Source organism: Dipodomys merriami, unplaced genomic scaffold, assembly GCF_024711535.1.
Source record: "Dipodomys merriami isolate MVZ:Mamm:240054 unplaced genomic scaffold, mDipMer1.0.p SCAF_1038, whole genome shotgun sequence".
NCBI lineage: Eukaryota > Metazoa > Chordata > Mammalia > Rodentia > Heteromyidae > Dipodomys > Dipodomys merriami.
In genome coordinates this window covers 32,506-93,453 of record NW_027202314.1, presented here as the reverse complement: position 1 = coordinate 93,453, position 60,948 = coordinate 32,506, and the positions used below count along the sequence as shown (strand labels likewise).

At 45.6% G+C, this 60,948-nt stretch overlaps 1 protein-coding gene and 1 non-coding gene across 7 annotated transcripts; both read right to left on the bottom strand.

The window, feature by feature from the left end:
- Window positions 1-448: 448 nt before the first annotated feature.
- On the bottom strand, window positions 449-30,608 carry LOC138810491 (F-box only protein 25). Of its 6 annotated transcripts, none has more exons than XM_069997690.1 (11): window positions 30,477-30,608; window positions 26,692-26,832; window positions 22,575-22,675; window positions 21,330-21,379; window positions 18,699-18,791; window positions 15,862-15,955; window positions 13,696-13,880; window positions 9,758-9,940; window positions 5,872-6,015; window positions 2,306-2,332; window positions 449-1,627 (listed from the first exon to the last, which is right to left on the bottom strand). In XM_069997690.1, exons 2-11 carry the CDS (start codon window positions 26,823-26,825, stop codon window positions 1,538-1,540), a joined length of 1,101 nt encoding a protein of 366 aa, XP_069853791.1. In that variant the 5' UTR covers window positions 26,826-26,832; window positions 30,477-30,608; the 3' UTR covers window positions 449-1,537. The 6 variants fall into 6 exon arrangements, with proteins under 6 accessions (XP_069853791.1, XP_069853808.1, XP_069853783.1 ...); XM_069997707.1 differs by lacking the exon at window positions 30,477-30,608 and adding an exon at window positions 30,124-30,225 and having other exon boundaries at window positions 9,758-9,937; XM_069997682.1 differs by lacking the exon at window positions 30,477-30,608 and adding an exon at window positions 30,124-30,224.
- A 20,290-nt stretch (window positions 30,609-50,898) lies between these two features.
- Window positions 50,899-51,006, bottom strand: LOC138810537 (U6 spliceosomal RNA). Its single transcript, XR_011367152.1, has one exon. It is a non-coding gene; the product is annotated as a U6 spliceosomal RNA (small nuclear RNA).
- Between the last annotated feature and the right edge of the window lie 9,942 nt (window positions 51,007-60,948).

The following is a 60,948-nucleotide window of genomic DNA, read 5'->3' as shown; positions in this document are numbered from 1 at the left end:
GGCCCAGAGTTCAAGTGCCACAACCGCCAAAAACAAAAAAAGAAAGAAAGAAAGCAAAGATGCATAAAATTACTGAGAGCCATTCAAGACAGCATGTTAAACCTCACAATAAGCCCTCACAATAAGTCCCCACTTACTGAAACAGCACCATGCAGCCTGAACGTGTGTGGCACTCCTCGGCCACTGACAGACAGTCAGAAAAGCCAAGTCACTTGCCCGCTGAGGCTCCTCTGACAGGGAAGAGTATTTGCAACCATATTTTCAAGTGGTGTTTAAGATCCAGGCAAATTCTCCTAGTTATCAAACTGCAGACATGAAGCTTCTGGTTTTATGAAAAACTGAGTCCCATGCACAAGTGGAGGTCTGGTGTGTGTGTTGTGACTCATTTGACAATAAGGAGCTGGCCGTGGCCATTATGTCAGGTCTGCACAAAATGTGAGGCTGAAAATCCAAAATATTTCTCATATTTATTTATAGATATGTGGCTACAAAATTTAATATTCTTAGAAGAAAATATTAAAGTAGTGATGGTTAGGTCTTCCCACCTGGTTAAAAATGAAAGTATACATATGTAATGGCAGCTGAGGGATAGTTTTTCATATCCTTTCTAGCAAGCATACTATCTCTGTGTGATAGAAATAAGTGTGATTTTAATTGTATCTTATACAACTTTATTTTCAAATTTTTCTAAAATGGACATGCACTATTTAAAAATAAAATAACATTTTAAGGACAACACATTTTTCATCAAGATTCATACCTGATGAAGCTGAATCAGCAGATAAACATGGTTTACTGTGTTTCCTACACAAGTCAGGCCTAGACATTCCTAGACTGCTCCCCATTCCTTGGCAGAGGGTGTACTGTGGTTTGGGCTTCACAGCCCAGTCAAGGGCAGAGGCACCTGGAAGGGACAGAGACCAAACACTGCTGACTATGGATGGCGCAGTCATCTGCAAGCCAAGTGACTGGAACATGCCCCCATTTCCCTACATTTGTTTTGAGCACAGAGAGGGCATATGTGGGTACAGCTAATGAAGCTGTGAAAATATACCTTAGGAAAAATAAATATTCTGCACAATGTATTTACAAGGTTAATTGTTTAGTTCTCCATCTACTTTACTTCAGGATGGGATATCCTCACTTGACAATTAGGAAGCATATTCTTGGTTGTCTGGGTCAGTTCAGCACAGAATGTGGGGCTGAAAATCCAAAAATCTTTTTCTGATCCATACCTATAAATATACAAAATTGCAAATTTTACTATGCTTAGAAGAAAAGTTTTCAGAAAGTACAAACAGTTTGCAGTGTCTCAATTCTTGAAAGATGGAAGCATACAACAGTGCGATTTTACTGTACAGTTGCTGAGGGACATTCCCCATTTTCTTTCTGGTTCTTTCTAGAAGTACAGGCCTCAAAGATGCTGCTAGACACAGGCTCCACCGTTGCTTTTGGTCACAGAGAACACTTACTACAAGCTATGCACAGCAAACACAAGGTACAAGTTCAGAGACGACAACAGGGCTGAGGGTGGCTGTTAGAACTTGAAGAGGTCGATGAAGTGCTGTGGGGACACAGGCGTGAAGCAGCTGTCAGGGTCAGCAGCAGTGCAGGGGTGGCCCGAGTCCTGCGGGGAGGAAAAAAGGCAGGTTAGGGTGCGTTGTCACCACTATCAGCCAAGTTTCCAGAGAGATCATCAGCAATTCATTCAGTGGACCCTGGCCTTACACTACACAGATGCCTGGGCTGGGAACAGTTACAAGGGCAGCCCCAGTGTTCAGGAGCCCCCAGGGACCCGCTCGGTGGGACAGGAGGCAGCATTAGGAGTCAGCCTATGTGGAATGCAGGAGCTGCTGGTATCTGGATCCCAAGAGCCCGCCCCTCTGCATCCTGCCTCCTGGTCCCAGATAACCTGGTTTCCTTTGTTGCACAGGCCCAGGGAATGGGTGTGGGACCTGTCTAGAGACAGGGCAGATGGGACCCCATAAGCACTGCTCCTAAAGTAGGTGGCAAGGGAGCTGGTGGCAGTTACAAAAATTAAGGAGCAGAAACGATATTTTTATAGCAGTGACGAGGAACAAAACAAAACACATTTTATGGAAAGAACTGACACCATTTCAGGAGGGTAAGTGGGCTATGCTGTCTGTGGCCTCCTCCAGACCACACTGAGGCGGTGTGACTCCCAGGTCAGCTTTCAGGGACAAGTGTGCCATCGCCAGTGGGCACTGAGACCTATGCAAGCCTGTGATCTTCAGGGTGAGGGCAGTGCACAAGGTAGAACAGCATGCATGGCAAAAGGAAGTACCTTGAACAACCAAGCAAGATGGTAGTCCTTGAGATCGTGAAGAAAGAGTCAGCAAGTAATGCAGCCAGTGGAGGAAAAAGGGAAAATCACCATTAGAAAGAGCCAGATGTAGTTAGGTTTTTAGGTTTGAGGTATATTGTCTGTGAAAATAACTAAATACCAGGAAACTAAGTCTGGCAGAATGAAAACACACGTCACCACCAGACACCCCAACCAAATGCTTTATGACTTGAAGACATCAGAAGAAATATTTCCATTTCCTCTAAGTTTCTCAAATAGACAACTGAGGAAGCCACACTGGCTCCCGACACCCACACGGCCTCAGGATCACTGCTAGGTCCCCAGCCCTCTCTTTTAGCGACTGAACGGCTAAGACAAGAAAGGGGCGTGGAAATGCTACGTCTTAGTCCTGGCTTCCTTAGTTTACCCGGTTTTGTATAGTTGGAGACCAAGGATTAGGGTGGAAACATGCGCACACTGACTCTTACAGTGCCCAGTGACCTGGGTGGGGCCCACAGACCTGGTATTTAGAGGCAGGTAGACAGTTAACAATGATCGCTCCAATACTGTAAAGCTGAAACAAATAAAAACCAGCCTGGGAGCAGAGGAAGGTGCCCCACAAGGACAGGGTGGCACTGTCAAATGTGGCAACCACAGACCTGGTACAAGCCGAGATGGTGCAGAACACACTGGTCTCCTGCCCCCACCTGGGCTCAGGTGAGAACTAGCTACCTCTCCCCCACTGCCTAATTATCCTAATTCCTGATTAGCCTACAGCCTTTTGGTCCACCACTATTCATTGGAAGGCATACTAGATACTGTTCTGAAGCCCACCACATCATCTCCAGGGGTTAGGAGGCTTTGATGGCTTGGGCTTGAGACTCAAGTCTGTGCTTTCTAGACAGGCTGCTGGCCTTGGTGAGCATCATGGGTCATAATGCGGTAGAAGGGAGTAGCCGAACAGTACAGGAGTTAAGGTAGGAAAGTAATCTTCTCTACACTTAAAACAGAAGGTACTGAGCCTCTGGAAGGCTGGTGGGTGAAGAAGCAGAGCCAAGTGGACGCTCTGTGACCTTGACCACCTGCCACTCTTCATTAGGAAGGATTTGGATTTTTATAAACATGATCATATAATGGGCCACTAAATACAAGAATTTTCAGGCTGATTCTTCTGGAAAGAGCAAAACAACATCTCTATTTAAAAAAATCAGAGCTTAAATATTCCAGGAGACTTAAGCAACACATTCTTATACTGCCAAGCAACACAAAAACTGAGGAGAAAGTATGTGCTTGTGTTTTTTTACTTAGCAGATAGAGCACTTTAATATTCTTGGGAATTGTTCCAAGAAAAATGTTTACATCGCATACAAAATTGAAAGTTTTCTATCACATCAACAACATTTTTCCCCATGAAAATACCATTACTTTTAATATCTCTACAGTATAAAACAATGTGCTTGAAAGTATTCATTTAATCTAGACATTACAGTATATCATCTACTTGGCTCTACAGCAGAAGACATGTCCTGTGGTTCTCAGGGCCTTGAATGATTCAGAGAAATAACAGTCCTGGATGTATTTTCTGAAAGTAGCCTAGTCCCAAGGAAATGGATACCACAGTGGGTGGGACCTGGCTCCACACACGGAACCTCTTCTGTCTATAGGCACCTGTGTGTGTGTGTGTGTGTGTGTTGGGGGAGGGGGTGGTTGTGCAGCTTGAACTCTGGGCCTGGGCGCTATCCCTGTGCTCTTCAGCTCAAGGCGAGTGCTCTACAGCTTGAGCCACTGCACCACTTCTGGTTTTCTAGTGGTTTATTGGAGATAAGAGGCTCACGGACTTTCCTGACCCGGCTGGCTTTGAACCGTGATCCTCAGATCTCAGCTTCCTGAGTAGCTAGGATGACAAGCGTGAGCCACCAGAGCCTGGCCATCTATCTGTGTTTGAGCCCCATGACTAAGATAAGGAGAGGAGGAAGTCCATCTCCGTGCATCTATCCATCACCACAAGCACTCAGAATTAATTTGGACAGAAGACGTTCCTAGTCAAGAGAGAGCATTCTGAAGAACAGTTGTACTGCTGTAAAGACGTTTCACATAACTAAAACATTTTGAGAAAGAAAATGGCCACACATCGACACAAAACAGTAAATCAGTCATAAGAAATGGTCTTCCTAAGCTATTTTCTGCTGGAGGTACCAGCAGCTACTATCTTAACGCTGCCTAACTCTGGTACTGATAAAATAATACAAGAAAACCTCAGTATCTTAAGCTATCTGCTTTGGAGTCTAAAAATAAAAGTCTCACTGTTATACTGAAGTTTGAAAAGAATTAAAAGCTCTTGTCTCATTTCTAATAATCTATAGTTTGCCTTACGACCCATTAGATGACAAATAAGGAACAATGTAACGCAAACTAAACAACTGAAGATAAACATATCTTATGCTTTCTACTTGGCAAAAGCTTCATGTCCCCAAACCTAGAAGTTGAGGCTCCTTGAGAAACTGAGCCTCCTCTAGGCTTGGGGCAGCAATGAAGGGGACTTTCGGGTACAGTTCAGGTACAGAGCATCTCACCCAACATTTCTCCCATAGTGAGGTCTCAAATGTCAGGCAAACTGTGGAATAGATTCCAGGTACATTCATTATCGATGTGCCCACAACATGAATTGTCTACCAACTGGCCCCCTGGTTCCCTGTGACTACGGAAAGTGTGTGATCATCAGAGACAGAGGTGGGTGGTGAGGTCAGAAACATAACAAGTGATAGGGAGAAGGACACTGCTAAAGATTAAGTTTTCCACTAAAGTGTCAACCTTACAAATGAGTAATGATAGCACTGGTAAAGTGGTGTGTGTGTGTGTGTTGGTACTGGGGCTTCCACAAAGGGCCTCTAACTCCTGCTTGGCTTTTTCCTTCAAGGATGCTCTACCATCTGAGCCACACCTCCACTTCTGGGGTTTTTTGCTGGTTAATTAGAGATAAGAATCTCAGGGGTTTGTCTCCTTGGGCTGGTTTTGAAACTTGATTCTCAGATCACACCTGCCTGAGTAGCTAGGATTACAGATGTGATCCTCCAGTGCCAAGGTCTTATTTTAATCCCCTAAATGAGGTAAGTGTTTCAAGACGATGTTTCCTTATGACCCTTGGCTTTGAGAAAAAGAGGATCAAGGCTTATCCTGGCCCTTTTATATGACAGACCAGTCTTCCAGATGGGTTACCAGAGGCCAAGCATGTGAAGATGAGGAAATGAATCTTCCTCTTGTGACAGAACAGGGTGTGTGGCTCCAGAACTCTGCCCAGGAGCAGACAGTCCTTTCATGTCTCTTGGTACCCATGTTTACAATGGGGAGCACAGCATTGAGGTTTTTTCACTGCTGACCCAAAGCACAAGTATGCACTTTTATGGGCCCCTGTTCCCTTTCCTAAGATTTGGTACAATGTATCTAAGTTTCTCATTACAAATAGTGTTTCCCATTCTTACCTTTACCTTTCCATGTGAAATAGAAGTGAAAAGTGTGTTTCACCATATTCCAATCCGCTAATTCCAAGAGTTATTTAAAAGCATTACCTTCCAAAAGAGAATGCTGCAGTGCCGACAGAAATGCAAAGTGTCTCCATACTGCTCTTTAGTTGGGTAGTATTTTTGAAGTGTAAAATACATCAACTTCCATTCAATATGACCTTTTTCTGAAAGGATCAAATGTCTACAAAACTAAAGAAACAAAATTCTGTTTAGAATCAGAAGATAATTTTCAGAATACATACTAGGTACTTAGTTTTTGTTTTTAGGACAGTGTAGTGCATGAAGCATTTGTTATTTGTAATTAAACTTACTTGTATTAAGTCAATAAGGGACAAGTGAAATAAATCTTGGAATATTTGTATGATAGCAAGCAGCTGGGAAACAGATCTGAAGACTTGGCTCTGTAATACTGTTATACTTACTATAACAGGTATCCTATGCTTGATGAAGGATTTGTGTAAACTATGTAATGAACAATGCGCTTGAAAAGACATTTCTCCTAAGAAGACACAGACACAGCTAATGAACTCATGAGAAGACATCAGTCTGCCAGAAAGGATGCCGAGATGCCACTTTGGTTGTTAGGGAGAGTGCCGAGATGCCACTCTGTACCATGAGGGTGGCTGCAATCAGAAAGGTCAGACAATACAATACAATGCAGGGGAGGGCATAGAGAACTGGGACCTTGTACTGCTGGGAGAGGACAAAATGGTGTAGCCGCGGTGGGAAACTGTCTGCCATTCATCCAAAGGCTAAACATAGTTACAATTTAACCAACATCTCTAGGCCTAGGAACCCACCTGAGAGAAAATAAAATGCATCTATTCACAAGCTTATCAACCCATGTTCCCGCAACAATAATCCTAACAGGTAGAAGCAAAGCGAAAGCAAACCAGATGCCTAATCGCTGGTGAATGGAAAAATGAAACACAGCTTACCCATACAGTAAAATTTCATTTAGCCCTAAAAGGAATGGAGTTATCCTTATTACCACATCCATCCTGAAGGACATTATGCTAAGGGAACATGCCAGTCATAAAACTGTAAGTGGTGTTTATCATTTGGCTCATGTCAAACATCCAGACCAAAGCTATCCAGAGATGGAAAGTAGACCAAGAGCTGCTAGGGCCGGGAAAGGGTATGGATTTCCTTGTAAGGAAATAATCATGTCCCAAACTTGGCTGTAGTGAGCTGCACAAAAGCCTTGTGACGGGACAGCAAAGCACACAGCTGGGTAAATCACATGTGTATGTTGCACATAGAGAACAAACCATTTTCATAGCTTTCTTATTTGCAAAATGATGCCTCTGATGAGGTTTGCTGCTGCAGAGTGTTTTGCTTTTATTATTAAAAACTATCACTCATACTCAGTCATGCCCTGTGATGACTTTGTTGGGAAATTCTGATGTAGTCAATGAGGAATTCTTGTTTCAAATAAGCTTTTAAAAGAGGATAGTTGAAAAACAGAGAGGACCTGGGATTGGAGGTGTGGCTCAGTTGGCAGAGCACTAGCCAATAAGTAAAAGTGCTGGGCACTGAGTTCTAGTCCCAGTCTTTTTTTTGGTCGGTTGTAGCGTTTGAACTCTGGGCTTGGGCGCTGTCCCTCAGCTCTTCAGCTCAAGGCGAGCACTCTACTGCTTGAGCCACAACACCACTTCCAGTTTTCTAGTGGTTTATTGGAGATAAGAGTCTCACGGACTTTCCTGCCCGGGCTGGCTTTGAACCACGATCCTCAATCTCAGCCTCCTGAGTAGCTAGGATGACAGGCGTGAGCCACCGGCCCCTGGCCAGTCCCAGTCTTAGACTATACAAAAAAAAAAAAAAAAGAAAGAAAGAAAGAAAGAAAGAAAGAAAGAAAGAAAGAAAGAAAGAAAGAAAGAAAGAAAGAAAGAAAGAAAAAGAAAAAAGAAGGCTATGTTGTAGAAACGTCTATATCCTTCGAGCACTGTTGCGACGTTAGTTCTTAGACACAAGAGCAACTATGCCTTGTTATTTCTCCTAATTCTGTGCCTCCTCATTGTTCTCCGTCAATGATTTTCTCCTAACCCTTATTTGTGGTCTTTCTGAAATGGAATCTCATGGCCACACCAGGAGCTGAATCAGTGCCTTGTTGGCCTTGTCCTCCAGTGTCACTTTAGACTGTGGATGGCACTGCGCTTTCACTGGGAGAGGCTGCCTAACCTGTGCCATTTCATGGAAACTGATTCTAAGATGCTTATTTTTTTCAGGGTGATTATTATCTTTTGAATGCTATTTTGTAGTTCATTCAAAAAATATGCACCAAAAGTATGTACCTGTAATTGCTAATTCCAACTTGTAACCTAACTTCTAGTTGGACATTAAACATTGGTGCATAACAAGTATTTAGGTTCTTTCAAGTGTGCCTGCAAGGAGTTTTAGAACTTCACAGGTATCAGTAGACACCCTTATGCCACTGGAGTTTGACATCTGCCAGCACTTCATATACAGTCCAGCCTAGGCTCAGCACATCAGCCAAAGCCCTGGCTCTTCTCCCTGTGAATGACCTTGGAAGGGAGGTTCCAGGCATACATGATAACCAGAGCCCAGCCCAGACAGACTTTCACTCATTCTCCTTTCCTCAGTTCTAATCCCTCCCTCCGAGAGATAATTATTCATAGCATCCACCACTTCCAATACCAATCTAGAATTTAATGCAGTTGATCTCAGAGAGATAGAGGATAGAAAAATGGTTACCAGACACTGGGACAGGATGTGGGGAGAAAGCATGGCTCACATGTCCAGGAGTGATTTGGAAAGTTATTTCCTGCTCAGATGAGTAGCCTAATTCTTTTCATTCTCCCTTACAAGCTCACTTAGCAGTCTTCAGGTCTTAGCTTCTCAAAGCCCCATCAGCTGTGTCCATCCCTGGGACGGGGCCCTTCTCTTCTCCCTGAGCTCTCACCCACAGCCTCTGGCTGTTAGGAGATGTCTCCTGCTATCTCTGCCTGGGACCCTCTTCCCACCTACTTTCCCTGGGCAGATCCCACTGCTCCTCCCGGTCTTCCTAGCTGGCCCTGTGAACAATGCCTCGTCCACCACCGTACACAGTGATCCACCTTGAGCTTCTGACAGTCTACTCTTCAGGCAGCATCAGAGGGTTTTTAAAACGTTGCACAATGGAGGGATAAACTGGGAGAGAGGGAGGAAAGGAAGGGTGACACTTTCTAAAAGGAAATAAGCCGAGTTATGTACCTGTAAACCCCCCCCCCCCCTATACATCAGCTTTGTAACAATGAAAAATAAAAATTTTAAAAAAGTTGCACAATGTTCCAAATGCTTTGCGATCTTTCTTGAGGTCACTAGATTGAGGACAAGGATCCTTGGCATGGTTCAGCCTCTAACTCATTCCCCTCTTCATACAAAGAGTACTCTCTCCTTGTGTCTACGCCTGTCCGTGGTCATGCTCACCATGACGTATAGGACATGCCATCTGCCCTCCCTCGCCCTAACCGTGGTCAGGGATGTCAGGCTCTGCAAACAAGTAGGAAGAACAAGAATATCAGCTTCTCTGTGTGGAGGAGAGTCACCAGTGGGCAACACGCGCTCTGGAGGATACTGGAAATGGTACTGTTGCCAAGGGGGCAGAGCCGGGCTATTCCAGGACCACATCAGGCAGAGAGAACAGAGCTGGAATTAACCTGTCAGGTAAAGGAACCCAGGCCATCCTGTCACTAGGAGGTGGGACAGGACCCCATTCCGGTTGTGCTAATTGGTTCTAGGCTATTTTTAGAATCACAGTTGTTTCTGATTATGAAAAGTGTGCTTTGCAACTTTTAGAAAAGAAAAGAGAGAACTAAGCAACCTCAGCAGTATAGGACTGCTCTGTGCCTCTGGAGATGAAGCACTCACCCATCCCGAGCATTCGTGAGACCCGCCAGCTCTGCACCCAAGAGCACTGGAAGGGACTCACCTGCTTTTCAGCGAAGTGGTACTGACACAGCTTCTTCCACAGCCTCCTGTCCTCACTGAGCATGTACAGGGTAGGTGTTACCTGGCCCAGGGTGACAATGTCCCACCCATCTGAGAAGCGGTACAAGATGTTGTTTAGCATGTGCAAGGGCAGGTCACTAAGTGTCAGGCCAGTATTCACCTGCTGAAAGGAAACACAGGCAGCATATCACTCAGACGCCTGATGGCCAGGCTGGAACAGACACTTCACAGTGTTGCTACGGTAAAGCACCCTGACCGCAAGGGTTTCACACACATGGCAACTTGCCCAAGACTGGAAGGCTGAACACCTGCACACATGCTCCCTCCACTCCAATGCAAGGGGTAAAAGCTGTGCTACTGTGTTTAGGAAAATACATGGAATATGGTGGGCTCTAAAATTTGCAGCTGATGCTGAAAACAGACATGCTTTGTGAAGGCAATGAAGACATGTGGTGAGTGAGGTGAGGGTCATGGGATGCGGCACTCTGTGCCAACGCAAGAGCCTCCAATCCAGCCTCACTACCACATACAGGACAGCATGACTACCATGCTTCAGCCCAATGGAGGGTGGAGGGTCCATCTTCAAGGTCCTTCCCGCTGTACTCATATCTACTTTTAATTGTAATCTTTAAATATTCTCACATACATAGTTACCAATTTAAGTAGTTTATATTTCATACTTACTCATTTTATGTATGTTCATGTTTTATCCTTATTTTTATTGTCTTAGCTGACACAAGCTGTATGTACTTACGGTGCACAGAAGTACATCTGACTCACGTGCACACAGTGACATGGTTACCAGTAACACATCCATCACAGGGTGCAGTAAGAGCTGCTCCCAGCACTTCTGAAGTATCTGTGTCTCACGGTTAATCGCAGCTATAAGGTATACAGTTCTATCTCCATCCCCATTCAGCTCACAAACCTGAGACTACACATGCTACTACACCAGCACTTCCCTGCCTTCTAGCCTCTGATGGACATGATTTCAGCCATATAAACTATTCCTTCCTCATGGGGGCCAGAGAACAAATGGTTGTTCTACAGAAGGTTGACTGCTCCAGGACAACAAAAGAGTTGTGAGGCCGAGTAAGGTCCCAAGTTGAATCAAAGCAGTAACAAAACAGCATAGTCCATAGGCCACATATAGGATAGAATAGTGAGCCCAGAAATAACCCTATATATCTACAGTAAAAACAGGGGATGAAGAACTTCCACTGATTAAGGAGGTAGAGCAAGATGGTGGATACGAAATAACTGTCCCTTTGACACTATGAAAAAGAATCCAGTGACACAAAAGAGACCAGATTCTGAGGAAAGAGTAGAAGAAAGGAGAACCCACAGAGGAGGCAGCAGAAAACACAATCACAACAGAAGAAAAGCTGCAAGGAATTTGGAGCTGGCTCCTGGCTCTCTGGGAAGCGGAACAAAACGGGGGTAACACCACGTAAAATGAGATGGTCCCGGTGAGCGACTGCCGTCTTTGGCTGAAGGAAAAGCACATGCAAGCGACAAGCCTTGTCCCTAGCACAGGAGCCTAGGGGGCAGTGGTTGATCTGCTGTGAGGCTGCCCTGGAGAACTAAGACATTCCGTGTCCTCCTGTATCCCAGAGAATGACAGAGCCCTCAACTTGAGCCCTGAGACCAGGCACAGTCACCACTTAACATTTCACAGGACACTCTGCCAAAGAACTTGGGTATAAATCAGTTAAAAGAGGTGTGTAAAGAGAGAGCAGAAGGTCCAACATGGACCAGCAGAAAAGTTAAAGCTATGGAAGCTACACTGCCAACTTAAAAGTCAGAAGCTGGGAGGCAGCGCCCGGATGGAGGATTGGGAGTCCTTCTCTAATCAGACAGCAGAGACCCCTAGATGGTGGCACCTCAGTAAGACCAGTACATGCCTGAGACTCAGCTACCTTAGGTTGGTGGCCATAGTTTGTACAGTAGAAAAAAATGAAGAGGCAGTTCAAAGATTCCAGGACAATCTGTCATTAAAGGCAGCCTCTCCAGAAAACAGGCTGTGAAGCTGCCTTGGTACCCTGTAGTGTTAACCAATAGAGACACCAGCTGCAACCATGAAGGGCTTGTCCTGACTCAATGTAAGATCTGCTGATGGGAAAAACCCCTCGCATCCAGAACTAAAGCAGTCTCTTGGGTAAGTAGTATATGAGCACCATGGAAAATTCCTACCTATCTCTCTCTCTATGAATCCTAAACCTGACTTTTAATAGTCTCTTTCAAATCATATTATCTCCTTCCCCACTTATGCCTTTCCTTTTATCTACAAGTAGACTTTGAATATAAACATCATTTTTACTTTTTGGTGCAATTGCTTTGAGTCTTGCTCATTTTTCCCCCTTGTTTTACTTTGTCATTTCTGTTGCTTAGATGTTCATTTGTGTGTGTGCGTGCACGTGTGTTGCGCCTACTCAACTCTCCTCACTTTACTTTCCCCATCTCTAGGCTAACATTTACTATTTTTTCCCCACACACCTCATTCTACCGTCCCATTAACCTCGCCTATACTTAGTTCACACCCATTGCCACTTCATATAACCAATACTTAGTTCATGCGTATAGGGTTGTCCTCTTTATCCCCTTCCTACCACCACCCTGCTTAAGGAAGGTCTTCCTAGAGCATGTAGACATGCTTTCAAGCCTATATTCATCTGATAAGATCACAGCAGAAGCTGCGATTGCTCTTCATTAGAGCTTGCCACTCACACAAGACTGGTTCAACAGCTGGAATTCCTTTTGAAGCTCTTGAGTGGAGAAGAGTTCCACACACAGTACACTGAGCACTGCAACTACCTGGTGATTGTCCATTTAGTAACTGGATTTATTTTTTGAGCTTTTGGTATAATGTGGATATTTATCCTTTATCTGTTTAATAGCTGGTGAGGACTTTCTCCCATTGCGTGCTGTCTCTTGGTTATGGTGATGGCTACTGTATAAAAATTCTTTAATTTGATTACTCTCATTCTTGCTACTACTCTCTGGGCAACTGGAGTCTTATTTGGAAACTATTTACCTGTGCTTTGACTTCTAGGGTATTCTCTACATTTCTCTCTATTAGGTTTTATATTTAAGGTTTCAGGTTTACTTCAAGTTCTTCGATCCATCTGGAGTTGATTTTTTTTTTATTGTGAAAATACTGGAGTTGATTTTTGTACAGGGTGAGAGATAGGGGTTCAGTTTCAGTCTCTTGCTAGTAGAGTCTACTTCAGTTCTCCCAGAATTATTTATTGAAGAAACTGTCTTTTCTCCATTGCAAATTTTTGGAAAAGTATTCCAAAATTAGCTGGCTGTGGACGTGTGGTTTTATTACTGAGTGTTCTATACTGCTCCATTGATCTTTAGGTCTATTTTTGTGCCTGTATCAACTTGTTTTGGTTACTATGGCTCTATGGTTTAATTTCAAGTCTGGTGTTATGATAACCCCCACAGCAGTGTTCTTTTTTACTCAGAATTACTTTTGGTTTTATATTAAGTGAGAGAAGTCAGAAAGACACATAGAGCACTATCCCACTTATACAGAAGCTAAAAAGATGATTCCAAAGTACAGAGCAGAATAGTGGTTCTAAGCACCTGGAGAGGGTGTGGAGAAAGAGGGAAGAAGCAGGATGTTTGATGGAGTCCAAGGTGCAGCTGGATGTAGGAGTAACTACTAACTCTGCATGGTATAGTAGTAAAACTATGGCTGATATTAATTTAGTATTTAAAAAAGACAATATAGGATTCTGAATGTACCTAACACAAAGTACTGATGAATGTTTAAGTTGATGGACATGCTAATTATCCTCTCATATTATACATTGTATACTGAAGAATCACACTGTACCCTCTAGGCATGTAGAAGTTATTACATGCTGACTGAAAATAAAATATATTTTTTTTAATGCAAGAAATCCATACCTTCGTCATCTGAAGATTCTGTAGCTGTTGCTGCCAGCTAAGAACAGTTTCTAAGCGGCAAATCCAAATATTGATGTTTCCCACTAACACTGACTTTCCTACCCCTCTTACAAGGATGCAGAGGGTAGAGCTCAGGTCTTGGAGAAGGTCTTTTATTAGGCGAGGATTCTGGTGGTCATCAAGAACTGGAATAAAGAAAAATGTGGATTGAAAGAGTTTCACAAGTGTCCACTGATGGATGAACATAATGCTATCCCTACATATAATGGAATATTAAAAAGGGAATTATGACACATTTTTATGATAATGATACATTTTGGGCTGAAGTATAGCTCAAGTGGTACAGCATTTTCATATTAAGTCCGAGGCCTTAAATTCAAATCCCAGGATTGCCAATAATAATAATAATAATAATAATAAATAATAATAATAATAATAATAAAGTTTTAAAAAGGGAGGTAAATAAGAGTTGTATCTTTTTTTTTTTTTTTTTGGTCTCTTGTGAGGCCTGAACTCTGGACCTAGGCGCTGTCCCTCAGCTCTTCAGCTCAAGGCTAGCGCTCTACCACTTGAGCCACAGAGCCACTTTCGGCTTTTTCTGCTTATGTGATGCTGAGGAATTGAACCCAGGACATCATGCATGCAAGGCAAGCACTCTACCACTGAGCCACCTTCCCAGCCCTGAGTTATATCTATTTTACCCCAATGAAAAAGAAGGATCTAATTTCACTACAACCCAAAAGTGGTATTATTTTTTAGGTTTTACAAATAATGATGAGAAATTATAAAACTTTAATTTTACTTGCTAGTAAATTTCAGTTGGATCTACAGTTTTTCCTTTAAATGTGTTAAGTGCATGTTTTCTTATGAACTTGTCATAAAGAGAGTATTTTTTTTTTTTTTTTTTGGTCAGTCTTGGTGCTTGAAGTCTGGGCCTGGGTGCTGTTCCTGAGCTCTTCAGCTCAAGGCTAACGCTCTACTACTTGAGCCACAGTGTCACTTCCAGCTTTTTCTGTTTATGTGGTCCTAAGAAATCGAACCCAGGGCCTCATGCATGCAAGGCAAGCACTCTACCACTGAACCACCTTCCCAGCCAAGAGAATAATTTTTTAAGTCACAAATACCTTTTAATCTTCACAATGACAGTTATCATTATCTTGATCTGCATTGCTTATGAACTCTATGACCTTTAACAATAAAACTATTCTTTTATAAATCGGTAAGAGAATACATTTAAATGGTTTATACATTCTAAAACTGTCTATGTGTGTAAGCTAATTGTGCAAATTTTAGTTTCCTTTACTAATAGCTATGTGTTAATTAATGCAAGCTTATTACGTAATTTTCTTCTTTTTCTTTTGGCAGTACCAGAACTTGAATCCAGGGCCTTGCACTTGCATGCCTTGATAGCCCAGCTGGTGCTCTATCACTTGAGCCACTAGTGTCTCCATTCATGCTTTTGGTTGGTTATTTTGGAGGTAGAATATCTCAGACTTTTCTACCCAGGCTGGCCTCAAGTGGCATTTCTCCAGATCTCATCCTCACAAGTAGCTGAAATTATAGGCATAAACTTCCATCACTGGGCTACATTAAATAATTAGTTTACTTGATGTTTAAATAAATAAGCCATGATCTTGCAAAGTATGGAACTAACTAGCTGCATTAAGTGAAACTGGTAAAATGACTTTTTAGGACTGGGTGTCTCTGGAATTGGCTCCCTCTCCTATCATGGTGAACCCTCTGCATGCAAAGGTGAACAGCAGGGGCTGGGAAGGTGGCTCAGTGGTAGAGCGCTTGCCTTGCATGCATGAGGCCCTGGGTTCAATTCCTCAGCACCACATAAGCAAAAATAAAAAAAGCCGGAAGTGGCGCTGTGGCTCAAGTGGTAGAGCGCTAGTCTTGAGCTGAAGAGCTGAGGGACAGCGCCCAGGCCCAGAGTTCAGGCCCCACAACGGGACCAAAAAAAAAAAAAAAGAAGAAGAACAAAGGTGAACAGCAGACACATGAAGAGTCTGGAGATGGAAGATCCATCTTTCTGCACGTTGTTGTCACAGAACTCACATTATTATTCTTGACTGCATCTATACAGGGAGGGAAAGAGGGGAAAGAAGGAGAATCCAAATTTCCAAATATTTAAAGTAGTAAACATTCTAGTGATCACCTTACCCTTTTGAACGATTTTATCCAAAATGTTGAAGTAATTCTTCTGTGCCACACCACTCAATGAAGTTAACTGGGATTTTGCAATGAGCTGCAATAGCTTAAAGAACAGATCAAAGAAAAAGGTAAGCAGTCTGTAAACCCATTTGCTATGTTTGGGGGATAAGGAGAAATGAGAGAGGGAAAAAGAATGATGGCTGAATATTAATATTCAAATACACTGAATCTACATTAAAAGGTGGAGTAAAGAAACTCACTTCTAAATAGAGCTGTAGTTAGTTTGCTAAGGAAAGAGATAGGAAAAGAGGTCAATGTGATTGAAATATAATATATGCACATGTAAAATCTTGTGGTAAAGCCCAGAAAAGAAATAAATGGATTACAGAAAAGTAAAACAGGCTTTGTGATAATGAAACCCCTTTATCACACTAACACACACACACACACACACACACACACACACACACACACACACACACACACACACACACACACACACACACACACACACACACACACACACACACACACACACACACAGCCTCAGTTCTTTCCCTGAGTCTCTTTTGCTCAAGGCTAGCACTGTACCACTCGAGCCACAGCTCCACTTCTGGCTTTTTGGTGGTTAATTGAAGAGTCTCACAGATTTTCCTGCCCAGGCTGGCTTCAAACTGTGATCTTTAGACTCCAGCCTCCTGTGTAGGATTACAGGCTAGAGCTATAAGTGCCCAGCTACAACTGAAATACTCTAATAAAATACCTTCAAAAACTTAGAATGAAGACAAGAATAACCAACTCAACTTCAGAAGGACCCAAGGGAAAAACCACAAGTAGATGTTGCAAGGAGGGCTAGGTGCTAACCAAACCACACCACTCTGGAGTACCTGACTGACTGACACTGGATATGTGTCCTGGACCATCTACAGGGGTCTGGAGCACCTGACTGACTGACACTGGATATGTGTCCTGGACCATCTACAGGGGTCTGGAGTACCTGACTGACTGACACTGGATATGTGTCCTGGACCATCTACAGGGGTCTGGAGTACCTGACTGACTGACACTGGATATAATGGGTCCTGGACCATCTACAGGCAGTAGAGAACACACTTTTTTTTTTTTTTTGTCTGTCATGGGGCTTGAACTCTGGGCTTGGGCACTGTCCCCGTGCTCTTCAGCTCAAGGTGAGTGCTCTATCGCTTGAGCCACAGCGTCACTTCCAGTTTTCTAGTGGTTTATTGGAGATAGAGTCTTATGGGCTTTCCTGCCCAGGGTGGCTTTGAATCACAATCCTCAGATCTCAGCCTCCTGAACAGCTAGGATTACAGGCATGAACCACCAGCGCCCAGCTAGGACACACTTAAGATGAGCTAATTTTCTGTGAGTTTTTTTTAACTCTGGGCCTGGGTGCTGTCCCTCAGCTATTTAGCTCAAGGCTAGTGTTCTATCACATGAGTCACAGTGCCACTTCCTAAGATGAGCTAATTTTCTAAATAACCAAAATTAAGGTACACAAAATTTATAATTCTTAAATGCTTTCACCCCTAACATGTGCCAATTTTAGGAAACGACACAGTTATCATTCTACAGCTACTAGAAATATTATAGTTTAAGATGAAGCTAAGGTAGTCATTTCTGTTTTAAAGTCAATTTGAAGAAAAACTACTTAACAAATAATAACTGTGCAGTATACAGGTAAAACAAAAATCCTGATGTAGTTCAGCTGACTAGAATTGGTAAAAAAGTGGCCTGGTCTCTCCAAAGCAATGGCTGCCTGGACCTTCTACTCAGTAAGCAAGAAGGTAGAGGTCTGGAGACTGCCAGGAGCGGCTTCCTCTACCCTTCTTAAGAATCAAATCCTTTTCTGTAGACAGATGATCAAGAACCAACACTGAAAAGGCACTGAAGTGTGGTCTCAACCAGCAAAGACATGGTGAAGAAGTAGTAGGAAGGCCTGAATCTTCCCTAGCTATTAACTCCAAACATTTCAACTAGTCAGAGTGAAGTCTCAGTTCTATTTCTAGAAAGGAGGTACCTACAGAGACATTGTAACCTTCTCCAGGAGGAAGCAGCCTATAGCAGCTCTGTGTAGGCAGATGTGAGGAGCCATGGTATTATTTCCCCAGACACCCGTGAGTACTGTGTGGAATCACATCATATATCAAAACCAGCAAGGCCAACAGCTACTTATCCCCACATCTTTGTCTGACTAGCAACATTACAAATGCCTGTAAACATTAAGAGAAAGTATTCCCAGTATATCAAACACCATTAGAAACAAAGTAAATTTGGAAAACCACTACTTGTCTTTTACCTTTAATAGAGTGAGGTCAGTGAGATATAGTGAATATTCTCCATGAGAACAAAAGCAAATAGTAAGTGGAACCCTTGGTGACAATCTTTTCCTTTTGAATGTAGCCCAAGATAGACATTTCCTTATAAAAGTTAATGCCGCAAGGTGTTTTTGAGAATACAACAACTTTTCTCTACTGCCTTCCTCTTTCTCTATGAAATAAAGGTCATCCTCAGTGATAACGCATGTGAAAATTCAGAGAAAGACCACATGATATTGTGAGTCAGGAAGACTGGAGGTGGTACCTTCAAGTCCTGCAGAGCCCAAGCGCTCACTCTCCTGGAGGTCTGTGATCCAACATACATACCAGTGTCCACAAACCCCAACTTCTACATGCTTCCTCAGTGTTCCTTTTCATTTGTTTCTTGTTTAACTATATAGCAAACAAGTAGCCTCTCTATAGCTGCCAAGAGCATTCTTAATGCCTCACATTGTAACCTTCAAACATTTTTCAAGAGTCTTCAAAGCTGTTTTTGAATAAAATACTTACTCTGACCACATAAGTGAACCTCCGGATATCCTGAATTGCACTGGAGAAGTCCAGCCGGTTGAAGGCTTCTCCCAGGGTACAGTAGCCGTGCCTCTGAAAGGAAGTGGGGGAGACTTGAAGTTGACAGTGATGTCAGGTAGGCTATCTGAACACTTCTCAGAGGTCTGACAAAGGGCACCCTTTTCTAGTCTGAAGATTACTAGAATTCAGCTATTTACGTGTAAATGAGACATGGGACACTGACTTTTTTATACTACTGCTGATGGAAGACAAAGAGAAGTATTCCAAGTTGTGCTTCTTCTGCTGGAGTTGATGTAGAGTGAACACCAGGCCACGAATGCTGGTATTCTATGTACTGGCGTAGAATTTCCCTTCAGAGGGTCTGTACTATAGCTAGTAATGAAAGGCACAAGCCCAAGGATCCAAGATGAAACAGTGTTTTCCCTGGTCTCCCATGTGCTGTGCAACCTTCCACAACAGACTCCTGTTCTGTAACCAGTTTGTGCAGAGTTCACTTCAGGCTCAGAACCCACCTTCTGAACCTGAAATACTTCACTTGATAAACAGATATTCTAGGTAGAGTTGAAGGGACAGATAAGCTGAAGGACAATCAACAGAAGCCAAAATAGATGATTCCTTAAATTTCAAACAGATGAGTAGAGCTGACCAGGGAAAGAAGGGTGGCAGTGATCTGCTGACCTCCATGAAGAAACTAGGGAGACCTGCCTGGTCTTAATGTCCAAACTCAAGAACAGTCCTAATTTGTGCACACATCATGTACTCCCATGAAGCATCAACATACACATTAACTAAGCAACTGCTATGTGCAGGGTGTTTCTGGATCTGGGGGGAAGCAAAGGACACTGAGGTAATTTCTTTAATTTCTTCTTCTCTGAGAGTGAAGGTAGGCACCATCTAACAATGAGAACTGGATCTGATCAGAGTGTATCACTCAAATGTGTCTGCCTTCCTTGGCCAGCTGATCTATATCAGGTGCAAGCAGGAGGGTTCTGATGGAATGCAGACTTGGCAACAACCAGTACTAGTTCTAGGATTTTTCTGAGGCCATCAGTACTCTGTCCCAAGGATTTATGGGACATTTCTTCAGTTATCCAACAAATTCCTCATTTCGTTTATACCGGACAATCTGTGTGGCAACATAAAATAGATGAAGTAGCAAACAGTCTTTTATAAGCTCAAGCTTTGCTTATTGTTTCTTTACACACTGTTTTGTTGGTCTTTCAATGGTGCCTTAAAAGTTTATGTCAAGGATCAGAGTTCCTGGAATGTGTAACTTACCCTACCCTATCCTGAAGTTATTTTCCCCAACTGCTCTGAAACAGAGCAAATGTGAAATTTCACAGCTATAATAAAAAGAATTGGGCTTCCTTGATTCCAAATACAGAATTGGGTAACAGAGTGGTTTGTTGACCAAAGCTATCAAAAGAGTGCTTTAAGGGCTGGGAAGGTGGCTCAGTGGTAGGTGAGCGCTTGCCTTGCATGCATGAGGCCCTGGGTTCAATTCCTCAGCACCACATAAGCAGAAAAGGCCGGAAGTGGCACTGTGGCTCAAGTAGTAGAGTGCTAGCCTTAGGCTGAGAGACAGTGCCCAGGCACAAATTCAGGCTGTATGACTGATCAAAAAAAAAAAAAAAGTGCTTTAAGCAGGTGGGCAATCAATGATAGAGATAGTTCAAACTGCTCTGTAGGCAGGTCCAACCTCAACAAGGTTTCATATAGCCCACCTCCATAGGAAATGATGGGCTCAAAGATGCTCCAAAACACATGACATACCCCCCAAATACATGATACCAAGTGAAGAAAATCCTTACCAACCGCATCTCCAGCTATGCTAACTGATACACATCAACCTCCTAGGAATGCACACTTGGTGTAAAGACCTGCTGACTCAGAGATGTATGGGGGTCCTTCAGTGCATATACATGTATAACACATGCCATAAACATTGCTCATATACATATATACAAACATATCATATACACTCTATACTGGATACCTATACATGCCATAAGTATGCACCTAGCACAGGCTAAACACAGACATCTAACAAATACCACATATATGCCTATCACACACATGGCAGATATTCACAAATATCACACATGTGCCCATACTACACACAAAACACATACCACATACACATGCACATCATATACAAACACACTATACATATAAAATACACATCATACACCATATGTATGCATATGCCGCTAACCACACACATATATAACATACTACGTCACACCTATGCACATACCATGCACCATATACATGCACGTGCCACACACATCACATAGCACATATGCACGAACCCCTATATAAACACACTACAGATACCATGTACCACAAATACCATACAGTGCCATACACATCACACCTCAAAGATCAACAGCATACAGTACACATACACAAACAACATACACAACACATACTCAAACACACGCCCATCGTGATTGTACTCATTGCTTCAAAAGTTCTTAACATGTATTTATCTGTTACAATGTGAATCAGATTTGATACTGTAAAAGAAATGATTTAACATGACATAATCAACAGAAACAATACAGTATACTATTATTTAAACATACTCTTATTTAAAATATCACTTACTTCTTTTGTGCTTTCTTTATGGACATAGATCCATTTTTCACGATAAAAACCTAGAATAAAAGTGAGCTACTTTTAAAGCATGACAAATTATTTCAAAATGAAAATTTAAAGGAATTTTAATAACTGGATAAGCTAATAAAATTATGACATGTTATCTGTGAGAGATGATTTTACTTAGTAAAAAGAAATGCCTTGTTTCCTGATATCAGTAAAGAAGAGTTGCCATACTTCCACATGAAAAGAATAATTTAAGAAAACACCACGGGGCTGGGAAGGTGGCTCAGTGGCAGAGTGCTTGCCTTGCATGCATGAGGCCCTGGGTTTGAGTCCTCAGTACCACATAAGCAGAAAAAGCCAGAAGTGGCGCTGTGGTTCAAGTGGTAGAGCGCTAGATTTGAACTGAAGAGCTGAGGGACAGTGCTCAGCCCCAGAGTTCAGGCCCCATGACCGGCCAATAAAAAAAAAAGAAAGAAAGAAAGAAAACACCATGTCCTTTGTAGTTGGGAGAGATGGGGAGAACAATGGAAGGAATGACCCTGTTCAAAATGCACCATGCTCATAAATTGACAGGTTGAGTTGAAATCCCTTTAAGATAACTTTTTAAATAAAAAAATCCAAGTACCTTCTCTTAGTAACTTAGAAGAAAATTGGTATTATCAATGGCCATACTCATATCAAAATATAAATGCTCAGAAAATGCAATTAAATGAGTACATGCATCCTATGTGCTCTAATACAAACTTCTGCTCTTTTACTGCCCTTTATGAGAGTCCATGCTTCTTGGATCACAAGGGTTCTCCAAGTGACCCTGCCTTCTTTACTCCTTTTCAGATGTTACTAACCCACACTGCAGTGGGCATCTGTGAAAGCCCCTACTCTGTACCCTTCTACCTGTGTGACATCCTGCATCCCAATCTTTAGCTCCTCCCTTGACCCCTCAATGACCCTACACCTAGGTCCTCATCCCTCTCAGGAACAGAGTGAGTTCAGAATAACATTTAGCCATGCAGATGATAAACTGATTGTGGTGTAGACACTGCCATCTCCTGTTTGTGAACATCTTACCAACTCAAATAGTTTAGTTGCAAGAAGTGTGATCATTAACCTAGTGGGCAATACTGAACATGGTGCTTATTTATATACCTGCATCACTTTTCATATCATCAGATAGCACTAACAAAATAATTTAGCATATTTACATACTCCACAAGTAACATACAAGATTATTAATTGAAATGGTCTTACTTTGAGCATTTGTATCATTTCCAAAATGGTCTTTTTTCCTTTTTTTGGATGCATATTCACATTCTTCATTATTGAATATTTCTTCTTCACTATTCAATATACTAAAATAAAGACATATTTCTGTAAAACATTTTTTTCTCCAGGGAGAACTTCATTTGGCTTTTTGTTAGAGAACATAATATTTGATTTTCAAAAATTAAAATCATGTTAAATTCTAAAAGTAAATTCATAAAAGTATGAATTAATTTTCAGAGATCATGAGCTTCAAACCCAAAGGTAACTAATATGTTTTTTTCATTTTGAGTATTTTAAGCTATATACTAGTTCTTGAGAATCTTAGTTGCTTAGTCAAACTTCAAAAGACATCAAAATAATTTACTAAAACAATGTGAGTATAAGCAAAACTATAAAAGCTTTGGAGGAAAAATGCTCGTGTCAGTATGATACCCAATGACATCAGACAACAAGAATTTCTGATCCAAACTTGATTAAGCACTTCAACTAATATATTTCCATGATCCTCCACATTTTCAAAGACTTAATTTAAGCCAATAACTGCTACCCTAAGCATTTTTCAAAATAATTGAAAGTCAAGTAAGTTGTTAAGGCACTTAATGGAACCAGATGAAAGCAGCTTACATTTTTACTATTTGAATAAATGTAAAGTTTTCTAATATTTTTAAAATGAGATTAGGAATTTATAGGCAAGGTAATAACAGCCTGAGTACCTTTCCTTTTTTTCTAAGGGAGTTTCTTATACTAAGAAAAACCATAAACAGAAACTTATACTATCAAAACTAAATATGGCTGGGCACTGGTGGCTCATACCTGTCATCCTAGCTACTAAGGAGGCTGAGATCTGAGGATCATGGTTCAGAGCCAGCCCTGGCGGAAGAGTGCCCACGAAACTCTTAACTCCAACTTACCACTCAACAACCAGAAGTGGAGCTGTGGCTCAAGTGGCACAGTGGCTAGCCACGAGCACAGAGGATGAAGAGCAGAGTTCCTGCTCTGAGTTCAAGACCCACAACCAAAAAAAGAAAATTAAACAAGCTAAATAGGCTTAAAACTGTTATTATTTTTTTAATGCAATGAGTAGCCTGTTTCAGTCTCCAAATAAGGAAAAAGGAAATGTGGAAAGCAGGTAGCTGGAAGAGATATGGGGGAACTATATCCAGAACTCAGGACATCACAATTTTATATTTATCCATCATTGTTCCTTGACAAGAAAACTGTGTAAGAGCCCCTTGTCCCTCACCAGTGCTGAGTCTACCACACAAATCTGTTTATCATGCTCAGAAGAGACTGAAACAACATGGGAAATTGCCATAAACTATCAAGACAAGCAAAAGAGTATCTGAAACAAGCACAGGCAGTAAATGTTACCAAGGAAACTCATTGTTCTTTGAATCATTTTTGGTGGGGATGGTACTGAATTTGAACTCAGGCCCTTATACTTGCCATGACTTGAACTATATCCCCAGTCCTTTTTGCTGAAGTTACTTTTTGGACAGGGTCTAGTGTTTTTGCCTGAGCTGACCTGGAACACAATGGTTCTCCCTACACCTCCTGCAGGGATAGGCTTAGAGCTATAAACCAGCACCTTTGGTTCATTGGTTGAGATGAGGGTTTGCCAATTTTTTTTTTCTGGCCTGGGATTCCTGGCCCTCTAAATCATACTTAATCTTATTCTTGTTTGTTATCATTAGTTCAAATATTGAATGGAAACACTTTTGAATCTGAAATTCTTTTCTAACTTAACCCACAAACACATCAAAGTAAGGCAGAAATAACACTATTCTCTAGAAAAAGTGTCACAGAAACAGGATACAAAAAAGAGCAAGTGGCCGGGTGCTGGCAGTTCATGCCTATATTCCTAGCTACTCAGAAAGCTGAGATCCTCTTATTGTTTGAAGCCAACCTGGAAAGGAAAGTCTGTGAGACTCTTATGTCCAATTAAATACTGGAAAACCAGAAGTAGTGCTGTGGCTCAAAGTGGTAGAGCACTCACCTTGAGCAAAAGAGCTCAGGCCCTACATTCAAGCCCCATGACTGACAAAGAAAAAAGAGAGAGAGAAACTGACTAATCAGCTCCACTAATGAGGGGGAACATCTTGTATGTGGCCAGACCTCCAGTGTGAGGCAGGTGATAAGACAGCTGAATGCTCATGGACACTTCCATGGTGGGAGGCAACACTCAGTTGCTTCCACCCTGTGGATTCAGACTTGTTCTGCTCTTGGCTGAGCCCAGAGTAGGCTGCCTGCAGTGAACATGTCTTCCACAGGCCTAGTCTGAGATCCACTGCTGGCTATAGGGTCCGCCTTCATGTTCTCCCTGGATACTGTTGGGCACTGCCTGGATTAATGTAGGCTCCACAGGACTCAGAGGTCTTTGGGAGTTATGCCCTGGGGAGTACCACCCTAAAACTCAAAGGAGAGCATCTACTTTGGAGAAACTATTCATTTACTTGCTCTTTTTACAAAATATTTTAAAAGGGAGAAAGGACACAATTTTTCTGTAGTGGTTTTTATATTGTAAGATATGTACTCTTTCAGGTATACCAAAGTGGGAGAGAAGAAGAAATGCTTTCAAAATTAAAATTCAGTATGTATAAGTGTTAATAAGTAGTACTTAATATTTACATAAGTCTTTCTGTTCTGCCTGTTTGTAAACTTCTACAGTAATCACGCCTTTGTTTTTCTTAATTAGCCGTTAGTGTCCCAATCAAGATGCCTGTCACAATGGCGCCTTTCCAGCACACCGAGGCAGGTAGCGTGGCTCTAATACTTTCTGTCTTAGTAACAACATAACGCCTTTCTACCCTGCACAGCCATGACTATTTCAAAGATTTGTTTGTAAGTCTGAAGAGGGTAGATAGATGAGTTTTTAGCAAAGACACATGAGACCCTGAGCTACTAATATGTCTGGACTGTACTCTCCAATCCTTTCTTTAAAAAAAATAATTGCTTGTTTTTCTTTTTTTGTTGTTGTTACGTGGGGGGGTGTAGAACTAGCTGCAACACTGCATTTCAATTAAAGCTTTTTAACAACTGTTACTTTATAACCCATCCTAACTGTTACCTAATACAAAATCACTTTATACCTTAAAAACTGCAAAAAAAAGAGGGCCAGGAAGGTGGCTCAGTGGTAGAGTGTTTGCCTTGCATGCATGAGGCCCTGGGTTTGATTCCTCAGCACTACATAAGCAGAAAAAGCCTGAAGTGGTGCTGTGGCTCAAGTGGTAGAGCACTAGCCTTAAGCTGAAGAGCTCAGGGACAGCGCCCAGGCCCGTAGTTTGGGCCCTACCACCACCAATAACCAAAAAAATAATCTGCAAAAAATGGTCTCTGATCTAAAGCTATCCAATGTCAAAGTTATGCATGTTTATTAAATGTTTCATAAAAGTTTGCAATAAAAAAATGCTTAGACCCATGACACTCCAGAGAATGATGACCCTAGACAGTTGTAAGCTTCCACATTATCAACAGTGAGCAGAGTTCTATTCCTGTGCACATGCCTTCTCAAGACTGTATCAGTACACATGCCCACACTTCAGCCAGACCCACAGCCTTACTTCCTGCACCTGGCACCTCCAGCCAACAAGGTAAGGGCAGTCATGATTCATTGACTGTAGGTTGAGTGCAGAGATGCCTCAATTATTCCATCATCAGGATGCACATGTGGTGGGCAACAATGCTAGGACTGTGCAGATGAGGCTGCACATTCACAATGGCAGTGTGCCATTCAGCACTGAGCAAAGTCACTCTATCAATGCACATTCTGAATAGAAAAGAAACTTAAAACTTTGGTCCTGTGTAAGCTACCATGATGTCCTTCAAACGTGTTGTGAAATCTCTTTCAATTCTCTCATATTCAGCTAATGGCAATTCCTATATCTTATGTGTAGATTACATGTTTTGAATAAGAAGGAACATTCATGTGTAGATGTCAAGCAATCTGCACTCATTCCTTAGCTAAATAACTTACTTTTTCATGCCAACCCACTGTGTGGGCAATTCTCAGCAAAATTAAAAGTTATGGAGCTCTTCTCTGACTTGAAAAGCTGAAGACTATGCTAAGCAAGCAGGTGGCAGCTCTCTGCCTGGCAATACTCACATGTTGTGATTGATAGTATACTGTCTATTCTCAGTTCCAAGCTCAAGGCTGCCGGAGTCACATCTTTTCCAACCATCCTCAGTTTTAATCCAGCTCCATCCAGGAGATCTCCAATCCTGACCCAGAAATGGCATTGTTCTCCTGTAAAAAGTTAGCTTACATTAAAAGTGTGGCGGTGTGTGTGTGTGTGTGTGTGTGTGTGTGTGTGTGTGTGTGTGTGTGTGTGTGTGTGTGTGTGTGTGTGTGTACGTACATACATACCAAGAGAGAGAAGTTTCATTTAGAGCATATGCTCAGTGATGATAAAGAATAAATGATTACTTAGCATGCCTGCTCATCACTTTATGTTGGCTAGCCAATGTGACAAAACAGTGACAATAACAGTGCTCTGGCTACACAGTACTAATCTGGTAAGCTGGATTTTCTAATTCCATAATGTGTGTATGACAGGCTCATCCCAGGTGACTCCTGAGCTCACATCTGCAAAGGTGAGGGAATGCCAAGTAGTGCTCTCTCTGCTTGAAGTTAGGTGCAACAGCATCTGAACCACACTAGTGTGGACCCATTTCAGAGAAGTTGGCATGAATGACAGCAGACTGTCACTCACAGTCAGAATTAAAGAAGGTATAATGACTGCATAAGATAAGGAATTGGGTTTCATTCTGAGGGGTCAAAAAGTTTCTTAGGAAAGTGATGCAGTCAGACATAACTTAATGATGCAGGAGTGCAATGCTAGTGGACCATGGAAATAAATCAGCCAGCATCCCAGATTTTTCAACAGGGAGATAAAGATGGCTTGCCGATGGGTATATTTCATTGACCCGCCATGTCATGATCTGAAGTCCTATGATTTATGTTTGAAAACATAAGCTATGTAGTCCATAAACAATGACATAGAACCTGAGAGCAGATTTAAAAATAACTAAAAAGTCACTAGCATCAGGTATAATGGTGTATGCATCTAATCCCAGCACAAAGGTTAAAGCAAGAGTTGAAAGTTCAAGACTAGCCTAGGCTACACTTAAATACCTTATCTTGGGGCTGGGAAGGTGGCTCAGTGGTAGAACACTTGCCTTGCATGCCTGAGGTCCTGGGTTCGATTCCTCAGCACCACATAAGCAAAAAGAAAAAAGCTGGAAGTGGCGCTGTGGCTCAAGTGGTAGAGTGCTAGCCTTGAGCTGAAGAGCTGAGGGACAGTGCCCAGGCCCAGAGTTCAGGCCCCATGACCGAAGCCCCCAAAAAATAAATAAATAAAAATACCTTATCTAAAAAAAGTAAACCAAACCAAATTTTAAAAAAAAAACAAAAAACAAGCAACAGCTAGGCGCCAGTGCCTCATGCTTGTAATCCTAGCTATTCAGGAGACTGAGATCTGAGGATCACGGTTCAAAGCCAGCCCGGGCAGGAAAGTTCAGGAGTCTCTTTAATCAACCACCAGAAAACCGGAAGTGCTGCTGTGGCTTGAGCTGAAGAGAGCAGGGACAGCGCCCAAGTCCAGAGTTCAAGCTCCATGACCAACAAAACACACACACACACAAACACACACACACACACTCACACACGAAACAAAAAAATTGTAACTTAAAAGGCCTATGTGTCAAGTTACTCCCAAAGTGAGTATCTGATCTTATAACTCAGTAAACAATGTTTCAGAAGCATGGCTTGCTACATTTTAAACGAATTTATATGCTAAAAGACATGACTTCCTAGTATGAAGGTGTTGCTATTAAATTAGGTTTGTTACAAAACTCTGACCAGGGCAAAATCCTGGAAAATTACTCTTCCAAATTAATAAACGTGTGAGAAAATAAGTGAAGTCCAGTGAGTTATTATATATTTTTATAATGCATGATTTTTCGGCACACTGCATGCTAAAACTAACGTCAAAGAGCATATGGAGCTGAACTACATTATAACTGCATATTGGGTGGTTTCTACTCCAGGTGACAGGAAGGGCATGCACTGTGTATTGTAGGAGTTTATGACATTCATTTCATTTAGAAACTCCAGGCCATGAAAGAACCTAAACTAAACCTTCCATTAACCTTTTAATTAGCATGAAAATACTAGCGACAAACATTTCTTAGCGCCATTTCTTAGTTCTGTCAGCCTTCTGTCCTACAAAGCAGGAAGCATCGTTCCCATTTGACAGGTTTACAAAGATTTTTGCTCCAGAAGCCAGGCTCTGACTTCTGTGTTCGCGGCAACCCTGAACACCTTCCCAAACCACATGCAGTTCTGAGGATTTTGTGCACATTCTGAGCCCTGTACGACTCTTTCTAAGTGAGGTGAGAGGAATGACACCAACCGAACTTGGAGCTGGATTTCAGGACCCTAAGAGCCGAGGGGATCGGGCAGAGGCACCGCGGCGGGGAGGAAAGCTTGTCCAACGTCCAGGGGGGGGATAAGAAATGGCCACCGCCTCGGCTGCGGGGAGCGAGGGGCCGCAGGCGGGGTGGACGCGGGTTTACCTGGGGAAGGCGTCACCTGGGCGGCGCGGGAAGGAGGTCCGCGGCCGAGGGGGGCGGGACCCGGGGCGCTGCGGGGTCCCCGGCAGCCTGCGGCTGCGCGGGCGCCAGCCAGTCCGGGCAGGGCCGGGCGGCGAGGGGAGCGCGGGGCCGCGGAGTGCGGGGCGCGGGGAGGGCAGTGCGGGGCCGCGGAGTGCGGGGCGCGGGGAGGGGAGTGCGGGGCGCGGGGAGGGGAGTGAGGGGCGCGGGGAGGGGAGTGAGGGGCGCGGGGAGGGGAGTGCGGGGCGCGGGGAGGGGAGTGCGGGGCGCGGGGAGGGGAGTGCGGGGCGCGGGGAGGGGAGTGCGGGGCGCGGGGAGGGGAGTGCGGGGCGCGGGGAGGGCAGTGCGGGGCCGCGGAGTGCGGGGCGCGGGGAGGGCAGTGCGGGGCCGCGGAGTGCGGGGCGCGGGGAGGGGAGCGGGGGGCCCCAGTGAGCCGGGCGCGGGGCGCGGGGCGCGGGGAGGGGAGTGCGGGGCGCGGGGAGGGGAGTGCGGGGCGCGGGGAGGGGAGTGCGGGGCGCGGGGAGGGGAGCGGGGGGGGCCCAGTCAGCCGGGCGCGGGGCGCGGGAGCGTGGGCGCCCGCGGCGAGGGGCGTGCGGGGAGGGGAGTGCGGAGCCCCGGGGCGCGGGAGCGCGGGGCGCCGGGCGGTCCCCGGCGAGGACGCGGACCCGCGGCGGGCGGAGGCCCCGCGGCCCGGCCGGCCGAGGAGGGCGTGCCGAGCGGCCCGCCGCAGAGCCCGCCGCGGGCAGCACCGCCGGAGCCCACGGCCCGCGCGGCCCCTTCCCTCCCTCGCCGCGCCCCGCCGCGGCCGTGCGTGCCCGCCCCCCACCCAGCCGGCCCCGCGCCGCGCCGCGCCCCACCCGGAGCCGCCGCCGCCGCCTCCCAACCCGGCCTGCCGAGGCGCGTCTCACCCGGCGGCGCGTCTCACCTGGCGGCCCCACCGGACGCGCACCGGCCTGGCGCGCGGGGACCGGCGGTGTAGATTATTGCCGGAAGTCGCCCGCCGCCCCAGGGGCGCGCCGGGGAAAGCCCCGCCTCCGACCTTGCTGATTGGCCGGCGTGGTGCCGCGTGGCCTTGTTGCTACCCGGTGCGGGTGAGCGCGTGCGCAGTGGGCTCCTCCCCGGCGGCGCCCGGGGCCTCCCGGCCCGCGGCGCGGGTCTGGGAGTTGGGGAGCCTCGCGGAAGCCTGCTCGCGGGTCCGGGGAGGCCGGACTGTGGCTGGCCGCGCGCACACGCCGGCCTGGGACGCTGCCCCGCCCGCTGTTCTGCAGCGCCACCCACCCTGGTCCGGGGATCGAGCCCAGGCTCCAGCGCGCTCGTTCTAAGACTCCAGGTGGCCTCGTTCACAGCGGCGTTCCGTTCCGATCCTCCAAGAAGGCGGGGATGATCTGGGAAGCCTCCTCTAGGCGCCAGGATGGGAGGTGGGGCGGGAAGGGTCAAAGGGTAGACCCTGTGCAGGCTGCGGATCCGGTAGGCTCCAGCCCCAGGGGCCGCGCGGAGGCCGCGCAGGCCGGCCCCTCACCGCGACGCGGGCGGCCGGGTCGGCGGGACTGCTGTGCGCACAAGGTGCTCGCCCGCAAAGTGTGTCAGACTGTGTAGCACGCTTGTGCGCACGCTCACCCGGGTCTGCCCCCTCGGATGCACGCTGTGCGCACGCTCACCCGGGTCTGCCCCCTCGGATGCACACTGTGAGAACGCTCACCCGGGTCTGCCCCCTCGGATGCACGCTGTGCGCACGATCACCCCGGGTCTGCCCCCTCGGATGCACGCTGTGCGCACGCTCACCCTGGGTCTGCCCCCTCGGATGCACGCTGTGCGCACGCTCACCCGGGTCTGCCCCCTCGGATGCACGCTGTGCGCACGCTCACCCTGGGTCTGCCTGAATGCACGCTGTGCGCACGATCACCCCGGGTCTGCCTGGATGCACGCTGTGCGCACACCCCGGGTCTGCCCCCTCGGATGCACGCTGTGCGCACGCTCACCTGGGTCTGCCCCCTCGGATGCACGCTGTGTGCACGATCACCCCGGGTCTGCCCCTCGGATGCACGCTGTGCGCACACCCCGGGTCTGCCCCCTCGGATGCACGCTGTGCGCACGCTCACCTGGGTCTCCCCCCTCGGATGCACACTGTGAGAACGCTCACCCGGGTCTGCCCCCTCGGATGCACGCTGTGCGCACGCTCACCCCGGGTCTGCCCCCTCGGATGCACGCTGTGCGCACGCTCACCTGGGTCTGCCCCCTCGGATGCACGCTGTGCGCACGCTCACCCCGGGTCTGCCCCCTCGGATGCACGCTGTGCGCACGCTCACCCTGGGTCTGCCCCTCGGATGCACGCTGTGCGCACGCTCACCCTGGGTCTGCCCGGTAAGGGACCGGTTACCCTCGGATACTTCACACTTTGGAAATCAAGTGCTTATGCTAAGTCTGATTTATTCTGTATGAACACGTGAGCTTTTTGTTTTTTTATTTTTGGTCAAGAGAGCCTCTCTTGAAACAGAAATGGAAAATATTTCTTCTGAAAAACAAAGAAAAGCATCCTCTTACTTCAACACCAGAGAGCTGGGTGCTGGTGACGCATTCCTGTAATGCTAGCTATTTAGGAGGCTCAGATCTAAGGAACACAGTTCCAAGCCAATCCAGGCAGGAAATCGATGAGATTCTTATCTCCAGTGAACCATCCAAGAAGAAATGCTGAAAGTGCTTTTTATTACCGTAAAATAATGCCAACGTGTATCATGGACTGTAGTAGCCACTATAACATGCACAACTCCAACATAGGCAGCCCTTTCTAAATAATACCCCACGATCGTATGGTTTTGTTTGTTTAATGTGCAAAAGTATTTGCAAGTGAGTGATAAGTATAATTTAGATGTCAGATCAACTGCTTCTGGAACTTCAGTCCATATTGCTAAGGCAAGATCTCAGCGCATGGGGGCCATAAAATACAGATTCTCAATTTGCAGTGGAATTTATCCTGATAAATCCACAAAATTTGAAGATATCATAAGTCAAAAGTGCACTTAATACACCTAACTTACCAAATATCTTAACCATGCTCAAAATATTTTACATGAACCTATAAGTGGGTAAAAATTCATCTACCTATGTTTTATAATAAGCTGTTGAATATCTCATGAATATTTTCAAAATGTACTGAAAATAAAAAATAGGATGGTTGTATGAGTATGGCTTGATACCACGCTAAAGTCAAAATATCCTAAGTCAATCATCGTAAGCACCATATATATTAATCATGGAGGACCATATATATTCATTTTAATCTAATCTTATAGCTTCTTCGTTGTTCTGTTAGAAATTATTCCACTGGTTGAGTTTTGAGGATGTTACATATCTGCAGGTACTCACAAAGAAAGAAAAGTATATAGAGTTATCCCAGGAACCCACAGATATCTTCAGGAGTTCACAAAGTAACAGCAGCTATCTAGAGTAACAGCAGGAGAGAGTAATGTCAGGATTCCACAGAGTAATAATAGATACTCACAGAATAACTGCTGGGTTGAGCAGAATAACTTCAGGAGCCCCCCTGGAATAACTAGGATTCCATAGAGTAGCTCTTGGGAACCTGAAGAGTAAACACAGGATTGTACAGAGTGAAAAAAGATGCCCTCAGGGTAACAGATCTCATCGAGTAACAACATATGCATAAGTTCCTGGGAAGTATAGACATAAGATACACTTTCAGATCAATTGTAGGCCCTCACAGAACCCCACAGTACAACAGAGAGACAGCAGGAGCCAAGCAGGGGTTCAGAACAATTCTGGTTGCCACATACTGAGTCTTGCTCCAGTCCTGCCCTTGTAGGATCTTAAGAGATGAACCTGTTCCATGCATCTGGGGAGCATGAAGAAGCTGAGACCCAGACACTTAGAGGACATGGTAAGCAGTGAAGAGGTGCACCCTTGCTGGCATTCAACTGAGGTAGCAACGATATGTGCTCAGGTGAGGACACAGGTCACACTTTAACATTTTTCTTTGAACCAACCCTCCTCTGACAGTATCTAGGGAGAGGCTGCTGTTCCTGTGATGGGGTCTCATGGGCTAGGGGTGGTCTCTGCGATGAGGAATCATGGGGTGTTGGGTGGTCTCTGCGATGAGGAATCATGGGGTGTTGGGTGGTCTCTGCGATGAGGAATCATGGGGTGTTGGGTGGTCTCTGTGATGGGGTCTCACAGGGTGTTGGGTGGTCTCTGTGATGGGGTCTCACAGGGTGTTGGGTGGTCTCTGTGATGGGGTCTCACAGTGTTGGGTGGTCTCTGTGATGGGGTCTCACAGTGTTGGGTGGTCTCTGTGATGGGGTCTCACAGTGTTGGGTGGTCTCTGTGATGGGGTCTCACAGGGTGTTGGGTGGTCTCTGTGATGGGGTCTCACAGGGTGTTGGGTGGTCTCTGTGATGGGGTCTCACAGGGTGTTGGGTGGTCTCTGTGATGGGGTCTCACAGGGTGTTGGGTGGTCTCTGTGATGGGGTCTCACAGTGTCGGATGGTCTCTGTGATGGGGTCTCACAGTGTTGGGTGGTCTCTGTGATGGGGTCTCACAGTGTTGGGTGGTCTCTGTGATGGGGTCTCACAGGGTGTTGGGTGGTCTCTGTGATGGGGTCTCACAGGGTGTTGGGTGGTCTCTGTGATGGGGTCTCACAGGGTGTTGGGTGGTCTCTGTGATGGGGTCTCACAGTGTTGGGTGGTCTCTGTGATGGAGTCTCACAGTGTTGGGTGGTCTCTGTGATGGGGTCTCACAGTGTTGGGTGGTCTCTGTGATGGGGTCTCACAGGGTGTTGGGTGGTCTCTGTGATGGGGTCTCACAGTGTTGGGTGGTCTCTGTGATGGGGTCTCACAGTGTTGGGTGGTCTCTGTGATGGGGTCTCACAGGGTGTTGGGTGGTCTCTGTGATGGAGTCTCACAGGGTGTTGGGTGGTCTCTGTGATGGGGTCTCACAGGGTGTTGGGTGGTCTCTGTGATGGGGTCTCACAGGGTGTTGGGTGGTCTCTGTGATGGGGTCTCACAGTGTTGGGTGGTCTCTGTGATGGGGTCTCACAGGGTGTTGGGTGGTCTCTGTGATGGGGTCTCACAGTGTTGGGTGGTCTCTGTGATGGGGTCTCACAGTGTTGGGTGGTCTCTGTGATGGGGTCTCAGAGTGTTGGGTGGTCTCTGTGATGGGGTCTCAGAGTGTTGGGTGGTCTCTGTGATGGGGTCTCACAGTGTTGGGTGGTCTCTGTGATGGGGTCTCACAGTGTTGGGTGGTCTCTGTGATGGGGTCTCACAGTGTTGGGTGGTCTCTGTGATGGGATCTCACAGTGTTGGGTGGTCTCTGTGATGGGGTCTCACAGTGTTGGGTGGTCTCTGTGATGGGGTCTCATGGGGTGTTATGTTGGTCCCTATGATGGGGTCTCATGGCAGGTATTACAGTGGGCACAGGGACTCCTGGTGCCCTGGCCTCACTAAGCTGGGCATGGTGGCTTGTTCTGGAGCCATGCATCCTGGATATGACTCTACAGCCACTTTTCCTTGGGACAGCCAGGCCTTTGTCCCCTCTAGGCTCTGGGCTTGTCTTGTTCTGCACCTCTTCTCTGGACCCGGGGGCATAATTACTTATTGGGGTCTTTATGAAGTATGTGAAGACTACTTCCTTCCACATGGTTATAGTACTTTAGTAAGAAATAAGCATAGCATCGAGAAGTACAAGTGGTTATGTTGAAAAACAAACTTTACAAGTTTGACGGGGGTGGGGAGTAGGTAGATGGGAAGGGATAGGAATGGGAAACAAAGGAGGAGGCAACAATGCTTGATAAGAAATGTACTCATTATCTTGCCCATGTAATTGTAACTCCTATGTACAGTATTTTTACAAGAATAAAAAAAAAAGAAATAAGCGTAGTAACTGGCACAGGTGATAATGCCTTAGTATGGAACAAAGAGGCTCACTCTCTACAGTGCCCCTTGTTGGACCCTGTGACAAATGCTCCCTTACAAAGTGCAGATCCTGATCTTTAGGAGCTCACCTCCAGTGTGACACACTACTCCAAAAACAGCGAGAGAAGCGTAATGAGTGCAGAGGAAGTGTAGGCTGCTGCCAAGAGCAGCTGCTCCCAGAAAGTGTTAGGAGGTGGTCCAGGCTGTGGGCTCAGATGCCAGCAGATAGTCATAGTCACGTAAAAGGAAGAGAGCCCTGGGGCTAGCTTGCCTGATTGCGGATGAGCAAAAACCTCAAAAACCATGCGTGGAGTGGTCAGCATCGGGATGGAAAGGCCCACGTGAAGGCCCTTGAAGCAGTCCCCAGCCTGGTCTGTGGAGTGGTCAGCATCTGGATGGAAAGGCCCACGTGAAGGCCCCTTGAAGCTGTCCCCCAGCCTGGTCCATGGAGTGGTCAGCATCTGGGTGGAAAGGCCCACGTGAAGGCCCTTGAAGCACGCCCCCAGCCTGGTCCATGGAGTGGTCAGCATCGGGATGGAAAGGCCCACGTGAAGTCCCTTGAAGCACTCCCCCAGCCTGGTCTGTGGAGTGGTCAGCATCGGGATGGAAAGGCCCACGTGAAGGCCCTTGAAGCAGTCCCCAGCCTGGTCCATGGAGTGGTCAGCATCGGGATGGAAAGGCCCACGTGAAGGCCCTTGAAGCAGTCCCCAGCCTGGTCCATGGAGTGGTCAGCATCGGGATGGAAAGGCCCACGTGAAAGCCCCTTGAAGCACTCCCCCAGCCTGGTCCATGGAGTGGTCAGCATCGGGATGGAAAGGCCCACGTGAAAGCCCTTGAAGCACGCCCCCAGCCTGGTCTGTGGAGTGGTCAGCATCTGGGTGGAAAGGCCCACGTGAAGGCCCCTTGAAGCTGTCCCCCAGCCTGGTCCGTGGAGTGGTCAGCATCGGGATGGAAAGGCCCACGTGAAGGCCCTTGAAGCACTCCCCCAGCCTGGGTCCCCACACCTCAGGCTGTGACTCCTCTTTCTGGTGGGGAACATTACCTCCATGCTCAGCACAAAGGACAATAGACTTGGAAACTTCCTGGGTATGAAACTTTAGGCCTTCAACTTCCTTAGCTCTGGTTGCTATGTGTAAGTGCAGGAAGCACACGGAGACAGACAGGTGGATTAGGACTGGATTGGTCCAACTGACACTTATCCCTTCCTAACTTGCATGTCCACCTTCCTTGTAAGTGCCTCTTGGATCAGCTGTTTCAAGAATGCTCCTTTCTCTCAGTTTCTTGGAAACTTACTACTCTTACTGTTCACTAGAATAGCACTGGATCTTAGGACTACCTCGAGTCCTAAATATAGAAAAAGAAAGGAAGAAAGGGAGGGAGGGAGGAAGGGAGGAAGGAAAGAAAGAAGGAAGGAAGGAAGGAAGGAAAGAAGGAAGGAAGGAAGGAAGGAAGGAAGGAAGGAAGGAAGGAAGGAAGGAAGGAGAAAAAGAACCTCCACCCCCCCCCCCCCGCAACACACACACAAAATAGCAAAACAGTTCCCTTTGGAGACTGAGAGATCTTTGAAAGCAGAAACAAAGTACTACTGAAAGCCTAACACTCCAACTATGGAAATCCAGAGAGAGAGAGTGAGGAAGGGAACAGGTGGCATGCTGACCTTAAATGGAAATACTTCATTCACAGAGACCAACCATTCCTGACATCCAGAGAATTTGTCCAACCTTTGAACTTTCATCAGATATGGTACCACTGTTAATTGCTATATGTGTGATCATTTCCATGGTGATGTGCTTCTCTTGTTTTATATTGCTTTACATAACTCAGTCAATAAAATAAATGAGCAGTAGATCATTAGAACTGACAATAACCTTTACTACAGAGCCAGAAGTCTTGTGACTTTGTAATGCGGTAGTCCAAGCGCAGAGACAGTCGGCCACCCTGAGTGAGGCTCTGATGCTAAACAGTCCAGACAGGTTCTGTCCCTATGGTTATGTAATCTAGATCGCAAGACCCCTTCCCTGTGCCGACCACATGCCTGGCACTCCAGGCTGGGGTTTGTGACTAAGATATTGATAACCATCTTAAGTTCCTAGAGGGAACTCCAGAGGCTGGTTGAACCTGGGAATGCCTCTGATCTTGGTCACCTTGAGCTCTCTGGTCCATGTGACTATCCACTATTTCATGGAGTTAACTGATCCTTCTGTGGGCAGCACAAGGCCCAGAGTTTGGGAGAGAGTGATCAGATCTCTATGTGGGGCAACCTGTGAGGACCAAGGGAAATCAGGTAGAGTGGTAGGGACTTGGACTGACCAAGAAGAATGGAGAACTGCTGGACAGAAGGTAGATGAAGAGGGTATGAAATGTTTAGACTTTGGGAGTCATGTGAGCCAGCACAAACTTCCATCATGGATGGTGTCCATGAACGAACCCTAAAGAGGGACCCGAAGTGAATCAGAAACCATCCTTAGGTAAGGCAGAAAGGCCCTGCAGCAGTCTAAGACGTTGCCATTGCATTACCAGTACCACCTACTAGGCAGAACAAGGCATTCACTGCTCACTTCTGAGATGTAGCACCTCAACACCGAACATAACCCCCTTATGGTTTATAAGGCAGCTTTTTTTCCTATAGAACAAATAATATCAATTTTCAACATGCCCTGTCCTAACTAGGCCCAGTTAATCTAGGCCCCAAGCAAGCCCTGTAGTCCCTGCCCTGAATCAGCACTGAGCCTGAGTCATGCACAGGCAACGGGAATGACAGCACAGCGGCCTACTCCGCGTGGCTTCGTACTTTGGACCCAACAAAAGCCTCCAACAGCAGCACAAAGTCTGCACTGAGCTTTTAGCTGTGCCATCAGTCATGCCCACCCAAGATACGGAGGTTTGGAGGGTGAAGAGTTGGGTGGGAAACACTCACTTTTGAGTACATAGGTATCATACACTTAGTTTGAATGCAAAGATGTTGCATACACATTTGTTGATTGCAAACTGTGTTCCAGGGCCTCCCACACACGATGCAGACAGCCTTAGACTGAGTCGGGCCCCTACATGTCTCACTAGACTTAGACTAATTATTTGCATAGGGCCCATAGTGATATCTCAGTAGAGATCACTGTCCAATCAGCATGCCCAGTAGCAAGCAGAAGGTAGTGTTTATAGGGGGCTTTGTCTTTTCCCATCATTTGTGCCCAGGATTCTCAGCTGCAGAGATAGTGCAGGACGCATTCCTCTGACAACAGTACTGTGTGAGTTGTGGAGAGTGTAAAAGTAGGAAGAGTGAGTATGGGCTCCATGGAATTGGTGGTCCCAGTCCATACTTGCTTTGGTGAATTCAGGCCTGGAGCCTCATCTGAGTTTGCACAGCCTTCAACTGTGCTTTCAACCATGTTCCATCCAAGGCATGTCTGGTGGGAGCATGAGGGGACATGTGGAGAACAGAGGACTATGTCTCCCTTCCTGTAAACCTGTGTACTACCCACACCTCCCAAGTCTGCTGCAGTCTGCACCTAGCTTTCAGTCATGCCCTGGGAATGGGAGAGGAATGGGAGGGGCACTGGGGCTTGTTTGAACAATGGCTTAAGCCTGCTTGGCAATTTGGGCCCAGTCAGAAGTCTCTGACACAACTAGGTCACAACCCAAATCGATAGCTCCAGTTCATGTCTGTAAGAAACTTTCAGTCAAGAGCAGGGAATGGAGCTGGTGATGGTGGTAAGGGGATGTGGGGGAGCAGCTGCAGCCTTTCCAGGCGAGGTAACCTGTCCACTGCAAAGAGGAGCTGTGGTGAATGCAGGCTACAAACCTGGCTACAAACACCACAGATCTGTACAACAGGTGGCTACACTTTCAGCCGTGCTCTGCTCCAGCCATGGGGGTCAGAATGAAGTGAGAACGGATATCTACACCTTCCTGCTTGGTCCTCCCAAGAAGTACATGTAAAAACTGATGCTCCAACCTGGTCTCCAGCCTCAGCTCTGTTCAGATGTGCATGCAGTTACTTCCTGCCCATGGCACCAGGAGGGGACCGAGGGAGAGTGTGGACAATGGAGGCTGACCACTCCTTGCCTGGTAACTTTGCACTGCCTGAGCTCAATTTGGCCAACTTAGGACCCAGCCCCGCCTCTGTCCTCGGACCTGAGCTTCCGCCAGGTATTCAGCTGCACTGCCAGGTTAGAGGGAATGGTGGCCTGGACAATCAGAACGTCCACAAGCTAGCCGTGAGCCCCAGGCGCTGCTCGCAGAGCCAAGTCCGCACCGAGGCCTCCCGCGGCCTTCAGCAGTGGCGGGCTTGGCTTGCTCAGCATTCTTCAGGCCACGACGGGGCCTCCCGGCCGTCTGGAGGGGCCCTGGGGTACTGGACACCTGGCCAGGGCAGCCGCGCCCCACCGGTGCTCCCCACCAGTGCTCCCCACCAGGCGCTCACAGCCCGGGAGAGGTTAGCGACCGTCGGCCGAGGGCCGTAGTGGGCAGCAGGTCCAACCCTCGCCCGCCCGCGGCCCGGACCGCAAGCCCAGAGCAAGGCCACCGGAAGCCGTCCTGGCCCACAGGCCCCGCTGTCCCGGCTCAGCTTCCCTCCCGGGTTCGGGTTCGTAGCCCTGTCTCTCCAGGTGGGAAGGGGCAGAGTAGGACCCCGGGGCTACAAGGGGAGCATGCTGAAGCCTCTGGAGCGGGTGTGGGCTTGAGGGAGGAGCCATGGCTAGAAGGTGAGAGGTCAAAGGTGGAGCCAGGTTCCTGTGCTGATGCTCAAGAAGGGCGGGGCCTGTGGGAGTCAGAGCATGGGAGGGGCGGGAAGCAAGAGAGCAGAAGTGAGACGTGCAGGGGCAGGGCTTGTGGAAGGCCCCGGGGTTCTGAGGACGGTGCGCACACCTAGAGCACCATCTGGTGGCAATCAGTGGCACTGCACCCCTGGTCCTGAGAAGAGGAGCATGTGCACACACCTAGAGCACCATCTGGTGGCAATCCGTGGTCACTGCACTTCGGGTCCTGAAAAGAGGAGCATGTGCACACACCTAGAGCACCATCTGGTGGCAATCCGTGGTCACTGCATCTCTGGTCCTGAGAAGAGGAGCATGTGCACACACAAAGAGCACCATCTGGTGGGAATCAGTGGTCACTGCACTTCGGGTCCTGAAAAGAGGAGCATGTGCACACACCTAGAGCACCATCTGGTGGCAATCCGTGGTCACTGCATCTCTGGTCCTGAGAAGAGGAGCATGGTGTGCACACCTAGAGCACCATCTGGTGGCAATCAGTGGCACTGCACCCCTGGTCCTGAGAAGAGGAGCATGTGCACACACCTAGAGCACCATCTGGTGGGAATCAGTGATCACTGCACTTTGGGTCCTGAGAAGAGGAGCATGTGCACACCTAGAGCACCATCTGGTGGGAATCAGTGATCACTGCACTTTGGGTCCTGAGAAGGGGAGCATGTGCACACCTAGAGCACCATCTGGTGGGAATCAGTGGTCACTGCACTTCGGGTCCTGAGAAGAGGAGCATGGTGCGCACACCTAAAGCACCATCTGGTGGCAATCCGTGGTCACTGCACCCCTGGTCCTGAGGAGCATGTGCACACCTAGAGCACCATCTGGTGGGAATCAGTGGTCACTGCACTTTGGGTCCTGAGAAGAGGAGCATGGTGCGCACACCTAGAGCACCCTCTAGTGGGAATCAGTGGTCACTGCACCCGGGTCCTGAGAAGAGCAGCATGGTGCACACACCTAGAGCACCATCTGGTGGGAATCAGTGGTCACTGCACCCGGGTCCTGAGAAGAGGAGCATGTGCACACACCTAGAGCACCCTCTGGTGGCAATCAGTGGTCACTGCACTTTGGGTCCTGAGAAGAGGAGCATGGTGCGCACACCTAGAGCACCATCTGGTGGGAATCCGTGGTCACTGCATCTCTGGTCCTGAGAAGAGGAGCATGGTGCGCACACCTAGAGCACCATCTGGTGGGAATCCGTGGTCACTGCACCCCTGGTCCTGAGAAGAGGAGCATGTGCACACACCTAGAGCACCATTTGGTGGCAATCAGTGGTCACTGCACTTTGGGTCCTGAGAAGAGGAGCATGGTGCACACACCTAGAGCACCCTCTGGTGGGAATCAGTGGTCACTGCACCCGGGTCCTGAGGAGAGCAGCATGGTATGCATGCCTAGGCTGCCCTCTGACAGGAAGCAGCACTCATGGCAGTCTGGATCCTGAGGCGATGAGCATAATGCTCATGTGCCTAGTGTGCCTAGTGTGCCCTCTGGTGGGAAGCAGCCTTCACTGCACCCCAGGTCCCGAGGGTAATGGTGTACATGTATAGAGCGCCCTCTGGTGGGAACTGCACCATAGGTCCTGAGGAGAGGAGCATGGTATTCATGCCTAGAGCACCCTCTGGCAGGAAGTGGTGCTCACATCCCCCTGGGTCCTGAGGATGATGGTGTTTTGTGGGAGGAGCAGAGTACAGGAGGGGTGGGTCAAGAGCTCAGAAGTGAGTGGCCTAAGGCTGGAGCTTGTGGAAGAGCAGAACAAAGAGGGGCAGGGCAGGAGCATGGAAATGATCAGTCCAGGGGCTGGACTTGTGGGGGAGCACAACACCAGAGGGGTGGGGCAAGAGCAAGAAAGTGAGTGGAGTAGGGGGTGGGGCAAAGAAGTGAGCAAAGTAGGGACAGGGCTTGTGGAAGAGAAGAGCACAGGAGGGGTGGGACAAGAGCAAGGAAGTGAGAGGCACGGGGGCGGGGTTTGTGTGGCAGAGCACGAGAGGGGTGGGGTTAGGGTGAGGGAGTGAGCGGTGCTGAGGTATGGTGCGGAGGGCCTGTGGAGGGTCTCCCGAGGCCGGCGGGGCTCGGCTGAGGGCCTGGTGGAGGGTCTCCCGAGGCCGGCGGGGCTCGGCTGAGGGCCTGGTGGAGGGTCTCCTGAGGCCTGGGGGGGCTCGGCTGAGGGCCTGGTGGAGGGTCTCCTGAGGCCTGGGGGGGCTCGGCTGAGGGCCTGGTGGAGGGTCTCCTGAGGCCTGGGGGGGCTCGGCTGAGGGCCTGGTGGAGGGTCTCCTGAGGCCTGGGGGGGCTCGGCTGAGGGCCTGGTGGAGGGTCTCCTGAGGCCTGGGGGGGCTCGGCTGAGGGCCTGGTGGAGGGTCTCCTGAGGCCTGGGGGGGCTGGTGGAGAGGCAGAGAGCCTGGTTTGGGTTTGGGTTCACGTATAGGGTTGTTTGTTTATGTTAATGATAGGTTCAAGTTTTGCTTAGGGTACCTGTACCCTTAACATATACACTAAGCCTTTCACCAATCTTAGGCCTAACCCAAAGCCATTTGCCAACTCAAATGCATGCAATAATGATATACCTAATACATTCAGCAGCCCTAACCCATCCCCCAGAGCTAGAGGAGGAATAGGGTTAAGCACTTGGGTTGTGAGAAATAGGGTAACGGAATAGGATTGTCAGTGGTCAGGGGTGATGTTAATGTTTAGGTTTGTTAGGGCTACTGTTTTTAAGGTTGGTATGATTGAGGTTAGATTTCAATTGTAGGGTTTTTGATGTTATGGGTATATTTAGGGTTCATGTTAGGGTACTGACTATGTTAGAGTACTTGTTATCATCCATGTTAGTGGTTAGAGTATATGTTAGGGTTAGGACATGAATGTGTTATGGTATGTGTTAGTGTACATGTAAGAGTACCTGTACAGTTTAGAGGATGTGTTAGCATACTTTTTACCTTATATGTTAGGATTTAGAGTACATGTTAGGATATGTGTTAGGATACGGGTTAGGGTATGTGTTAGAGAATATGTTAGGATTTGAGTTAAGGTTAGGGCACGTGTTCGGATATGCATTGGGGTACATTAGAGGACATGTTAGAGTGCATGTTAGATTTAGAGTATTTGTTCAGGTACTTGTCAATATACATGTTGGTAGTTAAGGTACGTGTTAGGATATATGTGAACAGTGAGGCTATGTGTTAGGGTTAAGGTACATGTTAGGGTTAGGGCACGTATGAGGGTACAGTTTAGGATTAAGCCGTGTGTTTGTTATGGTTCTGTAAATATGAGGTACTTGTTAGGGCGCATGTGAGGTACAGTACGTGGTAGTGGTCAAGATAAGTGTTGTGGTTAGGATATGTCAGGATATTTGTTAGAGTTTGCCTTAGGGTTAGAGTATATGTTAATGTATATGTCTGGGTACTTGTTAGGGTGCATGTAAAGTTTGGAGCACATGGTAGTGTTAGGGTAAATCTTAGGACACACGTTATGGTTTGGGTATATGGTTAGACTTTGGCTTAGGGTATATGTTAGGGTAATGTGCCTGTTTAGAGTATATATGAGGGTACTTGCTATGGTATATGGTAGTGTTTAGAACATGTTAGGATATGCATTAGGGTAGGCATGTATTAGGGTATGAGGGTTTATTTGGGGTACATGTAAGAGTACCTGCATGGTTTAGAGTACTTGTTAGGGTACTTGCTAGGCTGCATTAATGTTTAGAGTACTTGCTAGGGTTCATATTAGGGCACATGCATGTTTAAGAGTACCTGTTAGTGTTCTTGTTAGGCTGTTAATACTTTGAGTATGTGTTTGGGTACTGGTTAGACTGTATGGTAGAGTTAAGGCACATGGTAGGGTGTGGGTTAGAGTTATTGTTTTGGTTAAGGTTAGCACACCTGTTAGGGTATATTAAGGTATATGTATGATAAGAGTACATGTTAGTGACTTCTATTAGGGCACAAGTTAGGAAACATGTAAGGATCCTTGCAGAGTTAGAGTTCATGTTGGGGTACCAGTTGGGATAATTGTTAATGTTTAGAGTACATGTTTAGGGTATGTATTAGGGTTATGTTACTTGTTAGGTTACATGTTAGAGTATGTGGTAAGGTAAGGTTTGTGGTAGGGTATGTATGTTAGGCTTTAGATGAGGGTGTGTGTTAGGGTATGTATTAAGGTACATCGGTGGTACATATTAAGGTGCATGTAAGGGTACCTGTATGGTTTAGAGCATGTGGTTGGGTAATTGTTACTGTATGTCTTAGTGATTAGGGTGTTTGCTAGGATAGATGTTAGGGTTCTGTGTTAAAATACACATTAGGGTATGTTTTAGGTTTAAGCTGTCTGTTAGAGTACATATTAGAGTATGTGTTGGAGTACATTTAGGGGTACATGTTAGTGTGCATGTAAGGATACTTGTGTGGTTTACAGTACATGTTCAGGTAGTTGTTAGGGTTTGAGTACATGTTAGGGCATATGTTACTGTTAAGGTATGTGTTAGATTAGCACACGTGTTAGGGTATCTCTTAGAGTTATGATTTGGGTTAGAGTTAGGCATGTTTGAAGTACTTGTTGGTGTTCATGATTCCAGACCTGTAGATTTACAGTGTGTGTCCAGTCAGTCCAGTGGTCTTCAGCAGTGTGGGGTTTTACTCAGTCCTTGCCCTGTTGTGCTTGAAGGCGTGGGTCCTGCTAGGCCTAACTTTGGGTGAGACAGGGGATTCGAATGAATGGTCATCTGTGCTTTCACTCTGTTGATGCACCTTCCATGTGAGGATATGGTTGGGGATTGCATGCTATGTTTCTCCGGAAACTTTGGCCCAACTTAAACAGGTTTTGTTTGGGTGATGGTATGTGTTAGGGCATTATGTTAGGGTATGTGTAACGGTTAGGGTACTTGATAGGGAATTTGTTAGTGTTAATAGTATGTATTGGGGTTAGGGCATCTGTTAGGTATGTGTTAGGGCACAAGTTATGGTATGGGTAAGCATACTTCATAGGGGAATTGTTAAGGTACATGTTAGGGTTTGGGCACATATTAGGCTATGTGGTAGAGTACATGTTAGGTGTATATAAGGATATCTGTGTGATTAGAGTAGTGTTAGGGTATATTAGGGTGCATGCTAAAGTACATGTTAGGATTAAGGTACAGATTGGGGTTAGTGCATATGTGAGGTACATGTAAGGGTATATGTATGGGCACGTGTACATTTTAGAGTATGTATTAGGGTACTTTTGACAGTATGTAGGTGGTTAGGGTACATGTTATTGTATCTGTTAAGGTCAGGGTTTTTGTTTTGGTTAGAGTATGTTAGTGTACATTCAGGGTACATGTAAGGGTTACCTGTGTGGGTTATAGAGCATGTGTTAAGGTACTTGTTACCATGTGTGTTAGCGTCTGGAGCATGTTTAGTGTGTTAGAGTGAAAATACTATTGGAGAATCAGATAGGGTTAAGATATGTGTTAAAGTTAAGACACATATTAGGATTTATATTACTTTGGGTTACATGTTACAGTGTTTGTAAGGGTACTTGTATGGTTTACAGTATGTGCTCGGGTACTTGTTAGGATATGAGTTAGTGTTTTTAGTACGTTAGGAATCATTTTAGGGCATTTGTGGTACACATGTTATTGTACATATAATACATGTGTGACTTGAAGAACATGTTAGAGTACTTGTTAGGGCATGTGTTAGATTTAGGGTACATGTTAGGGTTACATTTACGGTTTGGGTTAGGCAACATGTTAGGATTGTGTTAGTATAAGTGTAGGGTACTTGTTATGGGTGTAAGATTTAGAGTATGTGATAGTGATTAGAATGTGTGCTATGGTTAGAGTATATGTTAGGGTATCTGCTAAGGTTTATGTTATGGTTGGGGCATACATTAGTGTATGCTTGTGGTACATGGCAGGGTCCATGTAAGAGTAATCGTTACAATACATGTTAGTGTTTAGAGTATATATCATGGTGTATATTATGGTAAGAATAAAGTTTATGTGGGTGTTAGTCTTAGGGTGTGTGTTAGGGTTAAGGTATGTGTTAGGATATATATTAAGGGTACAGGTTAGGGTATGTGTTAATACACAAAAGAAGTAGATGTTTGGGTATATGTAAGGGTGGCTGTAAGGTTGAGAGTTAGGGTAATTGTTCCTGTATGTGTTAGTGATTAGGGTTCAAGTTAGGGTTAGATTATGTGTTAGGGTTAAGGTATGTGTTAGGGCACATGTTAGAGTGCATTTGGGGTACATGTTAGGGTATATGTAGGGATACTTGTGTGGTTTACAGTATATGTTCAAGTATGTGTTCAGGGTTCTAGTACATGTTAGGATTAAGGTACGTGTAAGGGTTAGCATACATGTTAGGGTATCTCTTAGGGTTATGATTTGGGTTAGAGTTAAGGCATGTTTGAGGCACATGTCAGTGTTCAGGATTCCAAACCTGTATGGTTTAGAGTGTATGTTAGGCCACTCCCATGGCCTCAGCAGTTGTGGGGTTGGTTTGCTCAGAGTTCTTGCCCTATCCTGCTCGATGGTGTGGGCCCTTGGGGGAGACTGGAGACTGGAATGAGCAGTCAGCTTTGCTTTCACTCTGTTCACACACCTGCCATGCATGCACATGTGAGGATATGGGTGGGTATTGTGTGCTGTGTATCTCTGTGGAAATTGGACCCAGCTTAAGCAGGTTTGGAAAACATGGCTATCTACCTCCAAAGATGCAGGTAAGTCTGGTAAGTATCAGGGTGTGGGTGGGGTTGGGATTTAGGTTAAGATGCATGTAAGGGTACCCATATGGTTTGGAGTATGTGTTTGCATACTTTTTACCTAACATGTTAGGATTTAGAGTACATGTTAGAGTATGTGTATAGAATATGTTAGGTTTGGGATTTGAGTTAAAGTTAGGGCATGTGTTAGGATATGCATTGGAGTATGTTAAGGGACATATTAGAATGCTTGTAAGGTTTAGAGAACATGTTAAGGTACTTGTCGCTGTACATGTTAGGGTGTTAGGGTTAGGGTCAGGGTCAGGGTTTAGGGTCGGGGTTGGGGTCGGGGTTAGGGTTTTTAGGGTTAGGGTTAGGGTTTTTAGGGTTAGGGTTAGGGTTTCTAGGGTTAGGGTTAGGGTTAGGGTTAGGGTTTCTAGGGTTAGGGTTAGGGTTTTTAGGGTTAGGGTTTAGGGTTAGGGTTTAGGGTTAGGAGTTAGGGTTAGGGTCAGGGTCGGGGTTGGGGGTTGGGGGTTGGGGGTTAGGGTTTAGGTTTAGGGGTTAGGGTTAGGGTTAGGGTTAGGGTTAGGGTTAGCGCTTGCCTGTGTGTACAGGGTATGCGTCTGTGACACTAGCACCTGCCTGTGTGTGTGCAGGGTGTGCGTCTGTGACACTAGCACCTGCCTGTGTGTGTGCAGGGTGTGCATCTGTGACACTAGCACCTGCCTGTGTGTACAGGGTGTGCATCTGTGACACTAGTGTCTGCTTTTGTGTGTGTAGGGTGTGCGTCTGTGACACTAGTGTCTGCCTGTGTGTGTGCAGGGTGTGTGTCTGTGACACTAGTGTCTGCCTGTGTGTGTGTGCAGGGTGTGCATCTGTGACACTAGCGCCTGCCTGTGTGTACAGGGTGTGCGTCTGTGACACTAGCACCTGCCTGTGTGTGTACAGGGTGTGCATCTGTGACACTAGCACCTGCCTGTGTGTGTACAGGGTGTGCGTCTGTGACACTAGTGTCTGTGTGTGCAAGGTGTGCGTCTGTGACACTAGCACCTGCCTGTGTGTGTGCAGGGTGTGTCTGTGACACTAGCACCTGCCTGTGTGTGTGCAGGGTGTGCGTCTGACACTAGCACCTGCCTGTGTGTGTGCAGGGTGTGCGTCTGACACTAGTGCCTCCCTGTGTGTGCTGGTCTCCTGGCAGGACACCACCACCACCACCATCATAATGATGATTATTTGCTACTCATGGAAGTAAAGCAAACATCAACATTTTAGGGTCCAAGCAAATTTGAAAAGCCCATTTGTCATCCCCGCGTCCTGCGGCCTGAGCGGTCCTGTCCTGGGGCAGGAAGGCTGAGTATGGAGGCAGTGGCCAGGATTTCTCTTCACTCTAACTCATGAAACAGTTATGTAACAAATCTCCTATCAATCTTTGTTAATAAATTAAAAATTGTGCGGCTTCTTTGGAAGTTTCCTAACAAAGTCTTTGTCTCAGGGCCTCAGTTTGTTCTCTATAGTATTTGCTAATTTATTTTCCTTAATGTTTGTCTTTGTATTTTTTCTTAGAATTATTATAGTACATAAGAGTTTTATTCAACTTTATAACACCAAAGCCACTTTTATATGTGAAGTGACACAGACAGGACCTGCTTGCTTTCCATTTCATGTTAAAGTAAGATACTTAACATAAAAATAGAGACTGAAATAAAACAGAGTGCATGCACATGCATGGGTCACACAGACGGCTGAGCACCTACCGCTTGAACCACTTGGGCTGCGAGCGCACTGCCTGAGCTGTCTCCAGAGATGCAGATGCAGGCGGAATCCACGCCATACTGCCTAAGGATTTCATCCTGCAGAAAAAACTTGACTGTGGAAATATTCAGGTATTCTATGGAAATGAGGACAAGGGTTTATTTTAGGAGAGATGAGTGAGGAAATGTTTTCTCTTCATCTCCATAAAAATAAATTCTTAGGGAAGAGCAGAGCAGACTCACTACTGTGTTTATTACAGTCTCAGTGTTGGTGATTCATAAACTTCCAGAACTGTTGATGGAAATGCACTAGAAAATTTAAAAGCAGAAAATCTGAAAGCAGATGATTTGTAGTTAGGTCTTTATAAGGTTATATGTCCCATTTCATATCAGAAACACTGTGTGAAAATTTGATTTAAAACAAGAATTGACCTATAAATATATAAGCATCGTGATGCAAGACATTTTGTTTAACCATTGTGAATTTGTACATGTTACTACAGAATCTTCTAGTGAATCTGTGTGTATATTTTCCGTGATAGGAGCACACCTCTTCAGTTTAAAATTTTTTATAGTAGTGATCTTAATACTCATAAGAAATAGTGAATTATATCAACTGCAATCTTGTTAAAGTATCTAAAATATAGTATAATCTAAAATGCCAAAAATACAACCATTGCTTGAAATATTCTTTCAAGTAAAAAACAAGCCTGGCACTGGTGGCTTATTCCTGTAATCCTAGCTACTCAGGAGGCTGAGATCTGAGGTTCATGGTTCAAAGCCAGCCCAGGCAGGAAAGTCTGTGAGACTCTTATATCCAATTGATCACCAGAAAACCAGAAGTGGTTCTGTGGCTCAAGTGGTCGAGCGCTCACCCTGAGCTGAAGAGCTGAGGGACAGTGTCAAGGCCCATGACCGATAAAAAAAAATCCTAAGTAAGTGATAGACTTTTTAAGCCTGTCCAACATATTTAATAATTCAAAAAGTTTATTAAAATGATTAGGTGACATTATATAATTAAACTGCAGAAGAAAAGAAAATCACCTATTGTTATATGAAATGTCTTTTCCTTTTGTGACAGCACTGATTTCTCCTTATTGTCCATTTGACCCCCTTGGACTCTGTCTTAGCAAAGAAATTTTTCACTTAGTGGTAGGAAACAGCCTAAAGTCTCTGAAGTATGTTCTGGAGTATGGAATTTGCAAGACAGGAGGAAAACTTTTCCTCAGGATCAAGCATTCTACAGACTACACCTGAATAGGCTACAAAGTAACAAGCATTTAATTGACTGTGAAATGTTCTTTGAAACTTGGGTAAATGTTAGGAGACACTAAGCTGTTGTTTGAGAAGGACTTGAAATGCTCTAATCATCAGATCCAACACAGGTTACTTAACATTACTCCAAGCAATAGAAGGCTCCTTGTGTAGATTCCCGTCTCGACACAGTGTAAGTGTGCAACAGGGGCACGCTCTTCCCGCGTGTGCTGCCCAGGGGCCAGGCCAGGCCTGCCGTCTGCGGTGTGGCCCACGCCGTGCTGCACGCAGGGGTCTCGGAGGGGCCTGGGCGCTGCCTGCCCCCAGCCCCCAGCCCCCAGCCCCGCCCTCCCCAGGCTTGGGAAATCAAGCTCTGCCCCGCTCGAGGAGCAATCGCTAGCTTACTCGACTCCCACCACCACAGCGTCCAGTCTGTTTGCCACCATTCTGTTCAGGAAGTTGTAGGCTTCCAGCTCTGCAATGAGACAAACATAAAGAAGGACCCCGCAAGTAAAGAGCACTGGAAAATCACCTGAGCTTGTGACGTGTCACTGGCATCCCTGCTGGGTCCCTCTCTCTCCACTTGGAGGAACATCCTGTCCGAGTGACAAATTTTCCTAGTTCTAAGTCAAATGGGAACCAGAGTCCTCCTTGGCCACCCTTGCGCTGCGTCCCGGGGCGGGAGGCCGGGATGGCCTGGCCATGTGTCGGCCCTGGGAAGGCCTGTGGCAGCCAGCCCTGCCAGAGGCTCTTCTGGAAGAGTCCGCAGCTCAAGGGCCCGCTGCCAGCGCTAAGGACATCTGCAGAGCTCAGGGAGCAACTGGCGTGTCATTTGGATCCCAGATCTCTGAGTATCTGTAGAACCTTGACTACAACAGAAGTGTTCATTTCCATGGTGTCTCATAACATTGTCTGATACAATAAGCCAGAAACTGAGACTCGGGTTGAAGGTGGTATTGCAGACAGCACTGTCAGTTTTTGTACATTCAGAGGTTGGACCCTATTTTATTTTTCCCAACACTGTTAGTATTGTCTTTTCAAGGAAATGATGTTAATTTCTCTATTACCAAATATACTTCTTAGTGTCACTGAACAAAGTAAGCTATCCTCTCTCTGAGATGTCAGAAATCTGCATGAACATTCACATTCTTGTGGTTGTTGTTGTTGTTGAACTCTGGGCCTGGGCGCTGTCCCTCAGCTCTTCAGCTCAAGGCTAGCGCTCTACCACTTGAGCCACAGCGCCACTTCCAGCTTTCTCTGCTTGTGTGGTGCTGAGGAATTGAACCCAGGGCCTCATGCATGCAATGTATAAAAATACATTCAGGTTTTTTTTAAAAATCTGGAGCTCTTCATGAATTTGCACGTCACCCCTGTGCGGGGGCCATGTGAATCATCTCTGAATCGTCCCAGTTTTAGTTTATGTGCTGCCAATGGTTCACACCTATAATCCCAGCTACTCAGGAGGCTGAGGGTTGTGGTTTGAAGCCAGCCCAGGCAGGGGATCTGTGAGACTCATCTCCAATAAACTACCCTGAAGAAGCCAGAAGTGGCGCTGTGGCTCAAGTGGTAGAGTATTAGCAGCTCAGGGACAGCACCCAGGCTCTGAGTTCGAGTACCAGCACCGCAGAAACCCACAAAACCCCATATGGTTTATTTTAATTTAAGGGGACTTGAAGTCGGGTTCTTTGTTATTTTTAAACATAAGCTTCATGTTAGCTTTTTGTACTTCCAAGACGATGTTATCAATACATTTGTTTAATAAAATCTCATCTATTATTTTAACTATGAGGACATTTGGGTAAGTTGTGATTGATACCATCAACTGAGATGCAGAGACTACTCACAAATAGATACTGTGTCAGCAAATGTCCTCTCAGTGATATGTATTACATATGTAGGTCATGCATTTGACTCGATGCATGCATATCCACAAAGTGCACTTACTGCAGCTTCCCAGGACAAACGCACCCCGATGAAGGAAAACGACCGCAGGCCTCCGGCATTCCGCGGCCCCTGTGGGCACGTACAGGCGCATGGGGACGCCACAGAAGTCCGTGTCCAACACTGTCAGGTTCCCGTCGGACTCCGGCCTTGTCAGGACCACGCTTGATATTGTCAGGTAGAACTCTTCGTATGTTATGATACCCGTGTTTTCAAGTAACATTGCCTGGAAACACAAAGCAAAATTTAAAACACTGAAGATTTTCATTAACACCAAATGCACAAAACGTCACAATTTAAAGGGAAGACTAGTGACGTTAAACATCACTGCCCTACAAGACTGTGAAATTTATGTAATCAATCTCAATAATAAGTTATCAAAAATAAAGGGAAGACTAGTATATGACAGTGTGGTCTTTTGAATACCCTAACGTGTACTCTTACTGACTCACAGATACTGCAAGTGTGCGGTGTCCCGAATAAGAGTAACCTCATTTAAAGTTATCAATTTCCCGATACTGTATCTGAGGTGAGTCTAATTGCTTCGTAATTGTAAAGTTTTGTCAGAAAAAATATATTTATGTGATAAATATGTATTTTCGTTGTATTCATCTTTCTAACACTTTCATTTTATTTTAATTTACTGGTCATTCAATTTAATAGAATATTTTTTGTGCTGCTCCTGGGGCTTGTGCTCAGAGTCCGGGCACTGTCCCTGAGCTTTTGTGCTCAAGGCTAGTATTCCACCACTTGAGCCACAACTCCACTTCTAGGTTTTTGGTGATTAATTGGAGCTAAGAGTCTCACAGAAATCTGGGCACCAGTGGCTCATGCTTGTAATCCTAGCTGCTCAGTAGGCTGAGCTCCAAGGATTACGGTTCAAAGCCAGCCTAGGTAGGAAAGTCCATGAGACTAATCTCCAATTAACCACCAGAAAACTGGAAATGGTGCTGTGGCTCAAGTGAACTGAAGAGCTGAGGGACAGCGCCCAGGCCCAGAGTTCAAACCCCATGACCAATCCCCCCCCCAAAAGAAAACCCCCCAAAAGTTCTTGGAATGAACTGGACTTTGAACTTAAAAAGTGATAGCTGAAAGGAACAGTATGTGGGAACTGGTGTGTGCTGTTGACCTTGTATAATCCCAAAGCAACTGTTCTGCTACTTAAAGATACTAAGTTTCAACTTAAAACACACACAGAAATGCATGCACAAGCATAAAACATATACTCAAGGGGATCACCACATCCAAGTCACAAAATAAATGTATGTTTGGAATTTGGAACTAGGAGGCGTCTGAGACATAATCTAAAAGTCAGGTGTAGGTATCTGTTGTCTTTGTGAGCTAAATTCGCAGGAACACCTCTGTGTGTGATGGTCATGTCTCGTTCACTTCAGGATCACCTCGCCACCTCATCCTTAGCTGAACTCTTTGATAGGCCAGCTGGCCAAGGGAACAAGTCATCAGGTAAGAAACGAGAAGTAGGCTTAGTTTACTCTTCTTGGAAATTAGATCTCGTCAAAAGTCAAAAGCAAGTAGAATAGAGATGAATTCTCAGTGCAATCACATTCTTCAGTGTACAATTTTTAAATTATTTATGCTTAGCCTCAATATTCTTGAATGTCTTTAAGAGAGATGAATTTATTTTTTCATACAAATATTATTATGAGTTATAATATTCTAATTAATGTTTCTCAAAATCTTGAAGAATATGAGGATGGATATGTTTATTATTAAATCTTATTTGCAATGGAATTGTTAAAATATAGGTTCGAGTAGCTTAGTCCTAGCCAAGAAGAAATGAACTCAAAGTCATTAACCACAACTACAAATTATGTACACAATACAAAAGAGATACTACTCTGAGAAGTGAACAGAAGTGTGTTTAGGAAGAAATCCAAAGCTTGAATAAAGATTCCAACAAGAGGGTGAATTACACACTTATTTCTTTTGTCTTCTGGTTTTGATCTGGGCTCAGAGTGAGCCTAAGTATTATAGAAGGGAGATTTAAGCAACTATTCTGAGAGAGACTTTCTACTTGTGGGTCTAGACATAGCTGAGGCATTTCCTGTGCATCGGAATGCTTATGGGAAAGAAGACTTCCCCACTCCCATTTCCTCTGTCTTTTGTGTTCATTTCCCATCATACTCGAAGGGAGGTTCTCTTTGGAGGGAGGTCAGTTGTGGGCCTTGAACTCTGGGCCTGAGCACTGTCCTGAGCTCAGCTCAAGGCTAGCGCTCTACCACTTGGAGTCACAGCGCCACTTCTGGTTTTCTGGTGATTGGTTGGAGAAGAGTCTCAGGGACTTTCCTGCTCTGGCTGGCTTTGAACCACAATCCTCAGATCTCAGACTCCTGAATAGCTGGGATGCCGGGCCTGAGCCACTGTGCCCAGTCCCAGTTCCCAGTGTTCACTGGAGTGGAGGGGAGAGAGAAGGAGAGGGGGAGGGAGGGAGGAGAGACTAGCAAGGAAAGCCATGTGAAATACTTGGAAGTGTTCCAGATTTGTGGAGATGCTTCCAGCCCCAAAGACTGAGAGTTTCTCATTAGAAAATGCAGTTTTGTCCCTGGCATTAGTGGCTCACACCTGTGACCCTGCTCTGGAGGCTGAGGTCTGAGGTTCATGGTTCAAAGTCAGTCTGAGCAGATGTATCTGGGAGATTCTTCTATTTAGCCAGCAAAAGGTCAGAAGTGGAAGTGTGGCTCAACTGGTGGAGCACCTGCCAGGCAAAAAGCCAAGTAACTGTGTGAGGTCCTGAGTTCAAACCCCAGTACTGGTACAAAAGAGAAAAAATAATGAAAGTAAGAATACCAAGAGGCAGCTGAGTACTTGCTGATGGGGGAAATCAACAACATAGGATTTGAAGCACCAGGAGAATTTCTGAGACCTGTTCAGAGAGCATCAGAATGCCGTCACTGCCTTCACCTTTACCAAAATTCTATTTCCCTAGTGAGCACATAGGGTTCTCAGGAGGGCTACCCCGGATGGCGCACAGCACATGAACTGTGGAAGCAGACAGGAGAAGCTGGTAACCATAAAGAAACATATTAGCCGGGCGCTGGTGGCTCACACCTGTCATCCTAGCTACTCAGGAGGCCGAGATCTGAGGATCACGGTTCAAAGCCAGCTCAGGCAGGAAAGTCCGTGAGACTCTTATCTACAATGAACCACTCAGAAGACTTGCCTTGAGCTGAATTGCTGAGGGACACGCCCAGGCCCAGAGTTCAAGCCCCATGACCGACCAAAAAAAAAAAAAAAAAAAGAAAGAAATGTATTAAAGTCATCCAAAAACCTGGAAAAGTCATTCCTATAGTTGAAAGTTAATTTTATTTTTATACAGTTGTATCACTGGTAGTGATTTATAATGAAATGAACACCATCCTCTGTAAGGGAATTAATTACCAATAAATATAACTGTTAAATGTTTCTGACATGCAGAAAGTCCTCTGGTCTGCAGTAACTCAAAGAATGAGAATAGTTTTTGAGTAAATAAAGCTTGAGAACTACTTAAAAAGTTAAAAGTAGTAAATATACATCAGAATGCAAAAACAAAATTGACAAACTCATTTAAGTTTTAAGAGAATGCATGAAAATACATTACATGCATAACATTTCAACAAATTTCCCTTTTGGGGCAATACCATTTTCTTTATTCACAATATGTGGTCATTCTCTTTAGACACAGACACAAAGTCTGAAAAAGAGTTATGTTCTTCCTTGGTTTGTACATATTCAAATAAGCATATTCATGGCTGGTAAAATTAATCATAATATTATTTGGTAGATTTATTCTAAAAGAAAAGTCTTTCCTCTTTCAAAACACTAACTGAAAGAAAGTCAATGAATACTTATAGCAAGGCACTCTTATTTTTTAGGGAAATATTACCGTTAGTGATATCATTTTCATTGAAGCATCCAAAAGTTGTACTTTCCAAGGTTCTTCAATGCCTTCTGGTATGGGTATATAAATGTAGTAAGCAAGGAAAATACAAAACAGTCCGAAGTACAGAGTTTTGTGTCCCATGATACTCTCTTCCCAGGTTCTCTGTGATAATAATTTAATGTCACCTCATATATACTAAATGCTAAACAATAGAACAAAGGTAGGTGGCTAACTTTCTCAAGTAATGTGGGCACTGTAGCAACACTGACTTAACAGTTCAAGATTAACTAAGTGTGGTAACTGATGATGCAATCGCGCTTCTTTCTGAACGTGAATTTGCAGTACAGCCTGTCAAGGGTCATCAATATCAAACAACTGGAGATGTCTGCCGCTAGCATTTCTTCACTCAGCCTGAGGCTGCAGCAGGACATACAAAGAACCATGAAGTATGGTCTTTTGCAGAGATTGGTGGCAAGAGATCCGAAGCAAATCCTGCTGTGTGACCATCATTAAGAACCACCTGTGGTGGGCTGGGAAGGTGGCTCAGTGGTAGAGCGCTTGCCTTGCATGCCTGAGGCCCTGGGTTCGATTCCTCAGCACCACATAAGCAAAAAGAAAAAAGCCGGAAGTGGCGCTGTGGCTCAAGTGGTAGAGCGCTAGCCTTGAACTGAAGAGCTGAGGGACAGCACCCAGGCCCAGAGTTCAGGCCCCAGGACCGGACCAAAAAAAAAAAAAATGAAGAACCACCTGTGGCACCGATGTGGGCGGGAGGCTCTGGGATGAGCCGGGCCCGGCTGCCGTCCTCAGCCTTTTCACTCCAGGCTGGCTACTGCCTGAGCCAGGGCTCCCTCCCACATGCTGGTGGCTGATCGGGTGTCACGGACCGAGTGGCGCCACGGTGCCATCCTCGGTGTTTGTGGCTGGGCGCTGGCCCCTCTGGACCCTGCTCCCTTCCATCAGCTTTGCGCTCTGGTAGCACTTGGCCCGGAGATGGCCAGGCTGGCTCTGCCATTGAATGTGGGCATTACGACACAGGCGTTTGAGCAACTTTCAACAAAAGGCTGATTGCATCGATGCTGTCCTCAAGATCCATGGTTTCATTCTCAAACACTGTTGGGCCCAGACGCACGCTCATTTTCATTTGCATAGCTTTTTTTTTGTTTGTTTGTTTGGTCATAGGTCTTGAACTCTGGGCCTGGGCGCTGTCCCTCAGCTCTTCAGCTCAAGACGAGCGCTCTACCATTTTGAGCCACAGCGCCACTTCCAGGTTTTTGAGTGGTTTATTGGAGATAAGAGTTTCACAGCTTTTCCTGCCCAGGCTGGCTTTGAACCTTGATCCTCGGATCTCAGCCTCCTGAGTAGTTAGGATGACAGGCGTGAGCTACTGGTGCCCGACATTTCCATGGCTTTTATTCTGAGATGAGTGTTTTTCCCAGGATAAAGGTCATTTCAAAGATAACCTTGTTTAAATCTCCACAACACACAAATTACTTGGGGAAGGGAGAGAATTGCTCTTAGATTTTTTTTTTAAGAGGAGGGATGGAGAAAGGTTGATTCTTGGGTACTAGGTTTTGGTTAGGAGGAAGAATTTCTGTTTTGCTGTTGTGCTGTATGGTGACTGCAGACAGCACTTAGGTACTGTGCAGATCAAAGAGGTAGAAGAAAGGATTTTGACAGTTTTCACAGTAAAGAAATGATAAATGCTTGAGCAGATAGATATGCTTAATATGACTTAAGTATGCATTGGACGAAAACACCATGTTACCAATTGATAGGGACAACTTTAATGTTTTATGTAGGAGTTGAAATAAATTTAAACTAGTGAAGTATTGGATGAAAGCACAAAAGAAGAAAAGAGAATTGATTTCAGTGTGTTGTACTCTCAAGAGACTTAGAGTGCATATGACCATGTAGGATGATGCCAAGGGACACGGACTCCACGAAGATGTTTTTATTGTTGTTGTTGTTGTTTTTAATGTACCACATGATTTGTGTTTTTGTCCCCCTATGGCATATCCCCTGTGGTCACTGATTTTATTTTGGGACCCTGGGTATTGTATATACATTTATCTAATTAGGGAAGGAAAGGGGAACAAAAAAGGATAGGGGAACCGATGCAGCAGTGATAGAAGACAGTGTGCTGGAGGTGGTCTGTACAACTTGTGGGCCAGGCTGGGGGAGGGAAAGGAGAAAACCGAGGGAGGGGAACAAGTTTGACAAGAAACGTACTCACTGTGTTACTTATGTAACTGTAACCCTATGTGCATCACCTTGACAATAACATTAAAAGTAAAAATGCAAAGATAGACTTAGAAATCAGTTGCGTGCGTGCGTGTACGCACACACACATAGGAACTTGTATGAAAACCTATGGGGTGATTTAACTATTCAGCTAGAATTTATTGTAGGCAACTTTACCTTACAGTTATTTCTTTCTTTTTTTTTTTTTTTTTTGGTCGGCTGTGGGGGCTTGAACTCTGGGCCTGGGCGCTGTCCCTCAGCTCTTCAGCTCAAGGCGAATGCTCTGCCACTTGAGCTACAGCGCCACTTCTGATTTTCTGGTGGTTTATTGGAGATAGGAGTTTCACGGTCTCTCCTGCCCGGGCTGGCTTTGAACCGCGATCCTCAGATCTCAGCCTCCTGAGTAGCTAGGATTACAGGCGTGAGCCACCAGTGCCCGGCTTTTACAGTTATTTCTTTCAAAGACCTTCCAGGTTCTTTCAGAGAACCGTAAGTCAGCCAAAAAACAAAAAACCTGACTCTGGGAAATATTTTTAAAATGTTCGTGTCTATACAAAGTTATAGTGAAGTTTTTATTGTTATCATTAGGGCGCTGTGCAAAGGGTTGCAGTTCCACAGTTCAGTGTTGAGGGTAGGACCTCTGGCTGCTGTCACCCTTTCCTTCCATCTTTATTTTCCCCATCTCTATTATACCCTCATGGGTATATAATAGAGTTTTGAAATAGAAAAACATTTTCATGGCTGTGATGTTGCTCAAGTAGCAGAGCAACAGCCTGGCATACAAAAGGCCCTGAGTTCAAACATACTTTTTCCTCTCTCAGAAAATACACCTGTTCCAACCCAATTGCCAGTGGCTCATGCCTATAATCCTAGCTGCTCAGTCTCTGAGATCAGAAGACCTTGGTTCCAAGCTAGCCCAGATAGAAAAGTCTGCAAGATTCCATCTCCAATAACCAGCAAAAGTGCCAAATCAGAGACATGCCTCAAATGGTAGGACACCAGCTATGAACAGCTGAGGGATCTCAGGGCTCTGAGTGCAATGCATTATAAAAGCTTTTTTTTTTTTTTTTTTTTTTTTACAGGTTTCAGCATATTGTGGCAACACAAGGCCTAAGAAAATATGTCTGTATTTAAACCAGCGTATTCATTAATACAATGTTTATCTCTGAATTTCCACTTGCTATTTCCTGTGTCTCATTTCCCCTGATCTCTTCTGTTTCAAGAATGTACCCTCTATTCGATATTAGAATAGTAACAAAATTGCATAAAATCTGCCGCGCGCAAAGGTGACCTCCACAGCTTGTCTTTCCCGAGACTGAATGGTAATGGTGCCTGTGCAGGTGGGACTGGACTGGGCGTCCCCCAGATGGTCAGAACCCCAACCATGATCCTGAGACCCCTCAGCCACGAGACACCGAGGGGCAGGTGGCCCCAGGATGGCAGAAGCACAGTCGCTGGCGTATTTCCAGCCCCACTGCAGCTCAGGTGCCCATTTCTTGGAGGCTGAGTAACAATAGCCATTGAAATCCTCCCATAACTTCCAATAATGAAAGCTACTTGTGATTGCTATATCCTCCTACCTTCTACTTGCAGGAGGCATTAGGAATTCAGTGTAAGTTCTAAGTTTCCAGCTATGAAAGCTTATTATACCCTCAAACAGAGGTGTAGCGGGGACCAGTATGACATTGACTGGAACTGCATGAATCAGTTCAAAATAGAATAGCAAATTGAATTCTCATTGGGATCAATGTAGGCCAGGACTTTTGAGCTGATTCTAAGTAGGAGGAATTACTGACCAACCACGAGAGACAGACAGCAACCTGCAGAGCTGTTGGACACAGCCTTTATCCTCTCTGACTGGAGGCCAGGCTGCAGCTGCCTGCAGTGGCTACGCACAGTGTGAGGGCCTGGCCCCACTGCTCTGCCTGACCAGAAGGGACTGCAAAGCCCAGTGAGTGGACTGTCTGCCAGCCATGCCAGCTAATTACAGAGTCCACAGAGCTGGAGCTCAGTCAGGGATGCCCCCAGACTCCCTGCATGAGATGCCATGCTGTCTGCTCAAGATTCTGAAAATGTAAAAACCTAGGTCTTGCCAAGTGGAGTGATGTGGTGGACTCAGCTGTATGGCCTGAGACCCTCGTGAATCTGAGGATCTACACGAAGTCACACGTGGGATTAAGCTGAGGGCCCTTGCAGAGAGAACACTTTTTCATTTTTCTTTTTTCCCCCCAGAGATCACACTCTGGAGTGGCTGTCTCCCTTTTCTGACTTCCTACCTTCCTACATACATGCACACAGATTTCTCTGAGGACATAACCTCAAGAACTTCATGACAATGATTGCTTTCTCTAAGTATCTAGTTCCAGGGAATGGTACCTAAGACTCCTATATTGCAGCTTTCACATTTAAGTTAGAAACAAAATGTGATGAACAGAGACTCCCCCCAATTTTATGAGTTCAATAAGATGTTAATACCAAACTGAGAAAAGAATATTCCACAGAACATGACAGGACATATTATTCATGCACCCAGATGCAAAAATGTTAAACACTATTAGCTAAGTGCATATACATAAATATATATGTGTGTATATCTATCTATCTATATAATACCACAGACCATTGTGTCTATAATGTTTTAGTAGTTGGGAAAATATTAAAAAAAATTTAGGACTCAGAAGTGTGTATCATTTTTGGAATGCTCATATTTGCACAAGTTGCTAATTTACTTGCTGTACAAAAGGGAGATAAGAAAGGGTAAGTGGTAAATTCATTACTAGTTAAATAATTAATGATAATACAGATATAAAGGACTATCACTATAAATGTATGAACTTGGGCATTTGTGTATATTTTAGAATGGAATAATAGTACTAAACAATATATAATAGTACAGAAAAATGTTAAGTAGTACTAAAGAGTACAGAATAGTATTGTATAGAGTAGTTAAGTATGTCCTAAGATGTGTAGGGAAAGTTGAATAGCTGTGCCACAGATATTTGTGTAGAGAAAAGGTAAAAGATGGCCCCATTCTGGCATAATAAAGGCACTGTGGTTGGTTAGCCTGCTTGGCTCTAGGTAAGTACAGAGTTCAGTTGCAGACACCTAGAGATAACAACCAGAGACAAGGACACTTTGGACAGCACATGTGTAGGGCTTTGTTCTGAGGTAATTAGAGAAAGTATTGTGTATGCAAAGAGTGACCTGTGTCTTTGTGCCTGAGGTTAGTGGACTTACTTCTGCCATATTGATATGTGTTGGTTACACACCCCCTTTAGCCTCACGGTTTAGTTGGAGTAATTGGCTGGCTTCTGAAGTTTG

Excerpts from the sequence above, each read along its gene's own strand:
- LOC138810491 (XM_069997690.1), bottom strand. The coding sequence starts at position 26,825 with ATGCCATTTCTGGGTCAGGATTGGAGATCTCCTGGATGGAGCTGGATT. Across the intron at positions 15,956-18,698 it reads GGTTCACTTATGTGGTCAGA|CTATTGCAGCTCATTGCAAA; the intron begins GTAAGTATTTTA and ends CTGTTCTTTAAG. Across the intron at positions 6,016-9,757 it reads ACCACTTCGCTGAAAAGCAG|TTTTGTAGACATTTGATCCT; the intron begins GTGAGTCCCTTC and ends TTGTTTCTTTAG.